Source organism: Boleophthalmus pectinirostris, unplaced genomic scaffold (assembly GCF_026225935.1).
Source record: "Boleophthalmus pectinirostris isolate CB_2022bp ecotype Guang Dong unplaced genomic scaffold, ASM2622593v1 HiC_scaffold_8, whole genome shotgun sequence".
NCBI classification, from domain to species: Eukaryota; Metazoa; Chordata; class Actinopteri; order Gobiiformes; family Gobiidae; genus Boleophthalmus; species Boleophthalmus pectinirostris.
This window is the reverse complement of record NW_026571515.1, coordinates 29,499,853-29,571,941: the sequence shown is the minus strand read 5'-3', so window position 1 is coordinate 29,571,941 and position 72,089 is coordinate 29,499,853. Positions and strand designations below refer to the sequence as shown.

The window sequence follows — 72,089 nt, the reverse complement described above, 5'->3', positions numbered from 1 at the left end:
GTCACTATTACTATTTTGCCATAGCAGCCATGGAAGGTTACAGAGATTATTTACAGAATGTGAGTAAACATGTGGTATATGAAATGAGAGCACATGTTCACCACATTTAAATAAAAAACCTGCAGCACTGCAGGTCTTGTTTGTTGATGATGATCACTCTTGAGAATGTAAACTACAACCAAATATGGATTTACAGGATGTGTGCTTGCATTCTTCTGCTTTCACAGCTCTTTAGAGATGTTAACTTTGCGTAGCTCTGGCAAACTTCCTGGTTTGAGACTTGGCACAGGCTCAAGGAGAGCTGGACCATATTAGCTCCATTAAAGTCTTAACGCAGAGAGCGTCCTGGGGTTGTCACATCACTCTTCAGTATTTGAACACTTAAGAGCAGGCATCTTTACTCGTGCTTTAGTGCATAATTTAAGGCTAATAAATAAACATGTTAACAAACTTAAATGAACACTAAACTGTGTGGGATGTGAATCTAAGAGGTATTGATGACATTCTAACTCAGGTGATGCTGTGTATAGATATCAAAATATCACATTAACATATATAACTCATTTACTACAACAACTACAAGCAGTTTGGGATTACATTTAAAAACTTGGAGAAGACAAAGAATTATTGACTATTTTAAAGGTGCTCGGTTTACTGCGCAAACATTAGTGATTACTTATTTCACTTCACAGTTACTTCACTTAATAAGCACTCACTCTATGGTGATATGTCATTTCTAAAGCCACAGCTGGCCACACCCTGTGATGTGGCTGCCATTCTGCACAACCACCGTCACTCACACAACACAATTTTTTTTTTTTATTTATTTATTTAATAGGGACAGTGCATATTAATGAACATCTACAACATTGCAGTGTAAATATGCCAGATTATAGCAAGACTGCTAATTTCCATCTGTAGTCCCTAGGCAGGTAACGCCACAAACTTAAACAAAGCAAAAACAAGTAACAAATAATTGTAACAAATAATATACAATGTTTTCACAAAGAACAAAATGGCTAGAGCTGGAATAATTGTATTGGAAGTGTACTTTAACTTAAGTTCACAAAGAATACCCTATAAATTCTTCTAAATCGCTATTAAAAATATGATTACTGTTTAAAGTCACTGTAATTTCTCACATGAAAAAGTACATTTGCTTGTCACGTGTAGTTGAAGCATTATCTCCATAGAGATCAAGTCAGCATCTCCAATATTGTTTACACTCAGTCGCCTATCCTGGGTCTAGCACGGGGTCTGAATGCTAAATGTGGGGCTGCCAGATGCTTTCACTGACTTCAAGATAAGAATGGAAATCACACAATTCTGCCTGCAACCCCAGTGGACGCCTTCATATCTCCTCCGATTAAAACAGTCACTCCAACTGCCCCGGCCATTTTACAAACTTCTGAAACACCTGCAAATTGATGAGAATTTATTACAGAGGAGCAGATGTGTGCTGCGGCGTTGCATTTTGAACTAACTGACACTGAAGGGGTCATTTATCAGCAATGTGCTTCATAACAACTTGAAAAATGTCTCATCATCTCATTCAGGCAAGAGCATGAGATAGAAGTAACTGAATGTAGATCTGTCACGATCATTACAAGATCGACTAACCGCTAACCTAACCCTAACCCTACCCTCACCCTAACCTATCTTTAAGTGAATCCTAAACCCTAATAATACTGCTATAATGACAGAACAATAATTTTGCAGGGATCAGTATTTAGGGGTGTGCAAAAATATTGAAATATTATATTGTTTAATTTGATGAACCAGTATCATCAGATATCGTGGACTGCCGCATTGATATATTACCAAGAGTATTTTTTATATATTTTACTAGGGGTGTAATGATATCCAAGTCTCACAATACGATATCGTCACGGTATGAACCTCATGGTACGATATTTATTGCAATATCATGGGAAACCTTATGATATGGTGGGAGGCTCACGATTAGGGATGTAACAATATCTAAATCTTTCAGTACAGTATTTTCACAATATACATTTCACAGTACAATATATATTGTGATATTTTGTGAAGGCTAACAAAACTGTTAATATGCTACTTTTTCTTTTTAAAATGGCTTGACAAGACTTAAGGTGACACAACTTAAGACTTAAAAGTGCTCAGAACTGTTATCTCTTTCTGTAGTCTTTTTGTAGGATCATTGATGTAGTTCCCTGCCTTTTTTTTTTTAGCTATTGCTGCACCATAACACTTAATTTAAGCCAAGAGACTTGTAATTCGATATATTGAGATGGTCCACGATATTATTGTGAGAACTTTAACGATACAATAACACAATATCTCGGTTATTGTTACATCCCTATATTTTACAAAATTATTTGGTGATAAAACTACAATTTTCAATTACAATTCACTGTTTTGATTATTAAATAGATGCATTTCATATTAACTTTGCACAGGTAGTGGTTCAATAAAAACTAGTATCACAGACATGATTTAGTTTTTAGTTTTTACTGAACTGTATCAAATCATTATGAAATATATCGTATTGATATATTTGTCTTGTATCATGGCCTGTGTTTAGAGGTATGTATGGTATCACCAACTTCAGAATCTTCTTCATGATACCCAGCCCTAATTGTGGGTACTTTCTCTTTGTAGTAGTGGGGACCTTTTTGTAATTTTTCTGTACTATAATAAGATTTGAACTGTATAAAGGTTGCATTTAATAACTTATATGACTCAATATAGATACACACTTATTACCGACATATTTCATTTTGCTATTTATTCATCGCAGCAACAGCAGTGCACATTTAGAACAGTTTTAAAATTATAATCCTGTTTAAGGGTTGTTATGTCAGCAGCATTAATTTGTTTTGTTTACGGTCTATATTTCCTTCAGCAATACCACAGTTTAAAATTTGTTGTTGGGATAAGCCTACGACTGGGTGGGATACCAGTAAGCATGAATGTGCCTTTAGAAACAAACACTATTAGAGGAGAGAGCTGTAAGGGAACTGCATATGGTCAGCATAAATAGTATGGGGTAAAGGGCTGACACTGCAGGCAGCTTTAGGAGCCATTAAACCTAAGAAACGTGATACGTACGTACGCAACTTGTAATTCACCATTAGAACAACTCAAGAAAGAAGAGGGGTTTTTATGTTTTGGGCGAAGATTGACTACTGTGCTGAGGTGGCTTTAGCGCTCCTTACGGGTAATCACTAGGAGGGTAGAAGTTTATGGATCCACATTAGGGTCAGTGAGCAGCCAGCCGATTTCCAATGGCTTTACATGAATGGGCTATAGCATGTCACCCTAAGAGAGAGAGAGAGAGTGGGGGAGAAGAGAGATGGGGATGGGGAGGAAAGAGGAGGGACAGAGAGGAAAGAGGAGAGGAAACAGCAAATAGGAAGCAGTGAAAGAGTAAAGGGGGTTAAGAGAAGAAAGAGAGGGAAGGAGGGAGAGAGGGGGAGACAGAGAGAGAGACAAGGAGAGGGAGAGAGACAGAGAGACATAAACAAAGAGAGAGAGAAAGAAAGAGAGAAACAGAAAAAGAGAGACCGAAAGACAAACACACAGAGAGAGAGAGAGAGACAGACAGAGCAGAGACACAAACAGAGAAAGAGAGAGAAAGAGAAGAAGAGAGTGTTGGAGAGAGGACAAAGAGGGGAGAGGTGAGAGGGAGAACAGAGGAGAGAGAGGAGGGAGGGTCCTTGGACAATATCAGAGAAAGTGTTGACTTGGCAGCATCAGTCCACTATCAGCTGAGCATCACATTTCCTGCGCTTCCTCTGTTCTTTGTTGATGGGAAAAAACAGCCCAGGTTAAAAGTTTCCAACAACAACCAACTGTCATGCCGTGTATCATTACAGGAGAGATGATTTAGTAGCTGTCAGTCGAACAGGCACCGTTAAAAGAGCATTTCCTTGTCTACAGCAATTCAACAACAAGGCTTAATTGTATCCGGTGGTGCAGTTAAATATGGGGCTTTTGTTATCTGTTGGACAGCTCGGTAAACTTTGCTTCAGGTGAGACTGTGCCATAATATTTCCAGTGATGCAGAGAAGGCTAACTTGGGGGATTACTGGATTACTTACAATTAAATTTCAAGCCAAGCAAATTGAGTGTAAGAAAAAGATTATGTTAATGGAAAGACTAGCAATTTGAGTTGGTTGCAGTTTTCACATAGCTTTATTATTCAAAAGCTCTTAATATAATGTCCTAAAATCCTCTCATGATTCTCAGGGTTCTGTTCGGCTTCAAATTACTAGGTGTCAGATGAGGTCACAATATTTCGGTATAAAACTAAAATACTGAATACAGATGGGGGCAGTTGAAATAAAGATTGACAACAAAACATCTGCATTTGAGCATGCAGTCACTATCAGAAATCAGATCAGTTCAGCATTTGCACGTTTACCATTACCCCCATCTGGGATATGACATAATCACATTCTACAATCTGAAAAGTACCCATGGCAAAACTTTGTGATTTAAGACTGAGGTTTTTTTCAGTAAAAGTCTCTATATCTTCACACTTAGTTTCATCTTTCATACATTTTAACAGTGGTCAAGTTGTTCTCCTAAATGTTATATAAGTTTTCTTTACAAATACTTGGGTCTCATTGCCAATCATATGGTTCAGATCTGTACTCTGATCTTCTGTGACTGTGTAATGTACATCTTACGTGACCAGCGAACTTCAGCATTTGTGTTATTTGTGAAGCTTGTAGTGCATTATGGAGCTACAGGACACAGCAGGAACTTTTGGAGGCGCTCCCAGTTTAATCTGGTTCACAATAATACAAAATGAGATCAACATGTGCCACTTTTTATCGGTCCAGCCCAATCTACAGGGGGAAGATAATGGTCAGAGTTAGCGTCTCCCTGCACATGAATAAACCAAAACAACGGAGCAACATCAGAGTGCAATATGAATTTAAATACAAGTAAAATGCAATTATGGATGTTAATAAAAGCAAAATAATAACAAAAGGACACTTAAATCATGAGATTACAATAGATGGCTGACCTCTTGTCACTGGATTTACAAAAGGAAGAGGCAGCGATTAAACCCTGAATTTATACCCGGGACAAAGGTCACGTGAAAAAGAAACATAAACACAGAAGAAGTGGCTGGAGGACCAAGGCTGCACATTAAATCAAATGCCACGTATGAACAAAACTGTAATAAACAAGAAGACTTTTGTGTAATTATGTAGCTATTGTATGAACCTACACTTACACATATATAACTATATGCAAAATAAGTAATGCAATATAGTAATAGATACTTTTTCAAGAAGTCAAATAGACACGAACCTACAAATCAACATCTCTCACCGGAGGCTGTGATTAAATAAGTGGCAGAAAAAATGTGCCATATTTTTCTATCCAATAAAACTCTCAGCATGAACTCTGCAGGTAACATTCTGCCCCAAAGCTACGAGTCTCTTGGTTCAGACCAGACTGGGGTTTTCTGTCTACGCATTCCTGATGTTTTCCTCAATCTCAAAATACAGCCTTCATATGTGTCTATGTGTGGTGTCTCTTTGTCTGGGTACCTGGAGAGATAGTGATCAAAACAAGCATTACCTCCTCAGGAAATCCATAAACTTTACATTAATCTAACAAGCAAATCTGCATTATTTTGGGAGCCATTCTGTAGATTAAAGGCTAACACTAAGACCTTTTGTTGCCATGGAAACATCAAGTGGGCCCTATTGACAAGATGGAGAAAAACACGACTCAAAGCAAAGTATTTTGTTCGTGTTTTTGCTGGATATAAAAGGCTGTTTCCATGGTAATGCTTGTTTGATGTTAGCTAAGAGACAGAGTTTGCATCTTTTGCTCATTAAATGGTCAAAGTCTCGTAAGAATTAAACCAAAACTTATTAAATGGGATGGGGAATTGTACTGAAAAGGGTTATCCAAATGAAATGACCAAGTACAAAAAGAAAGTGTACTGTGCTGTGGGAGGTTGCATTTGAACTCTTTTAGTGGGCTATTAATGTAATAAGACAAGCTGAACATAATGCAATTATAGGGCATATAGAAAGCTTCTGAACAATTTAGTATCAGTCCCAATTCACTAAAAAAATCAGATTGTGTCAATTATTGCCTATTAGCCTAATAGGCAATGTTGGGAAGAATGCTTTGGAATTTAATTTAGTTATACAATAGAGAATTGAGATTTGAAGTCCCACAATGTATTCTCCTGATTTAAGGAAAGTAATCTAAATACCACCAAATGAAAGTGTAAAAAAAACTGTATACATACATATACTTACATACCTTGGTACATGTATTAAATTACTTCCCAACACTGTTTTTCCAAAATATAAAGCTTCTGAAATCAAAAAGTCAATATTTGTAGAGAATAAATAAAACTTAAATAAATAAACTTAAAAATAAGTATCCCAAGGTTTACCATGATAAAAATTCTCAAAAATATTATTTAGTTCAAAATGTAACAACAGGTAACACAATGGAAGAACACACAACTGAGGCAAACACAGAAACAGACAGAAACCATCTCTGAAAATGGACCAGTCTAAACGGCCTTAACACTCGGCTCACTTCTCAAAACTTCTTCCTCACACAAGTTTAGTTCCTGATCGCAGAGCTCATGACAAACACAGTGGGTACAGCTGGCACCAGAGTTGTGTCAAAAACACGGAAAGTTGTTGGAGCAGGATGCAGGTTATTGCTACTACACCCCTGGGATAGGAAAAAATCTAAGTAGTACATTGGTGATAAAAAACTGTCTGCGATGTTTACAGATTTGGAGGATATGTGCCTGTTTATACTTGCACTGCTACACTATGTCGTACCAATATTATTTTTGAACTTCAAGCCGTACCAAGGAAGTAAAGCGGCATCTTAGCAGCTTACACAAGGAAGGTTGTGGGTTAGATCACTAGACTAGCCCTTGTCACTGGTTTTCTTTGGGCACTTAAGCTTCCTTCTGTTATCTATAGATGATATGTAAATTGGATCCTATGTTACTTCAAGTAAACGTTAAGCCCTCAAACTTTTATACCAAGTATCATCAAATATAAGATCTGGATTTTCGAGTAGGTCTACCACCACATTTAAACCAGATCTTTAACATGACTATTCCAGGTCAAATCTAGGATCAAACTAAGTCTAAAAGTTGAATACATAATTTTCAACTGTTGTTCAACAGTAAACAAGACATTATCGTAAGGACAAAAATGTGAATAAAATGAACTCACCCCAGGGTACATGTAAAATACTGAAATTATATCACATACAGTCACTGGTAATCTTTCAGTATTATTATTCATGATACTATATCTGCAGTTTATTGCATCACAAATTCCATAGAAAGGCAAACTGCTATGTAAAAGCAATAGATATGTGACCCTAATTTATACTTTTAATGTAATAGGGCTGCAAAATCTTTCTCTAATTCACTGTTATAGCAAAAGGCAAGAATCCTAAACTATATATTTATGGGCTGACATTCTATTATAATTAATTTGATCATAGAGTCATAAAAAAACTACTTTAACTGTCATAATGAATGACCACATCAAATATTAGTCGACTCCAGTTTAATCCAGATTCACCCCACAGTTCAGAAGTGAGAGAAAGCAAACCAAAAGGTTACTGAGCATTCCATTTTAATAATTAACTCTAACTAATCCATCCAGGGATTTTCAAATATTTTCATCCATGACAGATACTAGATACAGTGAGTTGGATCTTTATCTAAATTTCTCTTACTTTTATTTGAACTAACAACACCACCATGTAAAACCTCTTCCCTTTAAGGACACTTGATAACACAAAATCCATACAACTGTGCCGTAATCTTGAGCAGACACTGATCAAACACAGATGTTGGTAACTCGCAGCTTTTATCCCATTCCTAGCAACATAGGATTTATTAAGGCTGCACTCAAAAGGTTACGCTACATCCTAATCTCCTCCAGTAAAGACATACTGTACGTGACTCATCTGTATTGATTTGCTGCCCCTCGTATTCATGACTGTAACATGCCCCCTGGAGACAAAGGTCAAGAGTGTCCATAGGATTTTACCAATCTGTGAGTTAAGTGTCTACAACCCAGGACATTTTTTAGATTTAACCAGTGGAGTGTGAAGCTACAGAGGTTAGCCGCTAATCCCCAGAGTCCCCTATATCCCTGTATGAAGGTCTTTAAAAGGTACACTCCTGATGTACCAGTCTGTCCTATACATGCAACTGTGCTAGGGGCTAAGCCAGTACATGCAACTCTTAAAATAAAACTGTCTATATCTAGTATGCTCCCAGAGGTTATGGGGAGGATTTTTCAGTCCATATATCATAGATGAAGTGTCCCAAAGAAGTAAGAAAAAGTAGGGTTTAAAGTTACCAATGAGAGAAAGATGACAAAGCAAAATTGTTGAAAACCATTCATATACTTGATCTGCTTGTGTAATAATTCCTACGCAGATGCAAATAAAATGATGAAAATAAAATGTCAAACTAAATTATACTCAGAACATCATGAAGTTGGAGATGCATGGTCATGTTCCCTACATCCATGTATTGTGCAAAACAAACTAAATGTTGTCATTTGGAGGTAAGTATGAGGAGTTTGCATGTATCAGCACACAGACTTAACGATTTGCAATGCAGACAGTGCAAGAAAACTATTGAATTAATAATAAATAGGGCTAGATATTGCAAAATGAAGTTATTTCCCATGCAGATCTTGAAGTTTAAACTGAAAGGATGGATGGAGGAGTAGACATATATTTCAGATGTCAAAATCTTTTTGAGAATTAAGAGTAGAGAAGTTGGAGGAAAAAAGATCTGTGTAATGTAGGCTAATGATTATCATTTAAAATGAGATAATTATCTTTGATGTGAAATAATTACCTTGCAAATCTTGGGTCAGTGCCAGTTAGGCATGAATGACATAATACCCCTTTGCACTAACAGTGCAAAAGTGCTGTCACTTAAATGCATCACAACATGTCATATGAAATAACTAAGAGAATACATTGCACAGACTCCATCACTCATACAGAGGTGTTCTCATGTGTGGATGGGTGTCTTACTTCTCGTGTGTGATGTGCTCCTTGATGGCTCCCAGCGTGCTCAGGCTGTTGCCCTGCTGCAGCCTGCAGGTTGCCAGGTGCCGTTGGTACTGTTCCTTCAGACACACGTTCTCAGTGCACAAGTCGGACACTTGCTGCTCCAGCTCCTCAATCCTGCCCCTCTGCCTCTCCAACAACTCCTGCTGCGTCTCTATGATCTTATTCAGCTCGCTTAGGTATTCCGAAGCCCGCGTTGGGTTCTCCGAGAGGCTATCCATGTCCGCGTAGTACCCGCTCACGCCAACAGCAGCAGCGGTGGCGAACAGCGGCAGAGGCAGGTCGGTTCTGCTCGGTGTACTAACAATCCAAGTAGAGGTTGCGCCTTTTACGCCTCGCCATTGTTTTTACAAAGTGGACGATGTATCAAAAAATAAAACCCAGTTCCTTTTGGTCAAAGTTCAAGTCAAGAAAAAAACATTACAATCTCCTGGTTTGGTTAAATGAATCCGTCATGGGAACTGGAGTGCTGTCAAGCGCGCCAGACCGACCACATAGTGCGGGCTGTAGTTCCGTGGAGTGAGGCTCTTCCTTGTGCTCGCTGCCAACGCTACGATGTGGCATTTTCTCGGAGGTGGAGGTGTCTCTCGCTCCACCACGCCGCTCCCGTGACTTTTCGTAAACACTGGCAGGCTGGATGTCTGTCAGGTGGGCGGGACTTCCAAGTTTTATGAATCTGCAGGTCGCATTAGGCGCATAATGGCTTTGCAGTCGCACACAGTGGGGTAGAGAACAAGTGCACACTTCCTCGTGCGGAGACGGCAAACAGAATATGATTTTTCTTGCTCTCCCTGTGCTTATATTAACATGAACTCGCGAACTTTCTTTGGACTGTAAGCAAAGACACGGTGGTAGTCCTGTGCGTAATATCGTCCTTATATTGTACAGTTCGAACTATTTCAGCCAAGCAGCATCATTTTATCAATATTACTGTGGGTTAGTATTTCAGTATAAAGCGTACACAGGTCCATGAATCAAACATGTCTTTCATTATTCACTGCAGAAAAAAAAAAAAAAAATTATCAAATTATTTATTATTATTTCAAAATACACTTCGGCCTATTATTTCAAGCCAAATTATCTTGTACCAATTAGTGTTAAGTTAAAATGGTCACATCCTGAACAAGCCTAAACATAAATAATCTAGGCTGCTTAAATTGATTTAATGTTTTGTATTCATGTCATTTTAAGCAAGGCTCTGTTCATTTTTTGCAGTGTTGCTGTCAATCAATGACTTTGTGGGGAATTGCTGAATCCACCAACCATATTTTTCACTCCACCAATATTGCATTTATTATTTAACACATTACTTTGACAAGCAGCTTACTGTTTTAGTATCTGAGGGAAAAACAACTGTGATCCATTTGAACAGGAATTTATTTCAAAATGTTAAAATTGCACCTCAGAGGGATGTACAAGCATAAAAGTTTTGGCTGGCATCTATTCATATTTTTGGTGCTGCTAGCTATTAGAGTAAAGGAAGGCATCATCTAACTTTTATGGGTGCTATCTTTTTGCCATTTGCTCTGCTTGCCTGAGTCTTCAATATGCCCCCTTTAAAAGCAACAGTGAGCAGATTGAGGTCTCAGCATCACTGGAAGGAAGACTAACTGAACTTTAAGCAAAATGCAAGGCAATGGTTCTCAAACTGTGGTGCACATACAATTTGTAGTTAAGAGGTTAGTTCATCTGTTTTTCTGGATGAATCAAATCAGGTTTATTTAATTAAAACTGAAAAAGGTCATGGGTTATCTTAGATTTATTTGACCCGTTCTGATTAGTTCCAGTTAATATTTAATGTTGTAATGGGCAAGTATTATGTCAACAAATTATACAATCATTTCCCAACTACCAGTATCCTACAGTGGAAGTTAAAATATCATTAACTGGAACAGAAGGGAAGTATATTTTACGGTACTATACCGTGGATTGTTATCAGTTGTTCAGGGTCAAGATTTTGTGTCAAAAGGATTTGTAAGGTTCTTACATTACACAAAGGCCCCTCTGCATTCCTTCCCGTACAGTCAGTTCAAGTGTAGGACGTGCACAATGAGAATGACAGTAACGTTTCCTCATATAACTTGTAAAACTGGAATAGGCGCATCAATCTGGTGACAATAAGTGAAAAGCCCGAGGGAGCGGGAGCAAAGATGGGCTGTTATTTTCAGAGTGGATACCTAATCCCAAAGGCAAAAGGCCAATTGGACAACAAGCCTTGACAAGCCACACACAAAGAAATACTGCCACACACATCCCAAATCCAAGGCTATCTATGGTTCCCAGTGGTGTGAATAGTGTAGGAAGTATGAGATCATTAGACACTGGCAACGGTGTATGGGTTTTCAGAATGATACACAGTTGGGATTGTTGCCAAGGCAGTTAACAATTTTAAATATATTATATAGTTTGAATGGGTGAAACCTTTGTTAAAAAAAAACAAAAAACAATTCTCTTCTTTCACAAATCCACATAAAATAAACACAAAAAGCAATCAAAGTACTGCAGATAGGTTTTATGCCTCATTTTGCATGTATCTGTTCCACCTTAGACTTCTCTGCTTTGTATATTAAAATGCTTTTTCAGAATCAGATTTTGTCAATATAAAACAAAACTGGGATATTTTGGAAATTTGGATATATGGATGCTTTTGATATCCATTTAGGAAGACTCAAGTGGATCCTGGCATAGATCTTTGCCCCCTCCAGAAGTCTATTAACCCACTTAACACAGTGTCCACTTTTTATGTTCTATTTATTCATTATTGAGACTGAAATAAGTAGTGACCTCTTGTGGCAGCACATATTTCCAGTGTCCTAACTGAGCCCACATCAATTTTCTGCAGTTAAATGCTTGGAACATCTTGCATTTTAAGAAAGTATCCCCATTAACATATGAGAGTGGAGTGGAATGGCTGTAATTTCGATCATAGCGTCACCTCACTCTCTCTCAGTGACTCAGTGTACTCTACAACTACTGCAGTGTGTGATTTGTGGATGTGCCTGCCGTAACCACAGGATATTAAGCACTTGAAAACATACTGCTTGTCCTCACTACACTCTGGTTCTCCTTCTCTTTCTTTTTGGCCGGATGGTCACATGTGGGTGCCAGCATGGGTGCTGCTGCTGGCCACCAAGATTTATTTTGTGGAAACCACTCGTATATTTGCACAGACCCACAGTTATTGGTGCCAGCTGAGGCGGAAGGGGGGGCTAATCATTCAAATGGTGCGAGCATGTTTTTATTTGGGAAACTCAAAAAGGGCCATTACACTTGAGGTATTCATGGTTAACACATAGCATATTTGTATCACCATGGTGTTTTGAAAATGCTATATTTGCCAAAAACAACACGTTAAATGTTTTGTTTTTGATGCTCTGAGTCCCCCTCCCTTCACTCTCCCTTCAGAGTGCCATCACAACACAATCTGCTAGTGAAACTATTGCACATCACATCAGGTTTGTGAAGTTATGTATTACTTGTCACCTGCTTTTGAATATTTATTTTAAAAAAAAAGACTCTAGGGTTGTGGGCTGAGCGTTGTACAAAAAGTGTGGGCTCATACTGCTAACTGTGAGGAGGATCACAAGACTACTCAAACATATATGGATAACATATAAGCCCCCTTAGGCATGTTTCTAAAGAGGGAATGTTATGTTATCCATTCTCATCAATATGTCATGGAATGAGTGTCAACAGTTATAATATGCATGCTTTGTAAATATGCAGAGTTCTGACTTCAAACACGTGGACAAACCCTCTCTTGCTCAAACCTCCACAGGGAAACATCCTTCCCATTCTTGTCAGCTCTCATTCAAAACGGCCTCCTCTCTGATGGCCTGTGCTGACAGCAGTAAGCCATCTGGAACAGTGGTGCTTTGGCCTCACCAGGGACATGCAGCCCGATACCTCTCCCACTGGACAGGCCTGACAGGTGGGGTTTACACTCCCCCTACGCCTTAATCGAGAAAATAAATTGGGTGTCATTTTAGCTTATCACGGATGGCTGCCCTAATGAGCTATAGATATACTGGATGGTTTAAAAAACCACTGGTCGCCCGCACTTGATGGAAGTAATTTAAAAATGGTCATTTCCACTTCTAAATCTCATCACACTAAATTTAAACTATTGAGGAGATGTGTTCAAAACTACAGGAGGCAATCATTTACACATCTGTATACAACACACAACATATAAAAGGAACAGAGTGGGAAGCTAGTTCCTATAGTTTGTGAACTGTGTTTACTGATAATGGCAATAAAATGATCCTGATTCTGAACACCACCTCCATGGAGATGCTATTGCATTTTATGATCCGCAGTATGGAATTTCACTTTATTCTTTCTTTTATCTCAATATCCACAAGCAGTTGGCACCACCAGGCAAAGTTACAGGTCAGATCTGTGCAGAGGCAGAGAGTATGCATGTTCAAAGGATTTTTAAGATGTAAAATGTCAAAGTAATAGCATCACCATGGAGACAAAACAGAGTCCTAACCAGAAAAGTTATGTATCCTTTAATTATCAAGTACTACAACAAACTAACAAGCTGCCCATTTCCATAAGCATCTATAAGCACTTCCTGGATGTTGATCATGTAATTACTGTTTTTGGTGAGAGGTTAAAATGATGACATGCTTGTAAGTAGAATCAACAGTTGCACATTATGTTTTACAGATATAGTTCCTTTCCCTCTACCATTTACCCGTTTTGACACACAGAACTACACAACCAGCATTGCCTCTTAGACACCTGGAGGCTCTGCACTAAGGCTGCGTCTGCTGCCCCCCTCTGAGACATGGAGCGCTGCAGGAGAATAATGCACAGATTATAGCTTGTTCTGCGCACTTGTCCCATTTAGGATTATTCTTCATGCAGCGTAAAATGCTTGTGGGCTTTTGTGGGTTTGGTAAACAGAGTGTATGGGCCCCTGTGCAGACTGAGTGAACATAAACCAAACACAAGGCATTACATAGCAAAAAAGAATATGCACACAGGTTAAAATAACTTGAATTCAGAATATTAGCATTTTCTTTTGTACTTTTTAAGTTGTTAGTTAGGCTGTTGCTCTAGATTTGTCTTGAACAGTTTCATTTTCAAGATGAATCAAGAAAAATATAAAGTAACTTCTGGCAACTGCTTTTCTCCATAGAGATTTTGTTTTGTCTAGAATGTTCTATAATATGGCATTAAACCATTCAAAAGTACTGAACTGTTGTCTGTATTTGCAGTGTACTTTCTCAGTGGAGATTTGTGCAACAGTAAAGAGAATTTCTTAGACCCTCTGCTGTAAGTGTGTATGATGTTACATATATACGCATGTACCTATAGTGAAGGTGGTGACAGCTGCATACAGATGAGGTGGCAGATGGGCCCCAGGTTTTTACACATCCTCAGGGAATCCAAGTTGTAGATCACTTTTACATTCATTCTGTCCCTGTGCACTGTAGCAACGTGTAGCAGGAGAATGAGGGGAGGGGTAATAAAAGGAGTTCAAACAGGGACAATCACATGTCTGTAAAGTACATTGCAGAGTAGGTTAAGTGCACTTTATATATTATTACAAATCCATCACAGATGTATTAATTTACTTAAACCAATGTTGGGTCACGTAAAGGCTATCCCACAAAAAATGTGCTTTAGGCAGGGTACATAGGTTATATAATTTCTTTAGATAATGGAAAGATGCCAGAAGCCACACTACAATAATTTTGCTTTGTAATATATAAGCTTCCTTCACAATAACTTATGATACTAGTACAGCCAAGAGCAGTCATTTGTAACTTATGGTTTTAGAGGAACATAGCTCTTTAACCCTGTTCTCTGGGCATTGGACAAGACAATATTGCCAAAGGGTAGCTTTAAAACAACAACATAAATTTAGAAATAGCACATTGATTTTACTAGGGTAAGTGTGCATTAAAACTGCATCTGGAACAAGTCAAAGCATTTTGTTTTTAGGGCAACGATTGCCCAGTTGCATCCATAAGACAGAAAAACTCTGCTCAGTGAGAGATAGGAGATTGTAGGATTCACTATTTATACATTCCTCTAATCATCTTTCTACAGGGATAATTTTTACATTACAGACTTTAATATTTAATAAAGACATGCGCCTTTCTGAGTAAACTGAAGACAATATTATTTTTCTAGCTAATATTCATAGTGTTCAAAGTATTGAATTTCAGTCACAAAATTAAAGAATAAAAACTTTTAATTAGCAAAATAAGAGTTTATACAAACAAGCAAACTGGTATGAGCTGTACACATGACTGATCGTAAGAAACAAAACATCTTCATCTTCCCATTTTCACCATCCATTACAACACACATAAATATATTTTTTGAACAAATTATAGGCTAAGTGGCAAATCAAAATGCAGTTATTGAAAGTCAAGTCACACTCACGCCCCTGTGATTCAGTGCTTCAGTAATCCTCCCCTGGACGGCTTCACTTAATACAGAACCACTCTGCAAAAAACAGCTTTGAAAAGAAAAAAATGTCCAGGTAAATTCTAAAACGTTCACATGCCAACTGGTTCACATTGTTTAATCAGTCAGTTTATAATGGAATTCAGTGTTGTTTCAAATGCCCCAAAACAGAAAAATATCAAACTTTTTTTTCTCATTTCTGCACATTTGTAGGATTTGTCACAATGCGTTTTGTTAATTGGACATTTTAGCTTCACACGTGGCTATTCTGTCCTAATAAATAAAGAGGTAAAGTATGCTTATTGTCACAGGAGAATGTGTTTTTTTCTCACCAATGTTCACATCTGAAAACACAAATAAAAAGCAAAAGCAGTCACTTGAAGCAAAAATAGTGATTGTTTCTCAGCATTATGAAGAATTAAAATAAAACAAAAAATAACTGAAAATTTGGTATTAAATATGTTCAAGTTGTGAGCACAATACAGAAAAGATGCAGGATGCCACACAAAATAAGCATAAGTAGTCCGTCCTATTATTTTAGAAAATCTGGTAATAATAACATAACACATGAATATACTGTATTTGCATATGTACCAAGCTTTGTTAGCATGACATTCGCTTTGTTCAGTCTCATACCACAAAGCACTTCTCCTGAGATTTTGAGGCACCAACAAAAGTATCAGAGGGCCAAAGGTGCTCCACAGTGAAGGCTGCATCACGACTTGTAATCAGGAGAGAAGAGCCGTGACCTTGGACTCCTGGTCATATCCATCCTCGGGATCGAATTATTGAATGAGTTTGTTACAGCGGAGTTCAAACCTGCATAACAATAGTTTTAAACACAACTTTAGCTCCCATTTAAGAAGGTTGGAAGACAATGAGACAATATTGTAGCTTAGCTGCATAAAGCTAAAGGGCCCATATTCTTTCCTAATCACAAACACACCTAGAGTTGTTTCATTCACACATAACATACAAACCCTGCATAATTAGGCTGAGTTCTTCTCTCAAACAGAGAACACTCTGTCCCCCCATGTGATGTCATGTCGTAATACAGGAAGTGCTCCACTGTGTTTTTAAAATCTATACACTTTCACAAGAAACATATGGATGATTTCAGCCTTGCCAATCTCTACTGAACAAAAGGTGAAAGGTAGCTGATAATTTGAAATACTTTTTGCAATGCTTTGTTCACAAGTGGAACAGGGCATTTGGAGCTTTGGAAATGTAGACAGACTAATAATACAGGGTTACTCAAACATGTGTGAATGAAACAAAGCACTACTCCAGGAATATTTTTGATAAGGTAACAAGATTACAACATGGCTTAAAGCTCACAAGAGTGATTTTTTAATATTGGACGGACCTTTAAGAAAATAAAAAGCCCAATTGGTTTTGGAATCATTGATTAATTACTTCTCTACATTTCCAAATTGTGACAAATGGCTCCAGTAAAAGCTTCATCTAAAATCATTTACAATCTTATTTTTTACTTAAAATTAGATTTAATTCATAATTACTGAAGATATTACAAGAGTGTGGGTTTAAGCATAACTAAATAGTTATGTGATTCATTGTGTAATTGCTGGCGGCATGACGGATCTCTTTTCTTATTAAAACCTATCAGGCTTAAGAGAAAAAACACTTCATAGTATTTTCTGCTTCTTGAACTTTTTACTTATTGGTGTAGCATTTACTGCAGTGAGAGTTTCTTACCCATTACTGGTGGAGTTCTCTGGATAAAGGCTGGATGATATGGTGGTTCTCTTGGTGAAAACAAAGTGTGGAGTACTGCAAAACAATACAAGTGTTAAAGAAACCAGGCAATGACCTATTGGCAGAGATGCGGAGAGTAGCCAATAACTACACAAGAAAAAGCAAGTCTGAGCAAAAAAAAAAATTGCTGAAAACACTACTCAAGTACACAGTTATCAAAGTAACTCAAAATGAAATACAAAAAACTTAAACAGTAAAACACTCCACAATTGTACAATTTGTTCAAAAAAGTTACGATGAGAGAAAACCCTTCAGTTTATACAACATTGCTACATATTGGACCTATCATTATTTTATCATATGGGAAAACATGGAAAAACAAAAACATTACCCCAAGTTGCATCTATAAAAATGTAAATAAGTTCTATGAATGTCAAGAAAAGTGACCAACCGATGATGACGATGGCAGAACCAGCAAGTAGAGCGAATAGGGTGAAGAACATCGTCTGGTAGCTGTTGATGAAGCTGTGCAGAGACGAGCCCCCCTCCAAACTCCCGAGTGGAGCAGCAGCTGCTGAGGGCGCAGTGGATCAAACAACAGGCTGTCAGACAGAGTACTGCTGCAGCAACGCACTGACTAATATGAGACCTGCCACACTGTGATAACAAGGGCCACAACAGATAATGTTGTAGCATCAAATCACAATATTTCTCACTGTGAGAACTACAACTATTCACTATTTTGAAAAAGTTAGGTAATTGATGAACTCTTTCCCATAGACGTGAATAATTATCTTTTGCTTTCTAGAGGAGGGCAAGAGGAAGACAAACAGTATCTAATACCATTTGGTTGATGATCCGATTTCAATAATTCGATATTTTGACATTCATAAAAAGTATGCTCAAATGTGTAAAGGCTGATGTTCTGATATTGCAAAAAAGATGACTAGGCAGACAAGGTACCCTTGTATGGAGGATTACATTACATGCTGCTGTTTTTTTAATCAGCCCTTTTTTAGACTATCTACACAATAATCAAACTTTGCAATTTCAGTATTATCTTGTAGATAATATACTGCCCATCCCTGCTGACTAGTTCCTCTTTACTAAAAGTAACAGAGAAACTTTATGGGGAAAAAAAAGTATGTGAAGTATGCGTCTTTCAACATAAACATTCATTTCTGACAAAGCTACATTTAATCACAACATCATGTCCTCACGCAGTGACCTGTAATTGCTCTCAAAGGGTTCTGACCTTGTTTTGCAGCGCTGGGATCAGTCACATGCATCACAGTGACAGGGATGAGCAGGCGTTGTCCAGAGGAGGAGATGATGGAGACAGAGGCTGAGACTGAAGCTGTGGATTGTGCTGCAGAGACCAAGTACTTTATGAAACTGGGGAAGCCGTGGTGTACCTCTGACTCCTGCACGGAAATGTCCGGAGATGTAGATGCAGCCTGTGGGGTGGAATCCAAGATTAAACTAGTTAAAACACTAATTATCTTAACAACATGCAAATAAGATATCATTTGGGTGGCTATATGAGGTTAACAGTTCAAATTAAATAAATGTGTTTAAAATGTAAATTATCATTTTGGCCATGCAACAAAATAAAGTAAAAAAAAAAAGTTTGTAAAGATGGTCAAATTATATTGGATGGTCCAATAAGAACTTATTGACACAAGAACTTTTTGAAATTGTTTGACCCAATAGAACTTGAGATTATTAATGGCAAAATCCACTATGTTTGTTGCAAAGCAAAAATAGAGAAGCATTATAGAAAAGTAAACTCAAAATACTTCGGAATGCATTTTAGATTAGGTAAATACACAGAATTTAAAATTTTCCTTCTAGGATATATGACAACACATTCTTCTCTCCAAACCACACATCTCATTACACTGTGACGCCTTTAAAACCAGGCTATTCCATGTATATGTACCTCTACACTGGAGAGGGCAGTCGTGGGCCCGTATACCGTGAGCTCTGCAGACGGGTGGAGGCTGGACAGTAGCAGCTCGCTCTGGTCAGAGTAGAGGCCTGGCTCCACAGGTAACTGCGTGCTGACCTGCTCCCCGGAGAACGCACTGCCCTCCAGCCCCGCTCTGACCAGCACATTAGTCCGGGACATGCTGAGCACACGGCTCTGCTGCTCCGACAGAGACTGCAAGGTCAGGGAACAAGTGTACAGGCCTACAAGCAATGAGACAAAGTAATACAGCAGTGGTTAGATGTGATTATGTAACTTTTCAACAAAGGAAGAAGACTACCAAAGAGGGGTGGGTTAGTTGTTATGTCTCCCCAGATATCGCTAATAGTGTAATATTGAAAATTTAGCAGATATTTGGCACCGATATAATTTCTGCAATGTCTTAGTCTCTATGTGCCCATGTGTCATTCACAGTTTGTCAGATTTGTCTTTTTGAACTGACCAATTAATACAAATGGAAACTGAAGCAGTTTTGCTAAAAAATAAGGCAGTATCTTCACACACATGTGGAAGTATGTTTACACAAACATGTAGCAAATGATTTTCTATCTCAGATAAATACATTTTGTTATTACACAAACAAACAAAATATTAATTTGAGACTTTAACTTAATAGAAATGTTAGGTCCTTGCTATATTTTAAAATGTTGATATCAGAAATATTGGTTATAGGCTACATCAGCAAGTCAAATATTACTCTTGGCTAAAAAAAAATCCATATCAGACAACCCCAACTATTAAACATACATTTGGGAAGAAAACATTTCACTGCGCTCCTTAGAGGAAAACCAATAAGTGGGAGTCCCAAACCCCAAACACAATTATAGGACCAGGCAACAAGGACCTTCTTCTGTTCAATATATCACCATGACACTTTTTATGGCACCGGCTGAATTCATTCCACTGGCAAAACAGGTATTGATTACAGCCTTATAAATGGTACTTTCCTAGTCCTTTGAGCATATGCATAAATTTGGTTCTTTCCAGTTTAAGACCAAAAGAAAACATAGGAAGAAAGGTGATCTTAACAAAACTAAACTCCAGGGTCACAACTTTAAGAGATTGTAGCGCTCAGGGAAAAAAAATCTGATTTGTAGCCAAGTGTAGCTGAATTGGCATCAAGATATATCTGTTTGCCGAAGTCCCTTGAGACAATATATTTTTTACAGATTCTTAGCTAAAAGTTTACGATCCAAAATAAAATTGCCAAGAAAACATCCCAGTATTACCAAATTCAGGAGAGAGATATTGACAAAAGACTTGCAATATTTGTTTAGATTATCCCATTGTCAATATTGTGGCAAACCATCAGATGTGTTAAAATGTGCTAAAATACTGTGGTTGAGGTTCAAGTACTGCAAAAATGTTAAGAAATTATAAAAATGAACCTCTAAAGCACAGAAAAGTCACTTTATATTCAAATTGGAATTGAAAGTATATTTCTTCTCTGCATTTTTTGCAGCCTTATTTGATGGTTATAATGTAATATTAATATTACATTATAACAACTCCAGTTTTTGCACAACTTTATTCCAGCAATGTTATTCCAGTTTTGCACAACTTTAAAACAATTCCTACATTATAATTTTTGATATATTGCCCATATCAATATATTCACCTGTTACCAAATCAAATATATTAAAATCAGATAAAGGCAGAGGGGGTGAGGTGGTCTTTACCCATGTTACAGTCGAATCCGGTGTGCGTTCTAAAGACATCGTTTGGAGAGAAGCTGACAGAGTCACTGGTGAAACTCAAGAGGCAGCTCACAGAAGTCTGAGGATGGAGCACATGGATGGCTTCAGTTTGGGCAGAGGAACATGTACCTGCAGAAAAAAAAAAAACATATTTAATATCAAATCAGATAATAATGTTTAAATATGTGAATTTTAAAGGGGGCCTCATCATTACCTATAAGGTTGGTTCCTCTTTCTCTGGTTGAAATGTAAACCTTTGTCTCCTCGCCACTTCTCAAAGGTGTTGCATGAGCCTGAACTGTGGTTCTAAATGAGGCTTCCACTACCACCTGCATTAACAGTTCAGACAAAAAACAATATTTTTTACATGCACCCAAACAAAACATAACTTAAGTATGTATTAAGCTCATCATTACATGATTGAAGTTTTTTTAAAATCTTCCATTTATCTCAAAGTAACAGGTAAAACACACCTCTCTGTATGTTTTCAATAATCCAGGTATCTCATAGTACACGGTCACTGTTCCAGCATCTCGGGCCACAGCTGCACCACTCTTAGGATCCACCTGAAGCACTCCATTAGAAGAGGAGCTCCACGTGCCCTGGACACCTGCAAATGTAATTCAAATGAATACACATTTTTACTGGGTGACTTTACAGCTGGGTTACCTAATTTTCAAACCACGAGAGGAAGTATGCATTTAAATTTAGCTCTCACAAACCATATGGCACATTATTGATAATCTAATACATTTTGTTGGCCACTAGCACAGCTTTAGAACAGCTTTTTCAGACAGAAAAGTGTTAAGCAGGATGGACCACCCTTGGACAGCCAATAAGCTCTCACCCCAAAGCTTCATACAATGACTCACACTCCCATAGCTCATCCTTACAAGATTGCAATAGATGAAATGTTTATCATCACAAATTTCTTCTTCTACAATACACTGGTGGGAAGGGGGGGGGGGTGCATTTTCAATAAAAACTAACCATTTGGGCTGAGAGGAGGGACACTGAAACAGACCACATCTCCCACTATCAGTCTGGTGGCGTCATCAGGGAGGATGACGTGCTCCACAGGCAGAGGGATGAAGTCTGCGACGCCCGGGTTCTCACTGTCCCACACAGCGAGCAGCGTGAGCCCAACGTTCACTGTGCGCACAGTCACAGTGTGATTATCAGCTCCAAAGCCCATCTGTACCAGGTCCTCTCTACAAAACACACAAATGGAGCAGACTTTAACTTAACACATAGACCACATCAAAACTGAGACTAAATCAAATTGGAACCAAGCCCGGACTAGAGTCACATGCCGAACAAGAGGGTAGACATTAAGGACCACAGAAAGCCAATGTTTTGCAGTTTTCTACTAGCACTGCAAAACATGTTGCAGTCAGATTGAAATTTGATTTGGTGCAATCGCAAAGGCTGCAATTTTGTAGATAATAGAATGTTCTCTGCAAATAACTAAATATCTTGTCTTTTTAGGGTGAAAGCTAGCTAACCCATGTTGTTTAGCCCTATATAAACATGTGCTGAAATGGAATGGATGGGATTGTTTTAGTGTAGCAGTTCATATTTGAGTATTCTCTTAAATGTTATTGCTCTTGGATATGTATAAAATATGCACTGTAAACCTAATTTCAAGATATATTGCAAATATAATAGATATCACAATATATAAAAATACAATAAACTTTTTTTTCTTCAAAATCATGTATCTCTATTTTGAAACACTGTATTGTTTTCATTCTGTACATACTGACTCACTCCAATAATGTAATCACTGACTGGTCCTTCTCAGAGCACTTCAGTTTACTGCAGTGATTTGAATAGTTTCCTCTTAAAATCGTGTGTCAGCAGCACCTGGAGTACAAGCTAATAGAATCATTTATTGTGTAGACTGATGAGAGTGTCCCTCATTGGGACCACTGTGCTCCTGCCCAACACTCCCATTAATTTAGCTCACTCACTGAGGTGGAAAGCGCTCCATTTGAAATGAGGCTGAAGGAAAGAACCGCCAAGTGAATTAATGGTGTGAACTGGCAAAATGACCTCTCACTCAAAGTGGCATTTATACATCTTGTTCTACAAACATTAATACTCAATGTGTGATGTAGCAAAGATTTTGTTAAAAAAGTAGACTTTTGGTTATCAATTTCATAGAAGAATAAAATCTAAAAATAGATGGATTAACAATATGTAGTGCCTTCTCTCATTCTATTTTTAGCACAGTTATAGATAGATAATCACTTTTACACCTGAGGAACTAACTGCAAAATGTTGTTCAGTATTTTAACATTATACAGCCTATACTCTCTTATTGCAGCTCTGTTGTCAGGAAACAGAGGCAGTGAGAGACCACAGAGCCGCAGCAGTAATCACATGGGGACTGAGCTGAGACCTGTTTGTGGTGAAGGTGAGGCGTGAGCTGGAGCTGTGCAGAGGGTCCCCGCTGCTGGAGTGAAACTGGACGGAGAAGGTGAGGACCATCCCCAAAGGAAATGCTCGCAGTTTGTCTCTGAGGGACATTGGCAGGACGGGGCTGCTAATGAACTGGACATAAGACACAGGGACCACCTATAGAACAAACAACCAGATTGAGAACCAGTTCAGTTAGGCACTCACTTCATACATGAAATAAAGAAAAGATTTTAGTAGTGAATTAGAATATTGAGAAGAGTAGACTGGTGATTTAGATTATATATAGACTGGTACTTCAGATTAATTGGTGCATAATTCCCTCTAACTATGGGTGGATAGGCAATTTTAATCAAGATTCAGTCATGTCTAATCATCAATGAGATGCAAGGAGTTGTTTTTTGTGAGGTACACAGTCAATCCTCTCTGTAAGAATGTGGTTTGAAGAAGAGTTCAGACTTTGGAGAATAAATTGGACTGTTATTGTTTTAAATAGCACTGGTTAAAAGTCTGTCTCATTTATGTTCATAAAATCACTACTGAAAGACAATTTGACTTTGTTTTTTAAAAGAGTTGTGGGAACTGGTCCACCACTTTACTTAAGTTATTTGAAGAACATGGTACAGAATTAAAATGTATAGCACCAAACAACTATTTATCTTTTTTTTAGCTCGTAAAATTGTGCAACAATTACCAAACATTACTCAAAACAACCTTTTAACGAGACATTGTGCAGTGGACAATTTATCCGTCAGTAATAATGATGGAGCTATAAATATGAAACATCTTGAATACAGCAGATCACCGACTGACCTTGACAGCCAGAATGATCGTTTGATTGACACCAAAGGTCTCTTGTGAGGTGACCAGGAGAGAGGAGATGCCAGTAAGCGAGCTGGAGCAGAGGAAGCCTTTATCATCCACTTGTGCGATAACAGCCTGGTCAGGGAAATCCAGCATCTGGTAGGAGAGCAGGCCCACCCCATCTCTGTCGAACCGCACACAATTGTTAAAAAATATCAACTACATATTTCTACCCAAGATCAATAATAAAACTCCCAAAAGCAAGTCAGAAATATAGCACTTTACCTGTTGGTCTGTAGCCTGAGGGCCGAGTTTGGTGCCATCAATATTTCTCCAGTCTCTACTTCAGGATTGAGCACCCGCAGTTTGTCATAGACCTTGTTCAAAGCAGAAAGAAGAAACTCTAATTATCAAAAGGCTTGAATCATTCTTTGAAGCTTAGGCAGAAGCCACATGTCATACTTAGATATAGTTTGAAGTTGGATGCATTCACCACCAACTCATCTGTAGTCAAATAGTTTTGCACTAAACTACTTTGCTCTTCCAAAAATCAGCAACTTTAGACAATCCATTTACTTCTATGACATTTCATTTTAAAGAAAGCAAGAGAGATCCTGTGATGGCATAAACATTAAATAATCTAGGGTTACATTACGGACTGCAGATCTGGCATACAAATAAATCAATTGAAGTTATTTTTTTCTGTTTATAGTAGGGTTGCAGACAGGTATGTTGATTTGAGAAAGTATCATTAATGAACATTTTTAGGACCACTTTGGACATTTCTCTTAGTAGTTTTAGAATAATTTTAATCATATCAAAAACAGTATAAGACAACATACATGATACAAATAACTACTGCTATATTGTATAATTTTATTAATTTAGTATCAAAAGAATATTTTCCTCATTTTCAAAATAGAGTTTGAAATTGTTGTGTCGTGCCAAGTGCCAACATTAGTTTATTGTGAGTTTATTTTGAATTTACCTGTATCTGAATCTCGTCTTTAAGCTCATGTAAGCCGTTCACGAGTTGTCCCGCTGCACGGTCCTTCACCCTCAGTATCACCTTCAGCCCGGTCCTTCCTCGGGTTTTTCCAGTCACTCTCATGCCAAAATTATTCTCTGCCTGGAGCTCCACATTAGTCTGAAGAACACAGCATTATGAGAATGTTAAAAATAGCTGCAGAAAATCAAATAAAGAGGAGATGAGGATGCAGGAACAGGGACAGCAGCAAAGCAGACACACTCCCATCATACTACAAACCAAAAGCTTCCTCTACCACGTTTACCAAGTACCAGCATGATGGATTCAATAAAAAACTAAATATAACGCATGATCAAATGTGTAATATGTGTAACTGGGCACCTCAGTGTGTCTTGTTTGAACATCCAAGATGTCTCTCTTTGTGGTGGACCAATGAAAGGTGAGGCCTGGGATCGCATTAGCAAAGGTAAAAGGAGTCTGACTGCTGGTCAACCCAATCACATAAACAGGCATCTACAATGAAAACATAAAACAGGTCAGGAGAGGATTTTCAATTATAGACTAGACTGTATGTTACAAAGCAGACTATATATTATATGTATAGTATACAATCTAGTGTTTTATGTCAAATAGTATACCTGTGCCCCTGTCTTCATCCTCGTAATAGGTGCTTTGATTCGAATGGCTGTCAGTTGCACAACCTCAACTTCTACTTGGTCCTACAAACACAAGAATTATGATCCCATGTTAACTATACAGAGCATTGTATAGTATACTATATAAATATAAACATATATTTTCTGCTGTTACCTGAGACACAACTACAAGCTTCCCGGTTTCAGCATCAACAGCTTGAACCAGTCCAGTTACTGTGACATTGCCAATAGTGGCCCCTTTGACATGACCAATAGCACTGACAGAAGCCACCTCCTCTTTGGAAACTGAGAAAATGATGTTGGACTGAGGCTGTGGACCACCCTCAGATGTGATCTGAAATATTAATTAATATTATAATTCACATACATTTGGTAGAGGAAAAGGCTGTACACGAGACCCTCATAACAAATACCTGCATCATTGCTCCAATTAGCAAAGTCATTCTTTTTGGGATGAGTTTGAATGGTGGAAAAACCTGATAAAATAAAGGGATTAGACACATACTTTTATATGATACAGACAAAATAATCAATATGTACCTCTATTGGTTGTGGCGCAGATGTAATTTTTCTTTCATTTTTGTCCACAACTGCAGCAGTCAGTGTAGTTTGTCCAATAGCAACACCTTTCACAAGGAAAACTGCAGTGTCTTTTTCTGATGATTCGGCTAAATGCCTGTGGAGAATAAAGGGTTTAACTAAAACCCTTTTCTGAAGATGATGGCGCTATTAAAATTGAGAACTTACTTTAAAGAGACAACTTGTGAAGCAGCCTTGAGCTTCAGACCCATATATTTGAAATAACTAACAGGGAAGGGCATCTTATTCTCATCCAATACTCTCACATAGGCTCTAACAGATTTACCAATCTCCACCTATAAATCAGATATCATTAATTAACACAGAGACCTCCAGTGATTATATTGTCTATTCACATTCTGTGGGTGTATGCATATAATGAGAAAGTCTGACCTTGTCCACTACTCTGATGTAAACCTCCAAAATGTCCGACACGTGAATTGTAGATTTTGCTGGAGCTGGAAATGCTAAACAAAGATCATGAACCATCACTTTCACTATTCCAGAGTGAAGTGGAGCTACCTGCAGAATAATACATCAGGTTTAATATGTAGTTGATATATAATTGGTATTGCACTACACATCTATGTATACATCTTGAAATACAAAAATACCTCAGCACTTTTCTTAACTTCCTGAAATGTGACAGCTGCAATTCCTTTAATGCTAGTGTTCACAAAGAAGTGGCCAGATCCCTCCAGCAAGGCAAGATTCACCTAAAAGACAAATTAATGCAATTCAGTGATCAAATTGTATCAAAAATCAATATAAGAAAAACTCTGCCAAATTTGTCCATCTTACTCGCACTTCAGGGTGGTTATAGATTGTTACAGTGTTAGGAGTAACTTTGACATCTTCCACCAACAACAGCTCCAGAGTTGCAGACACAGGGGTCAAGGGTTCGTACTGTCAAGAATAAAGAAAAATCAATACTTCTACCCAAGACAATATAGCTAAATAAGTAAAAGGATGTTAAATGCACTTACAGGGCTAGAAGCTTTAGCTGCTACAAGATGTGAAACTTGGTACCCCAATGCGGTCACAGTAATCGCAGCTAGTCCCGTTTGATGATGGACAAGGATTGTCTGATGTCCTAATTCAAATCAATATTTTTATGAGTAGTGTATAATAAAAAGATAATAAGGCAATTAAAAGAATAGTAATATTATATACCATGAAGTTTCTTTTGATTGTTGTCATCCTCAATCAGCTGAAGCGCCATAGGCATAGTGGGCTCAATGCTGGCCAGGGAAACTTTTGTTGATTCCCAAAACAGGCTTAAAGAGCTAAAGTTATCAAACTTTCTTCCTTGATGATCAAAAGCAGCCAGCTCCAAAATTGGATTTCGGTAGTTGGAAACAGGCACCTTAAAATAAATAATACATGAAATATAATTTAGAGATGTACCACTGGCCCCTGGCTGTTCAGATATAAATTTAAAATGCAGCGGATGGGAGACAGACCACTTGTTTGTTCTGCTGCAGCAGTGGGCAGGTGAAGTCGAGCTGAGGACTGTCGTACACTGGTACCAGAGTGAGTCGAGATGGAGGAGCACACACAAACTTTACTATGGCTGGCTCCACCGCAGGGAAGGGATTAGTCACACTAGCTTTGTTCCCCACCATCACCTGCAGCACCTGAAACACAGACATCAGCAGATTATTACCTGTTGTAGTTCTATAAGCCCTTTATGTTGAAAGCTGTCCTGCACCTAAAAAACAGAATAGTTTTTTAAAATTTTTTCCAAACCTTCTAAAAGCATACTTAGCATTCTAACTATTCATGAGTTGAGTCTATGAACGCATTTCACAACTTTCAGAAGCCAGAGCGGAGTTTACTACTATGCCAATGCTTGCAGCACACCAGCGATACGTCCTGGATCACTGACAATAAAAACACCTTATAAATAGATGCAAACAGCACACCATGGTCTAATTTTGGTCCTGCTTATACATATATTTAATGTATTGTCTGGGGCAAAAACAATTTAAAAAATCTTTTTATATGAATAAATACAGGCTCTTTCACTAAAGTATACATAATAAAAGAAAGCCTACCTGTTCTCCGAGGGCTCTACATGTGGCTCTGACCCAATGCTGTTTGGAGCTGGAGGATGGAGGGCTGATGTGAGTGAGGCTCACAGCAGTTTCATCTTCAGATGTTAAGTTACAGAAGAACTTCGAGGGCTCCAAAACCCAAGGCCACGGTCCCCCCTCAAACAGCATGTCCTTAGAGGAGCCCAGAGTCACCACTGCCACAAAGACAGGGTCTACAGCCTGTCAAGTATGGAGAAAATGTACATGGTTAATAATACATGAAATTAAAAGAAATCATTCAAATGTATAAATCCCATATCCTTAATACAAACGATGTTCAGCAAAAGCATTACAGTATATCGATTATGAAATTATTTTTGTGCATATTAATGAAAATACACATAAAATCTATTTCAACAGCAAAGTTGGATTGAGAAATACATTCGTCATCAAGTTCCCATCCTGTTCAGCTTCCTGAATTGTGAATGCTTAGTCGTTTTACACATTTAAAAATATCCTTCTTTGTCAAAGAATAGTGAGAAAAACAGTGCACTCACTTTTAATGGGAGATATGCCGCAATGGTGATCTTGGCGCTCAGGTGTACGTTGCCATGAGTGTAGCTGACTGTGAGTGTGGTGTAACCCGCGGCAACAGCCTTTACCCTCACTCCACTGCAGTGGTCCTGACCCGGGGCCAACCTCCCTAAAACAAGAGCCAGAGATAATGATGCAAGTTTATATGGTGTACATAACATAGTAGTCAAATTTCACTCAGTTCAAAGTGCTTTACCATATATAACTAGCTGTAGTATCTCAAGGTGTACACTAGGGGTGCCGCATCTCATGAATTTTAATACACATTTCATAAATCTTTTTTTTTTTTTTTTGTAAACAAACTTTCTATTTGGAATTGTTATTTTAAGTGGTCTATTGTTTTGGTCATTATATGTTATCATTTTTACAGAAATAAGGTAAATTTAGGTAATTCACAAAAACTCTAAATTGTAATTCAAAGTGTCCAGTTGCTGTCAAACCAAATCTTACCATCTAGCAGCTGGAAGACTCCCTGGTTTTCCTCCTCTACCTGCAGGTCAAAGTGGGAGCAGTCGCTCAGCATCACTTGATATTGCTCCGTCTCCTCGAGTAGACCAAAGATCCTGAGGGGAAGCTCTAGGACCTGCTCGATTCTGGCCTCTACAGGACAGGGAGCAAAATCCATGGCAACCGGCTCTACCACATACACCTGCGGGAGAAAATTGTAGATCTTTCACAAACAGCCACATAACTACAATTATTGCATGAATTGATTAAGTGTCAAAACAGTTAATGGGATGTCAGAATTTGGACATAAGAATGAAATCTTCACTTGTCTGACTAAAAAGTCTTTGATCGATGTTCTATTATTACAGTTTCATTAATTTAAAATAACCAAAATGTTATAGTAGCTCTTGAAAGATGACAGTATGTTTTCAACCACTAAAACACTCAGAGCTCCTGTACTTGCTATGGCACCATATGCACCCCACTATCTAAAAGGCACCTAAACAAAACATTGAACATTATAGCTTTTGTTAATTTACTTTACTTACAACATAGTAATGGTAAAAGTCAGCAACAATGCAAAGAGATTAAGTTTGCTGCATCAAAGGAACATTTGGGGCAATTAAATATTGGGCCACATCTTATCGACATTTTACCTTCATATTGCCAAAGTGCAGCGGGTTCCGTAGATCATGAGCATAAACCACGCTCAGACCAATATCACTGACAGTTGTCATCAGCCCTTTCACAGTCACTGTAGCCACGGCCTTATTGGAGGAGGACCAGCTGAAATTGCCACTGCCTCCAGAGGCCTGCAAAAAAATGAAAACATTTTAAAAGTCAATTACTTTAGCCCTGATTGTGTTTGGTGCAAGTACTTCTAAAACGTACAAATCTCATTAAGGTAAAAGTATTTTATGATTTCAGTCACATTTGATTTTGGATTTAAATAGTACAGGCTTTTTTTTTCTTACCCATATTAACGTATTATTTGTTAACGCATTTGAGGCCAATACATTAAATGCAGTTCATACACAGACATTTTTAACATGTTTGGAAAAAAATGTTTGATTACCACGAAGCAAAACAAATACAATGGGAAATTTTCTTATGTAATGAAAGGACGTCCACTTTTTTCAGCATGAAGATAAAACACTTCTTGTAGTCTTTTAAAAACAGGAGGTAAACCCCACACAATAAAGTTTCTTAATTACCTGTATGGTGTACTGATAAGCTCCAATCTTCGGCTGCCATGGAAACGTGAGAATGCTGGGGCGCAAAACTATGGGGTTATAGATTTCTACATCTTGCTCATTGTGGACTGGATTAGAGAGGGTAAAAATTTTGCCATTCTAAAAAATAAATAATTATAAAGCAAATATTAGAAGAGATTAATTCTAGAAAAACAGGAGAAAATCTAAACTCACTTCTCCAACAACAGATGTTAAAGTGGCATCAATTAGAGTTAAGCCTTCATTGAGTGCTTTTACTCTGTGGTATGATCCATTCAGTGATGAGTCCAGAGTTTCAAAGTACTCCGCAGGGAATACAGTGTCAATACGGACATTCTGCAAAAAGACAAGAAAACCTTTGGAATCAGAGAGAAAATGTGTTTGCGAAAATTAAACATCAAGTACAAATTACTTACATCTGAAAGGTGAATTTTGTTGCCAGTCTTATCAAATACTTCAATTACAATATCATACACTCTGCCTGTTTCAAGGACCCAGGTATCTCCAGGCTGAATTTTAAAGCCTGAAAAAAATGTATTAAAGTGATATTTTGAAATAAATTAATGAATGTTACATATTGTATTTGACTGTGAATAATAATAATAATAATAATAATATTAATACAGACCTAAATAACCAGGTTCAACAACATACAAGGTGCTGTTGGGTAAGCGAGACACTCCTTGCATTCGAAGACCTAGATTAAATGTGTTTAGGAAGTATATACAGCAGATATAGGAGTTTAATAGCAAATCAGTCAATATTAAAACATTAAACTGTAATTATTTTATCTGTTATATCAATACATTATTCAGCCCATCATGTTGTGCTGTTTTACCTGTGTGTTCCTGTCTTCACTGTTAAAACTGGAGCAAACTCACAAAGATAACACACACAGCAACAAAAAATCCTATTCCCCACACTTTATCTCGCAAATCTTAAGAACAGCGCCACTGGACACATTGCACTCTTCATAAAATAGAATTTCACTCATCCACTACAGGAACACCTCACAGACCTGCACAGAGGCTCAGGTGTAGGAGAGCCCGCATTGGAAGAATTCTGATCCTCGTGAACATCACATTTTTGAACAATACCACCCCCCACTTCCCCTCCCCAAATTGCACTCTACTGTCTATTATAATCTGATCTAATCTTTTGTTGTTTTGTCTGTTTGAGCATGTTAAACAGGCTTTTTGTTTGTGGAAAAGGATTTCCCCTTGGGGACAATAAGATCTTGGGTCTAAATCATTATTAGCAAAATAAATTATAGATTCTAAATAGATTCTAATGTTTCTATATAATAAAGTACAGTTCAAAGATATGTAATTTTTTTTACAAAATTCAAGAGGAAATGAGAAACCCAATGCAATATCAGGGTTAGTTGTGAAAAGGATACTCTTGTGATCGAGCACCACATTGATATGGCCGAGTTGAACTGCAGTAACTTTTGAACTGCTTTGATCAAGACTGGCCACTGCAAGTTCAGGATTTCCATTGGACCCAACTACACTGTTCTCAAGGTGCAGCTCATATTGATCACAAGGCATTACCAGCTCTGAAAAAGATGAAAAGATATGGGTTCAGGAAGAGGAACTGATCACACAAGGTAAGTGAGATAGCGTGATACTGGACATAAAGGTGATTTCAAAGTCAAAAAGTGCACCACACACCAGTAATTGTGCCCTGTCGTATCTTCAGTACTTTGTATTGGATGGAAGTCCCCACAAGCAGGTACACGTCATATGCCGGACTAAGCATTATGTTCTCCAAAATCAACAGTCTCACTTCAGCAGCACCCACATCCTGTAACACACATCACCATGGTTACAGACTAGGCAAACTAGTTGGTTAGCTTCCTGCCACATCAAACCAAGAGTAACTGGTTGCACGATTAATATACGTGTAAGAGCAAATTCAAGAAACCACATTTTACACAACTACATTATTAGATTTGATCTCACTATCAAACAGTGTGCATTTCAATTAACTTACCTTATACAATGATTCCTGTATTTTGGCCTTCAATTTAGCATGTCCTGTTTTCAGTCCTGAAACTAGAATTATGTCGCCCTGCTTTCCAACACGCTCCATTTCTGATATGTATGTTGGAGGAGTGTAGGTGGACTCTGAGAACTTAAGCACCCTAAGACACATGAGATTTAAAGATTAGTTATAACTTAAACATAGTGGTAGTGATATTTGGCTGATTTAAATGATTAGGTTTACAATAAAACCTCACCTCAGTGAATTATATGAATCTGAGAAACCATTGGTTCCAAGATCCTTTACCAGAGTCCAATCGAAAACTAAGCCTGCCAGCGTACTGAAGGTGTTTCCTGTATTATGAAAGTCAGAGTGATTTAAAGTCATACTTAATGTAACATGAAATACATATTTTATTTGGCTAAACACATGTAACTATGCAGAGTAATAATGCTTTGGTATTACAAAACAAAAAGGTGTCAACAGGTGCACATCAGAACAATAAAATACTGTTTACCTTCTGAATCCAGTGCATGAATCCTAAGACCAAGTGGGGAGTCCTCCAGGTGCAGTTCTCTGGTTGTAGAGACAATCTGGATGTCATTGATAACATCCACAATGGCATCACAACGAAGTACCTGTCCTGTGACTATAATAAGGAAAACTTGTTTATATAATATTGTTACTGCAATCACATTTGTCTGTACAGTGTCAAATTATGTAGTTATTATGTTATTATTATGTTAAGTAAATCATTATTACAAGAAGACAGTCATTAGAGCATGTTTAAAATAATATAATTTAAAAAAAGAAATGTTAATTGACTATGGTCTTTGCATGATAGTGTAATGGCAAATACTGACATTATGCATTAGTAAAGAAAGAACAGGAAGTAAAGGCCTGCGAATTCTGTGTTTATTTACCAATGTCTTCAGCCAAAATTATGCTAGTCAGTCTGGAGGGCTGAGTGGACATGGCTTGAAGAAGAGCTTTCCTAGAACATCCTCTACTCGTATCTTCTTCCACAGCCCGAATACTGGCTACCTCTGGTCTAGTTGAAGTCCTAAGAAAAATGGATAGGAAGTTTAAGTGTTTAAGAGCTAAGAGTTAAGAGCTTTTTATTAACATGCATTCACACTGAACACCAGGTACCATTTCTGCCCCAAGTTGGAATTAGTTATATGTTTCAGTATTGATTTAGTGTATTGTATTAAATTATATTTTAATGACAATTTATTGTTAAATATTTTGTCTGATCACTTAAATTAGTGACAATACCCAAGTACAATGATCGAACAACACCACAATATTATCAGATTTTAAATTATTTACAGATGATAACGTGCTGTGAATGATGTGTGTGTATGTAAACAACGAATAGCTAACTACACTGCAGTCATGTAACATGTGCAAAACCTCAACTCTAAACTGCAGAAAACATAGGTCTGGTAAAAGCTAGCAGCTTTATTACTACACCTAGCTTGAGTCAACAGTGCAATGACCATTTGTCTTGTCTTGTAACATGACACGCCTGCTACTGTCCTCGCAGCGCCTCTGCATGTTTCATAGTGGTAAACTTCATCTATACTCACCATCTGTAGCAGCCCTCCGTAGTTTCAAGAGTAAAGTTAATCCTTGTACTTCTGGCTAATGGCAATAATACTTTGGGTATATTTAATTTAGAGCTGCCATGTATTTTTACAACGTTGATCAATAAAAGTAATATTATTGATAGGGGATATTTTGAAGAAATCATTTCCGCTCAGTGCGTAGTTACTGAGATTCCTATATTTAACAGTATACGCAATGTGCTCTCTTGGGTACCGTTCAAATATTAAAAAACTTAGTAAACCACATTAAAGCGGGGTTCAACGACTAAAACTAAAGTTCACATTCAAACAAAAGCTGCCTTCCAATGTAGTTCAGTTACAGTAGTAAAGAGAGCTGCCTCATGATGATTACAGGATTTTCAACTCGTATTACTTAGCTTCTGGCGTTATTTTTCCTCCGAAATCAATCTTAACACGCAAACCGAATAATTCTAATTTCCAATATATTAGTAGTGCAAATAATATACGTGCAAAAGCTTAAAACGCGCATGTTTCGTACAAAAACCCGCCATTAGCAATAAGTTGAAGCGTGCATGCCGGGAGTAGAGGAGACGTCATGAACGTGGGCTGGCGACGACCAGATGACGACATTTCTTAAAGCAAAAGTGTATTTTTGTTTACCTCTGATAACTCTTCAAAAAGTCTCCGACAAGGCTTTGTTGGATATGTTATTCAAATATGACTATATTAATATCTAAGTAGCCTACACTCTTCATGTTAATGTATGTTCTTAGGCTGTATGAAAGAAAGGACATGTCAAATTTAAGAAATAGTTTTCATTTTGGGCGGCAGTAGCTCAGTTGGTAGAGCATTCGCCCACTGATCCTGAAGGTTAGCGGTTCGAATCCAGCTCTCTACATAAACATCACAGGTTGAGCGGTCAGATCCACTGACCCACAGGTTGGCTGGTGTGATTCCAGCTCCCACAGATGAATGCTGCTGTTGTGTCCTTGGGCAAGACACTTAACCCACCTTGTTGTAAAGCACTTTGAGTGCCTTGAAGGTGGAAAAGTGCTATAGAAAAATGTGACCATTTACAGTTAAGAGATCTATAAAATGAAAACACTGTACTATAACACCTTACTTGCATTTCAGTTCAAGATGGTCATGCCAGGTGAATGAATAATGAAAGAGACCTATCACTTCAACTTGTCTCTCGCTCCTTATGTTTTTTAGAGTGATGGTTTTTTGTTTTTTGTTTTTTTTGGAATTCATATTTTCTAACATTTTAATATTTTACATTCTCAGGGCCCATATATTGCAGATCTTCCATCCTCATGCAGCTGTCTGTCTTTATGAGTCTGTCTCCTCATCTGGCATGCATCAGCAGTCACATCCTTCCTGGTGTCAGCTCAGGAACGTCCATGGACTGTCATTTTATCCACTGTGCAAATAACTGGTGAGTGAAAGAAATGCCATTGCTTTTACTTTTGTTAATGTCCTTAAGTATAGCTGTAAATGTTGTGAGCTATATAGATACCATTTTGTTTTGTACATTGACACTCCAAGGCTCTCCAAAAGTGTGAGATACTAGGCTTATAAAAACTACTGGAGGTCTAAGCAGTAAAAGCTGTTGACAGATATATATTTATGATCTTGATCTTACATTTTCCAAGAACACTATTATTATAACCTGGGATTACAATTTAAAATCAAATTTTCTGTGAATCACCTATATAGAGCACAATGTATCAGTTCCTCAAGATAGACTGAAGATAGACTTTTTAAATTACAAGCTATTTTTAATATTTTATTGGCAGTGTGTCTACTGTGATACTGAATCTACTAACTATAAACTGCTTGTGGTGCCTTAGTTCAGTCTTCACTTGTGGCATGTTCTGCTCTAGCTCCCTTCATTAACAAGAGTCTGGAAGGACTTTACAAGGCCCAGGTGGGGAGTCCCTTCACCCTATTTACTTACTGCTCCTAATTTCTTTACTCCATAGCACACTGCAGTGCCACAACATTCGGTATTCGCCTGGTAATGACTTCCGCTTTTCGTCTGTGAAGTTTTAAAGACCAAAACCAGTTCAAATACAACAAGAGACATTTTGCTTTTCTTCTATTTTTATAAGTATTTTATTCTTTACATTCAAAATTTGTTTTCCTTCAACTATTAGGCCAAACATATTTTAAGCACAAGTTTTGATCCCATCTGCAACAACTAAATATAAACAAAAACAATATGATATAGTCCTAAAATGTACTTTCATCACTGGTGTGTCCATGTTCACCAGATGGTAAAACATTGTCCAGAATTTGCATCTTCAAATTCTTGGACAAAAGTGAAGTCATGACAAATGTTGGCAAATAATGATGGTGACTGGATAAGTTTAAACAGTGATATCAAATGTTCTTTCATGGGGCTTTGATTATATTTTGTTTATTTTTTTTCATAATGAGACATAATCTAAAACATAGCTCAAAGTTGGAGAATACAATACATTTCAAAACCAAATCACTGCTTCTATCTGGATGACTAAAATGCATTTGGCTACAAACGATATTAAAAATTGTAATTAAATTGCAATTGATAATCCAACTTGACAAATTTCGAAAGTTAGGTTAGGGAAACTCAAAGCACCTGTTTAAACAAGGAGTCAGACCATGCATCACACAATAGACTGAACAGAGGTCTGAGCAGACAATGATGTCACTATCACTGGCACCTCTTTTAATGCAAACCAAAGCAGTGATGCAACGATTACCTCAGCTTATCCAGGGGAACAAATAATAAACACCATCTCTTTTAGTTTACAATTCAATATCTACTCTATGAGATGCAGATACATGCCTATTAAGACGCATTATGATGAGCCAAGGTTAGACAGTTATCCAGCAGGGTCAATTAGTCCTGGCATAAGTCACTTTTTAGACATGCATGAATGAAGAATTACAAGAGAGAGGGGCGCGATTAGGCCTGCCCAATATATGCGTGTCAGCTGGCATTATCTTGCAACCTAAGAATCATTAGCTGCAATGATGGAGGGAGAGAGAGAGACAGGTCAATGCAGACGGTATCTGTCAGGAGTGCCTCTGATAGTGTAACATACTGGGAATTTGCAACTTTAATTGAAACAGATTTCCATTAAGTGTCAAAGACCACCTTGGAGATACAGTCAAAACAATCCGCTATTGTTGCACACATGTTCCAATAAGCTCTTGTTAAAAGTTATGTAACAAAGTTTTTTACACTGGAGAGATGAATAGGTATTGTGTTTTAATATGTTTCACCTCCTACTTATGCACGAGTCAGTGTAATGAATGGTCAACGTGGAGGGTCTACAGGAGGGTCCTATAAGTCACAGGCAAAGTTCAAACAAGGATACCAATTTTAAATGACTTAATTTTAATCATTTTACTATACCCATGTCTCATGTTTGTTGGAATAATAATAATAAAAAAAAACGTCAGGTCTTTATTTTGAACAGCAACAACAATTTTTCACTTGTGTTTCTACTTTTGCATCAACAATAAACTTGCTTATTTGGGCTCTTTTTTTTTTTTCTTCTCAAAATCAATGCTTGTTGTTGAGATCGGAGATGCTGGACAATGACTGCAGAATACCAAGCACAAACCCATTGAAATGCATGACACTGCCGTGGGTAAATTTGATTATGCAGACCAGAGAGAAGTAATAATGAGTGTCTAACTCCTGTCTGACATTGATTAGTCATAGCAGACCCCTTGAACACAGTGACCAGTGGCCTCCTCGGTCAGTCCTATGCCTCCAATGATCAGACCATTCATCTGCAGCTATTGTCTCTATTTTTGTGTGGAAATGACCAACTGACCCTGAAGATCAAAGCAGAAAAGTGAAAATATGTGAGGGCCACATACAACATTGTTGACATAATATAGCCTAAAGGAGATTGCAACAATTCACCATTTTTAAATAATACCTAATATACCAAGAAAGACTACTTTTGCGGAATATAGGCCTACTAACAATTCAAGCCAAATCAACAATGATGAATTTTCTTCACTATTTAAAATATAGTCATAGTATTTTGTAAACCCTCTCTTCATTGCCTATAATGTGTTAGTCATGGTTTTCAGTTTTGATCCTGTTGCAACACACTGAACATACTGGACTTTTCCAATTAAAAAGATATCATATTTTGTTTTAAACTGGCAATCACTGTGGCAATAGCCCTAATTTCTCAGCATTCTGAAACCCACGGATAGCTTTTATGCAGCAAGGGCCACTAAAAGACTAAACCCTTCATTCTTGGGGTCCCCATGTTTACATAACAGCAGATAAGTCATTCCGCACTTTTTTAACCCTTACGTCAGTGAACGTTAGGTAATTTCTCTGGGGTTATTTCGTGAGTAACACGCGCCTAACACCACACGAAAAAGGCAAAATCGGGATTAGAGAAAGTATTTCCACGAACTCGTCGCCCCGCCCTCGTTCCTAAGAAGCGCTCCCAAGTTTGAGCCCGGGCACTGACTTTACGCACAAGTTTCCCGGTGGAGTTCAGCGGCACCGTGAGGCGAGAGACACGAGGTAAACGAAGTTTTTTTGCATTCTATCCTTCTATGTCACTTAAACCTAAGGCATTTAGATGGACTAAATTAAAATTATTTGCACGAGGTAAATGTTGGATTTCGCTATGGATACAAGACAATACTGTATAGCGCCTTTTGGCTAAATAATACAGCTTAGACCTTTGCCAGAAAATGTTTAGAATTTAAATTTAGTTAAAAATTAAGGACCACAATCTTACCTATGAGTTGTTATGAGCGATGTATTACACAATATTGAAATGCACTTTTCAGCTCAATGTTCTGGAGACTTTGAAGACTGAAATTTTGTGTAATCTGCACGTGTTTTTCGTATACTTTTGAAGTTCCTGCTACAATTATACCAAGACCCCTGTGGCAGTCATAACATATATTTTTCTTATTGCATCAGCCTTTTTGTGGGTTTAATACTCTTCAAACACTTGCCTTCTCTGACAGCCCACATGTAGGTTGAAACTCCAGGGCACTTGTTGGTATGTTTTCAGATCTGCTAAAATGATTTTGAGAGAGTACAAAGACAGCATTGATTCTCTAATGGAGCCATAATACACTTTGGGGAGAGTGCACATGCTGTTGCATTTTATTCACAACCTTTACAACTTATTGGCTGTTAACTTTCATTTTCTTTATATAGTCTGAAATAGATTTTATTTATTTTTTTATCAAGTGGGCTCATTTTCCTTTGCCATAATACTGGTATATAAACTCATTTGTGATACTCTAAAAATATAGTTAAATAGATTTCAAAGCACTTGAGTAAAAGACATGTTTTAGTGCGTGCCAAAATACAGTTTTGTGGGATTCTCTTACAAGGACGTAGAGAGTGGGGCAAACAAGATAAGGGCAGAGACCAAAAAACAGCAAAACATGTTAACCCTTTATTTAAAAACCCAATTTGTTCAGTACTAACAAAGTGTTTTATTTCCAACTTAATCAAATGGTGAAGTGAAACAGGACAAAAATAGAAAACAGATGCTTGACTTGAACGCAAATCTAAATTCACATCACAGAGTCACAGGGTATGGGTGCTGTTTGCAGACATCTACAGATTTTATAGATACTAATATATAAAAGCTTTTCCTTAGAAGCATGGGCGATATACACAAAAATTCTGACATTTATATTTTCAATTCATGCGTTATAGCACATCTTTAAATGTATTAGTTGAGGTTTAAATATCAGACAAACATGAAAGGACTGTGAAATTATTACTCACAAAAGCCCAGAATTATTACTTAATATTCTCATTTGGAAGTTTTTCATTTTAATTAGTTCTTTTGCAGCATTTTTATACCTGATAACTTAATATTCAAATAAAATCAATTCAAATCTTCAAAAATAAATGCCCAATATTTATTATTAATAATCCACCTACCTCTGTCTATTTCATTACAAAAATGGCACACGTTCTGGTGATTTATAGTCTTTGCTTTGCTATACTTAAATAAATTCCACTTTTTATCTTTCAGGCAGCATGAGGCTTCAAAAGAGATTTCTATACATGCTGTTTCTTTACTTGGATGTGTCCTATGCTCAGAGAGACTGCACTGGTGAGGACTGTCCCGTATTACAACACTGTATTGAGACCACATTGCAGAAAGGAGCCTGTTGCCCCACCTGCTCACAGAGGGGCTGCACCTGTGAGGGCTATCAGTACTACGACTGTGTCCAGGCAGGCTTCCGACGCGGGAAAGTCCCAGAAGGAGAATCTTACTTTGTAGATTTCGGAAGTACAGAATGCTCCTGTCCCAGAGGTGGAGGGAACATCAGCTGCCACTTTATACCTTGTCCTGAAATCCCTCCAAACTGCGTAGACATTTTACAACCCCAAGACGGGTGCCCTCAGTGTGGTAAGATTGGATGTGTGCATGGCAACAAAAAATATGACGCGGGGCATTCATTTCAGATTGAAAGCTGTCAAGTTTGTCACTGTCCAAATGAAGGAGGGAGTTTGATGTGCTCTATCGTCCCTGGTTGTGTGAAGGAAAACAATGGCCCTTTGAGAGGCGTTAGTCAGACAGATCGTGGTGAATCTGCATCCAATTTTGGAAACACACTACCTTTGTACAAGCCAGACCCACCCAATTCTGGCACCAGCGGTTCTGACTACACATTGGCACAGCCTATGTCTTCCACTCAAAACCTGGAACAACCACTGGAATCTACTACATTACCACCAACTCACCAAGAGTCAACCTCCAATTCGCATGACGAGCGGAGACATGAACCCGAGCAGACACATGGCAGGCATAATCCAGAGCAAAGTGGCCAGGCAAAAGTATCACATAACACAAATCCAACAGTTAGCGAGGCCCAGAAAGAGTCACTTCAAACAGGCCAAACCTCACAGCTGAAGACCACAGTCAGCCACAGACCTCAGCAAAGTGTAGATAGGACTATAAGACATAACACTGAAAGAAGCAACTCTACACGTGCACATAAGGCTAGCAGGAATGCTGCCAAACACCAAAAACATAGCCAAAATGGACACCAATCTGTCAAGAACCAAGAACAAGAGGAAAGGCCCTATCCTGTAATACAGTTTAGCCCCACCAGTAAACCTCCCATTCGGATGAGGGACTTTGGAGAGCAGCCAAGAAGACTGGCCCAGACACTTCTCACCCATCAGGATGCAGAAGGTAAGGTCTGACATATAAGTTTGCTAAAAGCAAATCAAGTGATTTATAAACTGACAGATTTCGATACTCTTTACTCATATCCTGTCTAAGCTGGAAAATTTCACAATTATGCATTTGGCACCCGTCCAGGAAAAACAATTGCCTGTTCTATTCTGTTTTCCCTAGACGGGATTTATCTACCTTATTCAGAAAAAGCACTATATTTAGTATTAATTTTGAGTTTGTGTTTCCCTAATGGTTTATAAAATGTGGAAAGTTGTAACCTTGAAGCTCATATATCCAACAAGAACAGTGGAATTAGCAATTATTTTTCTTTATGACAGCTCTACTCAAACCTTTATTCTTTATAGTTAAATTAATCAAGTATAAAATAATATATGTCCATGACTGAAGGGCTACTTTGGATGATGGAAATCTTAATTGGATCATACATTTTTTATATTTTATGGTACAATGGTACCGTTGGAGTTTATAATTTAATAATTGAATCGATGTCAGTCATTTGAACTACCAAATACTACTATTAGAGAAACTAGTATTCATTTGTGTTAAAAAATTACATTTACAGTGTAAACGTTTTCCTGTTGTCATTGTGGTATCAAGTATCAAGTCTTTTCCTTAGTATTGAAATCAAGTTTGAAACGTAAGAATTATGACAACATTAGTGTCTTTACTATTTAGGAAAATTTTTGTGCATTTATGGGATTTTTTTCAAGACCAGTACTTGTTAGTATTTTATATACAGTAGTATATAGTTAGTTTAGAATCACAGTTGGTTTACAGTGCTCTAGCACTCAACAAAAGCTAACAAGGTAATCTTTCATACTGTATGTGAATACATACAGGCTATATAAGGCAGTTGGGTGCAGAAATTAAAAAATTCAATGATGTCCTAAAATCAATACTATGTTGCAATTTCACAGAAGACTACTTTAACTCTTTTAAAATTACCCTACATTTCCTCTAAGAAGATATAAAAAAATTTACTGAGAATGTTGATCTAATAAAAATATTAATTTTAAAAGGAAATGATTTCCACTTGGATTAGCTGCTAAAGTAACCAAAAATCATTCTTTGCTTAATGATGGTAGCATTTTGTCTGGCACACAGTAGTCCAGAGGTGTGGTGTTAACCCACTTTACAGCTCTATATGACTGCTGTTGAAACGTGTCAGGAGTTCTCTGGCTTTCAGCACCTGGCCTCCATAGGTATGTAGTGTGTAGTATTGGAAATAGGGAGCCGAGAGCTGCCTGTCAAAGCCATTACTACTACAAAGGGTGACTATAAAAAGAGCTGATGGACAAACTGTTTTCTTTTGCTGTTCGCACATTTAGAGATGGAATGTTACAGCCCTGGATCAGTCTGGAAAATGTGGGGAACAGATATTTTTAAAAGTAAAATCATTATCTGACATGTGTTTTTTGTTGACATTTGTTTTTATCTATAAATCATTTTGGGGATTTGGAGAAGTTATTGCAACGGATTGGTTTATGATGCTTATGTGGTATACAAGGCTTATTATAGGAACTATGTCAGTACTTGGTTATAGCAAAGTTACCTATTTCCCCCTGCAGTTCACTTTTAGATAGATGTATTATAGCTTTATTGTTTTCTGTAGCAATCCATCACAAACCTGAGCTGACAAGCAGGATGAAGTGTCTTGCCCAAGGACACAGTGATAATGTTCACCTGTTTGGTGAAGGAATAGAACTACCTGCATTGTTTTAAAAGTGCATGGAGATGTTATTTCTTTACCTGGAAAGTTCTGCACTATGGTATTCAAATTATCTACCTCCATAGAGACAAGCAGTTGACCCCACACCTACAGGTCAGATCTGTGTAGAGGCAGCTTTGCTCACAGTAACAATGCATATTTTTCTTAATCAATAAATCTCCTATGAATGAATAAATGCAAGTTAAATAGGTTTATTGCCATACAGTAGAATTGAAAATAAACCAAAAAGATCTCCTTGGTGGCAAGCAGGGTGTGGACAATGGTTATATTGTGCCACTTTACCTTAATTTGTTACAATGGTATCCTTAACATATTTTTACTTAACTTTAGCCAAGAACTGTAATAAGCAAGGCTGGGTTATTTTCACCAAAAGATTTTGTTCTGGTCTTTCTTTCTCTCTCAGAAGTCTTGACTCCAACTAACACTGTGTAATGGTTCAGTGGTGAAGGTCATTGCCCCAGGAAGAGTTCTGCAGACATTACAAGTTACACAGAGGGAATAACAATCCCCTTGGAGTTTTTCATCAATGCACTTTGTTACTGAACTGAAAACATTAGAAGGTGCAACCTCTAGAACGGCATATCTTTTTCACTAAACATAAACTTTATTTAAAGAGGAACACAACCTAAGATAAATGTTTGTTTTTTTTCTCCTGTCTTAAAGCAGATACGCATGGAGGGGGAGGGGGTAGTTTGGTTGAACTTGGGGGTTGGATTTCGTGGGCTGTACCTGTTAGTGGTATAATGCTGCAGTGATGAATGAGAGCACTGTTGTGGTGTGATTGCCAGACGCTGGTCACTGCACACTGATTACCCATACTCCCCTCTGCCTGCCCCAGTCTCAGTGTATTCACCTCGGCACAAGCTAAATGACATTAACCTCTGTGGCTCAAATTGGAGTTTGTGAAAGAATGGACAGAACACTTTAATGTAGTGCTTAATTTTGGTATTTTGAGTCAAATGGCACAAGTATGAAAACAAGTGCGATAGGGTTGGGTGGTATCCAAAATTTTATGTGATACCATCTCAGGATTTTACCAGGGTATACGGTATTACTGTATTACCAAAATATCAACGTTTATGTGCGTAACCTCGCAAAAACACAGACGCCCGTCAAAGCGAAAGCGGCTCCACCGGCAGCTGCAGCAGGACATAGATGCGCAGCACTGCCTCTGTGTTTGTCAATGGGAAAGACGATCAAACTTGACGTTGACGTTTAGCCGCTTGTATCAGGTCCACCGTGAAACTAACAACTGAACAGACTTGTATTTACCTTTTGTACAGGTTCACCACAGCAAATGCCAGGATTTCAAAAGTAAATTTTAAAGCACTTATTAGGCCTAACAGTATTTCTTTACCTGGGCTCTTTCACGCGACACAGAACTGTCCCAGGGGCAGGTTGTACTGATGGTAAACACACAAATACAACCAAAGATTCATACTCTCTGTGTATTTTGATGGGGACACGTACCTATGCTCGCGTAGAGCGTCAAAAAATAGGATGTGCTCCATACACGCGCCGCCCTCATTCACTTTCCATGCATTCTAAAAGTTACGCATCCAAAAGTTGCAGTTTTTACGCTCGTGTAGGGCAAAATACACACATGCAGTGGAGCCAGGTCCATAATCTCTGATTAATAATGTGTGCATTGAATTTGGCAGTTTTTAGTCTTTATGTAAAGGTCTGTATAAACAGTCAACTTTTGTTTGTCCATCATATTGATATTTAATTACTGAATCTTTGATAACTGACAGATTTAATACTTTTCTTTGCAGTGCTGATGGCTGTTTTGTGCCTACAACTTGGCAAATATCAGGCTACTATTGTTGGTGCTATTTTATTACTGAAGATCCCAAGATTATAGTATATGCCAAGAAATATATTAGGCCTAGCTAGAAAACCTTATTTCCCCCTTGTTGAGAAGACATCTGCATGCTACATCTAATATGCTACAAAATTAACCAGTACTTTTAAAAGTGGGCTCAGTGAAAAATTAGATTTAAATTCCAAGCACAAAGTTACTTGCAAAACTGTAATTTATCAATACATTTTACTTTTAGACATCACTGTCTGTAAAGTATATTAGTTAAACAGGCTATCCACCTGCAATGTCTATGCATGAAGCACTTGTTTTCGTCAATAGAGCTGTCACAACACGCTCCATATGGCAGTAATCTTCACACATGTATAATTTTCCTGAGGATGAAAGGGAGTCTGAATTCCAGTGCATTTACTGTAGCACTACTGTGGAAGCCAGAGCAGGGCAGATAGTCAGTTAATCTGGGGTGTCTTCCACATCATTTCCTGGAATTTTTAGTCATCTGAAACATATCCTACAGGAGATAGATGACCGCAGAGCATTTTGCCAGTAATTACAAATAAATGAAAAAAACATCTGCTCCCAAGATTTGGTAAACCACTCATTAAAGGGTTTTACGGTGAAAGCTACTTGAGTGATAAATTTTAAGACAACTTGGACCCGCCTTATTTGTGCTCTATGATTTGGATATCATAAATACAACCATGGGAAGCCAGTAGTCTACTCCTTGTGTTGATTCCAATCATGGATAAAACTTTGTTGGTGTTACTTACCACTAACTAACCATGCTCTGGAGTACTGCTACTACAATTGATATTACTGAAACTATTTGCATGTGATTATATGTGGATTTGTTATTATGCATTTTTTTTATTATGTATTATGTATCCTAGAGTTTGTCACAATAATACAATTTCAAACTTGATTTCAATACCAAAACTCACACAGAGACAGACTCAACAATAACAATAGTATTTTCTTAAATTTTAACATGTGGACTGGCTATTCTAAAACTATCCAGTAAAGGTACAAGTTTTGATGCTAGTTTTGCTGATCTAGCACTCTACATCAGTCATTCCCAAAGTCTGTAGAACCATTCATCAGAAGATTGTACAAGGCCCCCTAATAACAGTGCATTCTCAATTCAAAACAATATGCAATGTTTTCCTCTCAAATGTGCATGTTAACAATACATATCATCATGTGTACAAGCTTAATACTGATTTAAAGTAGTAAATGAAGCAAATAAAATATGGAAAGTTTCACCATATTTCAAACTCAGGTTTTTTTATGCTTGTGTGGAAAACCTTTAGTGATGCATTTGCATTTGCACTGGTCAGGGCACTACTCGAAGAGTTGGAGCGGACAAGGGCCAAGCTTGCAGATCAGGTCCAAATAACTTCTTTGGACCGCAAGCTTAAGACTCAGAAGAGGATTGGCAAAGAAAAGGGCTTGAAGTTGCAAAAGCTCACTGATACCCTTCAGAAGAAGGACAACCAACTACAAGACCAATTTAAAGCACATAAGGAGATACAATACTATAAAAAAAATGTGCAATTAGAGCTTGGCAACTCCAAAAAAGTCAAAAGACTAACAAGAAAGACAGAGAGAAGAAGAAAGAGCTGGAAAACCAAGTTAATGCATACAAGGACACAAGACATCTTTATAACAGTACAGTGAGAGACAATGTCCAGCTCAAACAAGAGCTAGTCAAAACCAGTAAAGTCCATGAGAAGATGAAAGAAAAACTTCAAGCACCGATAATGGACACTCAGACCATTTGTATTGATGTTGGTGGAGATCTAACCAATAAAGAAAATGAGAAACTGTCCAGGAAGGTGTGGGTGCTGTCCTCTCCTCTAAACTCTACTCAGCAGGAGAGGAGCTGCATCTCCTGAAGTTTTTTGTTCAAAGAGCACAGTGATCCAGCTGCCCAAAAAAAGCGGGCGTAGTGGAGGAGGATTAGAGGAAGGCACCAAGCATCAACAGTGCTGAAGCACCTCCAGCCTCCAGCTCTCTGGTATCAAAACTTTAAGACAGAATAAAGTATTGCTTATTGGGTATAGACTAGAGCAGTGGTTCCCAAAGTCTGTAGAGCTGCGGCCCCTCTATTTATCCAAAAAATACAGGGCCCCCTGATAATAATGCATACTTTTTTTTAATTAACAGTACATATCAAAATGTCTATGGACTTAATAAGGTACTTAATACTTAAAGTAGTAATTGAAGCAAATACATGATGTAAAGTTTATTTCAAACTAAATGTTCTTTTATGCTTGTTGTCTGGACGATCTTTGGGGGCCCCCGCTGTGCCTCCGAGGCCTCTAGGGAGGCCCACACCCCACTTTGTGAATCACTGCTATATGACACCGGGGGTCTTGTACCCCATATTGATATTGATCCTGACCATTCTAAAACAGAAAAAGAAAACATTTGTGTGATTATGTTTTTCAGGGTTGATAGTTGTTATTATAATGTATAATGTATCAAGGAGTATCTGGATATTGATTGAGAACCACAGTTAGTTTGCATTGCTCTAGCACTCAACGTAAGAATGGAAGGATATCTAGCATAAAAACTACTGTTATCTACTTACATGCTATAAGAGGCAATTGGGTGCAGAAAATGAAAGAATAAGACCACGGCAACTTTGCTTGGTATACAAAATGTGCTTTGTCTGTGGAATCAGTTTGTTCCATTGAAAACAGTCAGTTCTAATGAACCAAATACTTTCTGCCAAATAAGAGGCTAGAGTGGATTCAATGCTATTTGTGTTCATCAAGTCCAAAATCTGGATTTGGACAGATTTTCATCTCTGGCAGAAACTGGTGGTTTGTGACACTCAACACCAAGTACAATATATTAGTGTAGATAATGAGGCAATGGAAACAGGTTCATATTAAGGGCTGTGGAAAGAGCTGGTCACAGGTGTGCAGGGGAATATAAGACTATTTATTATGTGAGAGTCCAATGAAGATTGACTTTTCTCCTCAGGGAGCACTTTGTATTGCACTCCTATTGTTGATTTTGTCACAACACACAAATGTGCTTAATGTGTCTGTGATATTAGTGCAAACAAGTATTAATTCTGCCATGGAAGGTCAGACATTTTTATGTCAGTCTGAGTCTAGACAAGTACTGCATTTAATAGCTTATTTAAAATAGTGCATCTAAAAATCTATAAATAGATTAGATCACTTATAATATATAAATTAAGAAGCCTACATCAATTTGGCCTTGAAACTTGTATCTAATGAATTTGAAGATTATGCCGTAGTGAAATGAGGAATAAGAGGAATAAAACGTAGCATAAGATCTGGAAGACTGCCGGTTTTTATTGCTCCTGACAGGTTGCTTCAGTGGCATTAAAGGTTGGCTCAAATGTATTCGACAAATTTCCCTGCAGATACAACTTTACTTAATACTTGAATTTCAAGCTAATCATAATAGCAATGTTGTAAAAAGATCAGTTTTTGTATGTGAATGATGGCACCTATGTAACCTCCAGTTACAAACCTACTAATCCAATACACAAGTTTTGACAATTGTATATTGTGTTCCAACTTGATCTTTCCAACCACATTTAAGTAACCACAAAGAAACCCATTATTTCAGATGTTACCACTAAACTATCAACGGACTGAGCTGAACTAAAACAAGTTCAAACTAGGCATGGATCACGTTTCTTGGTCCCCAACAATTGACCAAAAATCTTTCTTTAATTAAAATGAATTATCTTTGTTTTCGCCCTGGTGGGTTGGATGTCATAGTTTTGATAGAGAAAATCCCTTTCTGTGTTATGTCATGGCCAGCTGTTTTTGGACCGTGATTGCAAAAGACACACTATCTGAGTAAGTTCACAGTGAAGGTGCGAGGAACATTGCTTAGATTTCTTTTACACAGAGGGGCAAACAGACTGGAGCATGTACGCTATTTCTTTAAGCCTGTTGCATTAATCATCTGTCAACACTGGCTGCTTGAGTTTGTATGTGTAGTGACCCATAGTAGACCTAGTGCCTCCAGACCCACCTGTATTGTAAATCACAGCCACAAAGGAGAAGATAGCACCAGCCTCCCCAACACCTCTGGACATGTTGAGAATTGCCCCCATTTTAAAACTTTGTTATTTTATATTTTTAAAGGATATGATGTCAGTGTTTTGCATTTGGACAAGAGAAAACCATCTGGTGTTAATGCCAGGATAATAGACATATATGATTACAGAGGAGCACTGAAAAAAATGTGTACCTTTTAAGCTCCTGTCGAGGGAGTCACAGTGGTGAATGTAACTGGATATTGGAGGCAAATTCCTCCATTTTGGTGGGAAATGCACCTCCTGGTAATACTTGGATTCAAGGAAATTTGTCTAGTCTAAATAATATTTTTGTTGAAGTTCTACAAAGGTGCTTTTAGTACTTTCGGCTGCAAGTATTTGTCGACTTAAGTAAATATCTGAAGTTCTCTTACTGTAAATTTATGTAAAAAATATGTATTTACCAGTATATTTCAGAAGTTCCTAAATTAATAAAAAAAAATTTACCTGTAACAAAAAAATATTATTTTGCTTTATTGAATAAACAGGTATTTCTTAATAAGTTTTTTAAAATGCAAAAGTTCAGAGAATATGACCCAGGTGAAGTGATGCCATTTGATAAATAATAGCACTAAACAAAATAGGCTTTTCATTTAAAGCATTCCTTTTTAGTTAAGTTTATGGTGTAATTTAATCTCTTTACTCAACATACTCCACTATGTATATTGCAGATAATGGTTATTCTATTATTAGTTGACATTTTCAATAATTGATGAGTTGAAATTTCTCCTACAGTTACTCTCCACTTGCCTTCAAAATATTTGTGATTACTTGTGTATCTGCCCTTTTCTGTCTACCTAATTTTTAGGTAACATGAGTGCTGTCTTTGAGAACCTTCTCCACCTGCCCAATTGCTCAAGACTAAGAAAACTAAGAAATACTTCTATGGTAGTAGTTGAAAATATGAACCAAACCAACAAAGGGACAAAATGAATGTTTATTTAGACCAGTAGGCCTACATCTCTTTACATCTATACACAGATCACATTTATGTTTTTATACAGAAGAAGATCGCAGATGTAGAAAATGACTAGGACGAAGATATGATGAATAATTACTCTGCCTATCCTTTAATATAGTTCCTGGCAGTTCAAAGAGACTGGCAGATACTGTAGTTAGACATATCAAAGACCCATTGTGCCTGTCCGGGTTTCGCTTTTTCTCATGCCTTTAAATTATGGAGGCTATGGCAGCTTGTTTTCTTTTGTTTAGGGAAGTTAGTAAGAGGTACTATCATGAACAATGAAGTACATGCAACAGTATAATTAGTCCTCTGATCTGTAGGCATGTTTTTTTTTTTCTATATGTCATTATCCCTGAAGAGACATGAGCAGTGGACACAAATCAGAGCAGGAATGTACTGGCCTGTTATTGAAGGAAGTATTTCCCTGTAAACTAGATTAACAGTGTTTCATCTCACCCCTGTCTGACCTATTTTAAAATTTGGTTGCAAAAAGTCTGGCTCTGATCATTTGCCACCACTAATCAAACAGGAAAATTGGCTTTAATTAGTTGAACAATAACAAGATAATTTGGAGGTGCTTGGCCACTAAAACTAAGGCTGGTGGTTCTATCCCCGTTGCCATGCATAATGTTGTGTCCATGGGTAAAAACGTCATCTCCTTTGCTAAGAATAAATGTTCTGTTTGATTGAACAATTGGTGGTGTTTGGATAAGCCATTGGTGCATAACAGTAGCCATGTTTTTGGTGTTTTTTCACAGTGCAGCTATGGCAACAACAATAAATAAATAGAAAATATATTAGTCATGCACAATATTAATCTTTCTTTGAATATGTTTCTGCTGATTTGCTAGAGGAAAGAATTAAGTTGAGGATATTATGTAATCTAAATGCACTGCAGTTGAGACAATTTTGCTCATGTGTAGGAGTTTTATCAAAAATGTATACTCAGATACTAATCAATACTGAAATTAGTACTGAAACTAGATAATACATTCTATTGTATTAAAACTGCAAAAATCCCTAGCATCAAAAATGAGTCTGAAATTAGAGTTTTGTGACAACAGTAATAGTGTGGCCTATTGGCATTGAGAAGTCCATTCACATGAGGTGGCTTATCTACATAATTTGCTCTAAGACAGTATTGTGTCTTCCTCAGTGTCTTCTGAGGAGCTGCTGAGGAGCTGCTGTGAGACTGGAGAGAAATGGGCCTCAATGAAAGGACATTGTAACAGCATGGAGCCTCCCACTCTAGACCGCCACTCCATCTGCTGGTGAGTGTGCATTAAGCGCCCAATGCATCATCATCATCATCATCATCATTACATCCAGTGCAGTCACAACACTGTTTAAATGTAGAGGTCTGTGTATGTTTGTGTTGTCATGGTGATGAATTTCAAACCCAATTTTGATACTAAAAAAGGACCCTCCAAACAATTAGACAATAGCATTTTCCCCTCCCTCTTTAGCAGTCACTCTTTTACCTTATAAATATATTCAAGGCAGTGACTTTCAGAATGATGTCTGAACTGAAGAAGCTAAACGTATTCAGTCATAAAAAAGCAAAACAAAAAAGCCCCCCAAAAAACAAAAAAAAAACTTTTGTCTAGTTGACATAATAACATTTTCTTTGGCAATATAACCAACTAATTTATTTTATAGACAGATTATTTTACCTGCAGACTGTTTTGTCACGGTTACTAATGTATCTTTTTGGCTTGTTATTCAATATAGTTGACAAAATGTTGAACACTGCAATGGAATGAAATCCAGAATACACACTTCTTCAATATTGTACAAAGATGTGTGTCTGGCCACTGAAAAAAAAAAACAAAAAAAAAACGAATCTGATTGCACGAACACGTCTGGTTCTGGCTTGAGACGTGATGGAGGGTGTGGTGACCAGACCAATATCCCTTTGAAAAAAAACATACAGAGAGTTATCATTCTGAATATGCCAGACACTTAAACTATTCCAAGTTGACCTATTCTGTCCCAAATGTTTTAGACTTATTGCTGCTATAAAGTTTAAACTTGTTACAAGCAGCCTTAAAAAGCCACTTAGCACCACACAGCAGAGAGGGCACTGTCTGGAATGTATTTGGCTTATGCCTTATGGACACAAGCAGACAACTTCTTACATTATATATTTCAACTATGTGATTGGTGGGGATCACTCTTTAATTCTTTCTGTTTTTATTTGCATTTCACACAATGTTCTGTTCTCACTTTGAGTGCTGTTAATGACCGCATGCTTTCTAATGGCTGTTCTGAAAGCCATGATTAATGATCCCACTTGTTGCTACAGTGCTATGGTACCCGTCCAAATCATTTGTCCTCTGTATTGTTCCTCTGTCTCTTCTGTGCCAGGACATCCCAACAGCAGTGCTGCCTGGGCTCCCTCCGAGAACAGCAGTGTCTGTCCGGACTGAAGGCAGCCACGGCTGGAGCCTCATGTGAAAAGGACTCCACTGATAAATGTGCAATCAATTCTTTCAAGGCCAGTATCCACCACAGAAAGGCCACTCATAGTTCACTGGGGTTCACAGTCAAATTTAATGACCTTGTAAAATTCAAATTAAACTCTAATTCATCCCAAATTAACAATTTACAATCACATCAGTCACAGTAGAATTTAAAACATGTGCAGTGGTCCTCAGATGGCCTAACACTGGAATAACTTTGTTCTCAAACATCTAGAAAGAGACCTCTCGAAGCACCAGTTCAGTCTTATTGGATTACTTAATTTTGTTAGGATAGAATATGTCAAAGCCAGTTACTCCGACATTCCCACAGTCTTGTAGGTATTGGACTTTCTCTACATATGAGTCAAGAACAAATGGTCAGTTGCAGCTGATGAGATTTAATTAAAAATCTCCTCAGTTCATTAGTAGGCTAATAAAAAATCAGTACAGTGTTTCTGGTTCTGCAGTGTTCCTATTGGCTTAGAATCACTTTTTATTAGTTTATTACATCTTCTTTGTATGTGATTTGACTTATCATAATATTTTGAGAACAACAGCAAAATGTTTAATACTACCTTTCATTGCCATAATATTATGCTAATATTCAAAATCCTGTTGTACCTGTTTTTCAAACATTCCTGTTTTTTGAGTGATATGTAGGATGATATGATATTAGTGATAGTGATATTTTGCTTAAGTTACCTAAAAAAACAAGTAAATTAAGAGGTATAGGCTACGTATCTACATCTTACTGAAAAATATATTTTGTTTGTCAGAATAAGTTAGAACTTTATTAAAGTCACAGTGGATAAATGCACTTGTAAAGGCAGATAACACAGATACAATGGAGTATACCATGGAGTCACCTGGCCAAGTTGCAAAGTCATATCTGTGGAGAGGCGATCCTGCCCATGCTATTTTTGATGGATAAAAACACTTGCAGAAAAGAAATGCAAAATAGAAAACTTAAATACCATATTGTCGAATATTCCAAGCAAAGCAATAACATCTCCATGGAGACAGGCAGGTGGTTGTTGTATATTTATTATACTGTGTGTGGTTTACAGGAGTGCTGCGGCTGCTGCTCTCTGGGCCTGCATTTCCGCGCAGAGGGTTTGAACTGTGAAGCCCACCCCTCTCTGGGCTTCCACTGCAGACACATATTCATGACCTGCTGTGAGGGGGACGAGGGGGAGGGGGACGAGGGTCGTAACGCCTGGCACCCGGTCAGAGAAAGACCTGCTTTAGACCCCACTGTGCCGCCCAAAAGAGGTAAAACACTGCTACACAAAGCGCACTGCAGACACCTGAGCAGAGCCAAGGGGAAGGGGAGATTTATACCCGAGCTTTACTGCCCACAGGGAGGATTGTATTAAGGTTTCACTGCCACGCTGAGAGGCTGCAGTCCTCGTTTGCCACCCAGAAGCTTAAGCCACAACTATATTTTTTAAAGATATACTGCCTCTCTGCTGTGTCCTATTGTGTTACGCAGACACTTAAGACCCACTGCTTTTTGAACTGGTGCCATGTTGGGCATATTATAGTAGGATAATTGCATTGACCTTTTGAACAAAAGTTCTCTTTCTCACTCAAGATGAGACACTAAAGACGTGTACAAAAAGTCGATGACTGATGGTTCCTCAGAAAATATATTACTACCTCTTTGTATTTAAGTCCAGAAAATACTTTGTAATACTAGTGTTTCTGCTAATACAATACAATAGAACAAAGGTATCATTCCTTGTTATGGAATGTTATACTGATGTGAAGACTTTGTTGGGTTGGTTTCTGCTGGGGTAAACTAGGGGGAAGCTACATATTTCCTTTGAATAAATTATTAATGAAAAAGTACAAAAGTGTTCAGTTCCTTATCTTACTTATAAAAACTTACTATGCATGCTATCACCCAAAGTAACCCCTTACTGTTTGTTATGATGTAGTGTCTGACAGTCCGGCATTCCCCCAAGAGGCCTTCTCTCTGGGGCAGGAGGGTGAGAACACGGTGGAGAGTCCTGTGGAGGTGGAGGACATGGACGAGTGCCTGATCTACGAAGGAAGGATCTGTGATCACAAATGTGTCAACACACTGGGCTCCTTTCGCTGCGAGTGTTTACCCGGATATACGCTACAGGATGATGCCTTCACCTGTGCTATAGGTAACAGTCAAAACCAACTAAATTCATATTGCTTTTTTAAAATTATTACTGTAATCATTTGGCTTGGAGTAAGTGTACCAGTTGCATAGTTATTGGCAGGTTTTACAACAGATGCTTCACAGTTGCTCTTTGAACCTCTCACCCTCTGGATGGTGTGTGAATACTTAACTCACCACACCACATTAGCGACTAATGACATGTCCTATAGGCAAAAGCTAATGACATTTTTTAATTTATTTTATTATTTTGGAGTTGCGTGTTGTTTCATTCACACAGTTCTTTCTCATGATGCCATGTGGTAATACAGGAAGTGCTCCACTATGTTTAAATTCCATACACCTTAACTAGAATCATTTGAATAACTTCCGACCTGGAATTGCCAATCTCTACTGAACAAAAGGTTGTTACCTTGAAAAATACCTTTTCATGACATCACAAGGTGGAACAGAGTGTTTTGAGCTTTGGAGATGTAGACAAACTAATAATAAAGATTTACTCAGACATGTGACTGTGAATGAAAGAAAACACAACTCCAGGTGTGTTTTTGAGGAGGTAACTTGGTGTAAAGCTCACGAGTCAATTCATGATGTTTAATATAGCACCTTTAAACTCTCCAGTTACTCTTTGTTGCATGGTCCATACAAATCCTTACAATCCAAAAGAAATTAATTGACAAAATGTTTAAACTACAGCCCTACACCACCACACATGTTTAAACACATTCATTACAAAAAACTGAAGTGTTCCCTGCCCACTTTGGCCATTTAAGGCACATTTACTCTCCATTGCTGAGAGGTCTTTCCATATTAGCTGTAATAGTGTAGACCATAAATAAAAGTATATTATTTCAGCGGTCCTCCAAAGTGACTTCCTTCCTGCCTGCAAGCCCTGATACTGACTAATAATAGTTTTTCTAATTGTGCACTGACATCCCTTTCCTGCAGTGACAGAAATTCTCAAAGGGCAGGAGTTTGGGAGGCTGCAGTAGACACCCAACAAAAGTTGAGGGTTCAAATCAAAAGTTGTGTCATTGTGCAGAACACTTCACTCAATTCACTTCCTTTTAGTATTTGGAAAAATAGAAGAGAAATGATATTTTGTAGTTTTGTTCTTGACTGTCATGTTTACATCAGTTTGTCCCAAGGCAGATGAGACCACTGACAATTAAAGTCCCATTTTATGCTATTTATTCTTATATATGTTATAATGTTGTTTCCTCATGATCAAACTCATCATCAAAAAAATCCTGCATATTTCGGGTGAGTTCTTCTCTCAAGCGAAAAACACTCAATAGTTTCACCTTGTGATGTCGTAAAGGAAGAGCTCTACTCTGTTTTTAAAGTCCATACATTTTCATTAGAGTAATTTGTAGTAGCTGTTAACTTGAAAACTATCACAAGCATGTGTGAATGAAGTCCAGGTATGTTTTTGATGGGTCAACATTCAAACATAGCTAAAAGATCACAAGAGTCAATTTTGTGTGATATATAGTCATGTATGTGCATAAAATAGCATAAAAGTAACACATAGTTATGTATATATGCAATGAGTTCGGTCTCCTCAGTTCATACTGTTGTGTCCCACTTAACCTGTATGAATTTGATAGATTATTGTGTTGGTGGTGGTCTGCATGGTATAGCTACTACTGACACAAAGTGTCCCAAAAGTGGTTGACACTCCTTAGCTAGTCTGCCCCTAGGCTTCTATGATTTATCTCAGCCTGTTTGTAAATTATAAATTCTGTGTGTAAAAATAGCATACGTTCTGCAAAAAGTAACAATTATTATTATTATTTTTGTTATTATGCAATTTGAATGTCAAGTGTGTACAAGTAAAGATTCATGGATTTTCTGCTTCTGTAGGCTTTCACCAACCTGCCTCAACAAGACCCAAATTGCAGTGGAGGATGAGATTCACTAATAAAACTAAATGTTTTGACTGCAGGCGACACATTTTCCTGTCTGTCTTACAGCTTTTATTTAATCTCAACCTCAAAAACGTGGAAATGTAGGAATTGCTCGTGCCTTCAAGTACATGGAGTTTTGATTACAGTGTAATAACTTTATGCTTTTGCAGAGACTATACAAGATCAGAACAGACTGAAGGAGCATGAGAGAGAGCTGACGGTAACCCAACCACTCATCGAGCCCTCTGTCCCAAACCCATGTGAAGGTTTGTGCCAATTAAATCCTTTTCTATGACAATTTTACCAAAGTCTTACTCACATATGTTGAATTTTGACCCCCAAAATTATATGCTATAATTAACGCAAAATCATTTTAAAACTGCAGCATTACACTTTTCTTTTGGATCCTCCCCTACCTGCTTGTCTCCATGGAGATGTATGGCATTAAACTTACCTACCCTGCATTTATTCAGTTAGGTGTTTTTGTTACAATGAGATGCGTTCCTTCTTCACAGATCTGCTACCTCCATGAAAAGAACTTTCTAGAAAATGCCTTAACATCTCAATACAGACAAGTAGGCCACAGACCCCCCACCACAAAGTCACACAGTGCACTTTTAAATCTGATGCAAATTTTACTGTCTTTCTTCGACACACACAATTTATCATCTATTGTCGTAATTACAACTTGTTTATATTGTACACAGTAATAATAGCTTTAGTTGCATTGCACTGACAACCCTTGCTAGTTGCAAACATGTTAAACTGCTTAAATCACTTCTTGCATTAAGATGGTTCATGTTAACTATCTTTCCACATGTTTGAGTTATTTATAGCGTATAGACAGACTTTCCCTCTTAGCCAATATTGAGCAGCTAAGCAGGGTGATACAATAAACTATTAGATTGCTACACTGGTTTGCTCCTCTCCAAGTAAAACACATTGGCCATTCTTGTTTAATTAAAAACATGGGAAGTCCAGTCACAGCAGCCAACAAAGAACACTTTCATTCACACATGTCTCAATCATGAGCTGGAACATTTGTCTTTATGTTGTCAGTGTGTTTAGAAAAGGGCCGGGCCATAAGCTGACATGTTACTATTTGAAATTTACCGTGAAATATAGCAGGGCAGCAAATGTCAGAGAAACATACGGTTAGATTGTATCAAAGGTTAGTCTGTTTTTAGCATAAAGCAGCCATTATTAGAAGTTATAGCTGAGCAGCATTGCATTCTGTTTCTCTTGTTTGGTTGCCATGGCAGTGGGTGGAGGTCCTGCAAAGAGTTGAATAAATGAAGGAAACACAATACTATGGGCTGGTGAAGGGAAGAAAGGGATATTATTAAAAAGTGAAAACTCCACCACTGTAAATCACTCTATAAGCAGTTTAAGCAATTTTCAATGATATGTGTAATTGTGTACTTTCAGAAAACAACCCCTGTGAACAACAGTGCACTCCGGTGGGCGGACAGCCTCAGTGCTCCTGTTTCACTGGTTTTGCTCTGGCAACCAATGGAATCGCCTGTGAAGGTTGTTTTGCATGCATGTTCAATAAGTTACAGCAATTTATATGACAACTTTCACACTTGCCACAGATATCATATCCATATAATATGTATCATGGAGACAAGCAAGCAAAAACCTCCACTAAGTTACATATTGTACCTTTAACATGCATACTAAGTGTCAAATTTTGCATTGTAATCATCGTCATAGTTCAGTTGCGTATCTGTATGTTGGCACATAGACCATCCAATAGCTTGTCTTTTCCCTCTCATCACTGCTTTCAGATCCATAGAGCAGATACAGGCCTAATCCCCTTCACTCTCCATAACACACACTACCCAGACAAAATACTAAATCAGGGACATTCTTTTATCTCTGGGCTAAACTGAGTCTCTCCAAAAGGATTATCCCAACTATCCATGCATTATCACACTTTATCTCTCTGACTACATACCATATACACCCTTTATTTCTAAAGCTATCAAAGCAGTAGTCTGTGGATGTGTTTTTCTTTGGTTTATGCGCCCAATGGCCTATATGTCGAAGCAGTCCCAATAGGGGAATAGCAATAACCACTTTATATGTTCCAAAGCAACGACATTTTATCGTTATAGTTTTTTGGTAAATGTTAAGGAAAAAGTTTAAATCAAAATAGAGAGTTTAAGTATTTTGTTAGCATTAACCCTGGGATGACAGTGATTGAATGCCAAGACTGTTTCAACATATGAGATAACTATTATTGCTTAATACTATATAATAATTTATTACTTTATGTATTACTTTATTGTCCCCATAGGGAAATTAATTTGGCAGCACAGTGACTGAGTGACTAGCACTCATGCTTCACAGCAAGAATGTTCTATGTCGATTTTGCATGTTCTCACCATGTCTGGGTGGCACTCCAGTTTCTCCCATCAACCCAAAAACATACACCATAGACAGGTAAAAATCCTCCAAGTAGGGTAGTCCTGACCAAGCCTAGCAACGTGATCATGGAGATGGGTCTGCAGGCGCCCGATGTGCTGCCCATTGCTCCTGAAAGGATCGGTGAAATGCAGAGGACAATTTCCCTCTAGGAACAATAAAGTACTACCAAACAAAACAAATCAGAAAAAAAATATACTAATAAAACCAGGGATGTACCAATCTGATACTTGTATCAAATATAGGTGCACATATTGAGCATTTTGGTATACCAGTTATCTACTCTCGAGATACTGGGTCAGCTAATATCCCATTTTGGTCTATAAATTGGTGTAATAAGATGATTTACTAGCCAATGTTGGCCCTATATGTCTCATAATATTGTTTTGTATAAAGCTGTTCAGTAGTTACAAAACTAATTTGGATCATTTTTTACCATATTTTGTTTGTGTTTAAAGGAAAGGAATTATGTGTTTACATTTGCCTTGGACAAAAGTAAATAAAACAAATCAAGCAAACTTTGCTGAGAAGCTTGAGTTCCAAAAAGAGTTCCAACATTGACAGCAAAAATATGAAATAGAATGAATTGAAAATGTGTGGCCAAAATGGTGACCTTGACTGCATTTTTAATGCTAATTCTGTCAGCTTCTTGTCTTGTTCTCTTGGACCCAAACCTTGTGTCATATCTTGTATTATTATGTCTTGTTGCATCCCTAATTCTCAAATTGTTTTTATAGCACATTTCTGAACATCCTTTTCGTTGTCTGTGCCCTTGTTTGGCCCATAGACATAAATGAATGCCTGTCGGCGCAGGCCTGCCAGCTGAATGAGCGCTGTGTGAATACTGCAGGGAGTTACATCTGTCAGCAGCTCATCACGTGTCCCACAGGATACCACATCCACAACAACATGTGTGAGGGTAGGTCCACCTGCCGCATCTGTGGCACTGCTACATTATAGACTTGTCTTGATATGAGTGTGCATTTCCTCCTTGTGTTTTTTTGAATGATACTGTAATATTGGAGACAAAACATATTTCAAAATGTAGGCTGACTGTAGAAAATATTACAGGGCATGTCTTTTTGTGACAAGTATATAAAATGTTATCATTAGAAATTTGCGTTTTCATCATCAAGGTCATTAACATTTTAAACAGATTTATTAAAAGTGCACTGTATAACTGTTTTGTTGGGGGGGTCCACCACCTGCTTTGTCTCCAAGGAGATGTAATAATAGCTTGGCCTGGAACGTTCCACAGTATGGCATTAAAAATATTTGTTTCCAATGAAAATCACAGGTCAATGGCATCAAAATATAGGTCAGACATCATCTCCATAGAGACAAATAGGTGACCCTCAACCAGAAAGGTCTCATAATGCACATTTAAATGTTATCTTCTTTTCTAATGGTTTGACTAATAGTTTCTTCTAACTAAGACATTAACTTATATTTGCCCAGTGAAATGTAGGCTTTACTACAGAAGAACCATAACTAAGCTCATTCCAGATATAACTGGAGTAATAGTTTTGAATCCGCTGGAGCAAGATGTGTGAACAGGAAGAAACATCAACTGCACTTTATATGGACCTTTCACCACATGTTGCTCCATACAAATTCCTATTCTGATCTAGCACTAGCTTCAGACAATTCTCCTTTAAATTGTAGCCCAACTTTAAATCTCCCAGATACAATTCCTTGTTTCTGTGCTCCATAAACTTGCTTGAGGCTTTGGCAGTGTTGAGGCTGATGGTCCACTTCAGATGTTGGGTTCAGTGTGTTGTTAGTACCATTGCCACTAGACACATTAAGCTCTTATGGAGGATAGTCTTCTCTTGTGCTCATTCTGAACTGGAAGGATGTTTAATCAGGCAAAAGCACTTCACATCACAGTGTGGTTCAATGGTGAGTGTCCAAACAGCTCCCACTTCAGGCCATGTGCACAAAAGAAAAGTGGAAGAGAGAGAGTATCAGTTTAGTTTTTACTTTACCATAATTGAAGAAGGTGAAGAGGGACTAATTAACCGCTTTCCTCCATCCTCAGAATATCCTCTCTAACTTTCTTCATTCAAGGAAAATCTGTATTTTGATTGCAAAACTAACAAAAAACATTTGAAGCTTGGTAACAGATGTTAAAATGACAACTATTGTTAATTAAAAAAAAGATTATTATTATTATTATTATTATTATATTATTATAGTAGTAGTAGTAGTAGTAGTAGTAGTAGTAGTAGTAGTAGTAGTAGTAGTAGTATTTGAGCTATTGGTACTGCTCAAATTCTACTCAACACAAACCAGTGTTGTGTCCTTAGGCAAGGCTCTTCACCCACCTTGCCTTTAAAGAATGTAGTATGTGAGCAAGTGATAGGTGATGATGGTCTGAGGGGGCTATACAATTAGCTTACCACCACCAATTATGGAGTAACTGAGTAATTAGTACAGTGCAGCACACACTGTAAAGCACATTAAACGTTCAAAAGTTTTATTTAGATGAATGGATATTTGTTTTAAAGTAGCAGGAACTTTCTGCACTGATTCTTTGATTTTCCAGAGTAACAGAGTGAAAGAATGTTTTAGGTTTAAGGGTGAATAGTTGCATTGAGCAGGTGAACTGTGTGACTCCTGAGTGAGTGAGAGAGGTCAGCTCCAGTCTCCTCTCTCCATCTCCTTTTCCTCTTCAGGCCGGCTGTGCCAAGGCTGTGTCAGGAGTAGGAGGCTAAATCACTGTGCACTTCCTAAACTGCTATACTTTGTCTTTAGGGCAACCTGCCATGAAGAGCCGATGTTCTGTAATTAAAGATCTGAGAACAGAAATCTGTCAAACTATATCTAATATTTTAAAGTAAAGACAAAGTGTTAGAGCACATTGAGCATATGTCCTACATGTGATCAACTTTATAATTGATTTTGCCTAAATTTCATTAAAAGCTAACTATGCATCTAACTATCACTGTTTTTGTAAAAAATCAGCAATAGGTCTCAAGTTTAATCAGGTAATATAATCAATTAATATCTTTAAAATGGCTAGATTGAAGTAACAGCTGTGAATATTGAATGGAAGGTAAGCTGTTGAACCACAGTGCCATCCTGTGGTGGATTTTTGGTATTATGCATTTTGAATAATTTGACCTGTTTTCTTTCAGATTTAAATGAGTGTGTCCAGGGGAGCCATAACTGTGGTCCTGACTTTGACTGTGTGAACACAATGGGCTCATTCAGGTGCAACCCCAAACCTCGCTGTGCCACTGGCTTAAGCAGAGACTTGAATGGAAAATGTGCAGGTAATATTGTACTCACTGCATTAAAAGTTTTGCATTTGTGTTTAATATTTTTTTTCTTTAAGTAGACTTGCAAGCAAAAATAAGTCAATGAATACACAAATTAATCAGAATGACACCAACATTCCTCCTTTTATGACCAAATCGTTTTTGTTACAGCCATATTTATGCATTTTGTTTTACTTTTATTTTTAAACATTTGCCTTTAAAAAACCTTTGTAGATCACTGACAAAAATCCCACGAGAAATGATAACAATAAGTTATTTAATTGGGGCAAATCAATACATGCCTAGTACAAAAAATAACCACAAAACGTCACTCCTGTACAATAAGGTGTGATTATAGCATTAGAGTTTAAATAAAACAAACAGACTGGGTTCCACTCGCTCCACTTTCACATGGAATTATTTATACTTTACTGTCCACATTGCACAAGAGATGATACTTCGTATTTACATTTACTAAATCCATGCACATGTAAGTATACTGGAGTTTAGTTATGTTGTTATTTTGTAACCACTTAAACCTGAACCTGAGTTAAGTGTTGATAAATTATATGATTATTGAGATTTTTCAAGATTTACTCTTGTACCCGGCTTTTTCTTTTTTTTTTTTTTTTTTTTTTTTTTTTTTTTTTTAGGAAAAAATAAATCAGGATTCGTATGTGAAGTGTTCTGGTTCTTGAGTAGTCTATTTACATATTATCACCAATCTAACTTCAAGATTAAAACTATTATTGACTAAAAGTAAGAGTGCAATTACTCCAAAATATTATTACATAAGCAAAAGTATAATCAGTTAAAGTGACAGTGATGTTACACAAAAAGTATGGTGTCTGAAAACTACTCTGACAAACAAATTCTTGAAATAAGTAAATGTACTCAAGTAAATACAACTGAGTATTTCCTGCCTCTGCAGCCGTGTCAGTGGGGTTAAATGCCACACAGACAGTAGATCAGAGCGGGGCTGTCGGGGGCCGTGAGGGGTGGATGAAAGTCAATGCTCTGTCCTCCTTCAGTACAAACCTATGCACTGGAATTAGCCTCCAGGGGCAGGAACTGAGGCATGTCGAGGCAGCCTGAGCACTGTAAAGAGGAGAGCAAGAGAAGCGCTCGGAGAAATGAGAAAATGTCACACAACAAAGTTAACTGAGGGAACGTGTCTGTATGCTTTGATTTGTATTGAAGGAATTGCCCTGTAGTAGCTCATGCCATGCTTTTAAACCGCACCCTCTTCCTCTGTTTTAATTTCAAAATAGATTTTTATGTGCTCTTTTAAAGATGTTGATGAGTGTTCTTTGAGCCAGCCATGTGGTCCCAGCTTCAACTGCATCAACACAGTGGGGTCCTATGTGTGCAATAGAAAGATTATCTGCAGTCGTGGCTATCACTCCAGTCCAGATGGTTCGAGATGCATTGGTAAGATATATGCGACGAAACAAATACAGGATTGTGCCAACGATGTATTGTAAGAAGTTTATGAACAAGAAACAAGAATTTGATGGCATCGTCAATTCCTATGCCTGTGCTTGCTTTGGTAAAAACAATATAGATGGGAACTCAAATCTCTACAATGCCTTTTCAATATCTCTATATATTGGGACATTTCTGTGTAGAGATTACTGGTTCTTTAATACATGGCCTTTCTCTTGGTTTTCCCATCAATCATATACAATAGACTGTTCCTCTTAATATGCGCTCTTCATCAGGATTGTGGGTTAGATTAGAAGTGATGGGTCCCTGCAAATTGTTTAAACACAATTGTATTTATTTTTTTAATCCAAATGTTAAAATTTCTGTTTTCATATTTTCATAAGATTATATGTATAGTAGATGTTAGTTTACCTTATTCCATATTGAGAAATTACACTTAAAGAAAGACTGAAATTGATGTTATTAATAAGTCTTAATGCATTCCTAGGTCTTAACAGGCTTCACACCACAAAGCCTTTTCTTGGCCCATTGCTGACCTTTTCTGAATTATCCATGGCAAAATAAACACGTGTGAATCAGTTTTTTCTAAAGTAGTCTTCAATATTTAATTAAAGAAATAACCTATATGCAAACAAGAAGACTGACGCTGGTTGATTTTTCTCATTTCACACCTTTTGATTGAGCCACTCGTATCAAAGCAAATCATTCTATCACACATAACAGACCAAGACTATCGCTGCATAGATCTTGTACTTGTTTGTTTATCTAACCTCCGGCCTTTTCTTGTAGATGTGGATGAGTGTCAGAGTGGCCTGCACAGATGTGGTGAGGGTCAACTCTGTCACAATATGGCCGGCTCTTATCGCTGTGAATGCCAGACGGGCTACCAGTATGACTCATTCAGGAGGATGTGTGTAGGTATGTGTACTATACAGGAGTAAGATCATCCTTCAATGGCCTAAAAATAAAATACATAGAAAAAAATTAAAATATGATATTATGCCATTTAAAGGTATTACCCAATTTCAAACAAGGAAAGAGGAAGTAGGTATTTATATTTGTCTGACTAGTCTCTAGCTTGCGCAAACCATTTGGCACAATCTCACATGAATCAATTTTTGTGCATGTGCAAAGCATTATAGCATTTTCTTCAGGCAAAGAACTAAAGCAGGCGAGTACTATTATTGCTCTTTTGGACTACACTTTCTTTTGTTTTTTTGATTGATGAATAAAATATTGAATTATTAGGTGTAGACAGCATCCAGGGGTCTGATTTTGTCACAAGTACTGCGTTTTACAACATATTGGCTATTTTTCTGTTGGCTGAAACATCCCAAAAAGGAGATTTTAAGCATGACAAATGAAGAACAGGTCGCACATTTTTTTTTCCAGAATTGTGGTTCTTTGCTTTGACCTCTTCCATTATTCATATCACAGTGTCTCTTGCTTAACTATATTCCCACCCACACTCCTGTTTACTATTCAGAGCAGTTGTTTTGAGTGTTGTACCTCTTGTCTCCTGCTGCAGAATGATCGCGCTGCCCCCTGCTGTTTAAGATGCAGTGTGCTGTGACCCCCTATAATGGACTCCACTCAAGTGTTTACACAGGCACCAGCCATCTACGCCATTTAGCCTGTGAACATGCACACAAGGAACTTAAGTTAGTGCACATACAAGCCATTAAGCAGGCAGAATATTTTGACGTGTCATAATAATTTTACTATGGACTCATTGTATTATATTATTGAGGGATATGAAAGCTCTTTTAACTGTAGTACGAATCCACATCCATTTTATTTATACAACACAGTTTATTCTATTTAAATGTGCACAATACAGCTTTTTGGTTATGGGTCCATCACCTGCTTGCTTCTATGGATATGTCATTGCTCTGATAGGAATGTTCCACAGTATAACATTAAACAGCTCTACCTTATATTTATTAAATTGCTGCTGGTTGGTTAAAAATACCTAGAAAATCTGACATGACTGTGAGTAGGGTTACATCTGATACATACACAGATCTGACCTGTCACTTGGTCTGGCTTTGTCTCCCTGAAGATAGCAAGGTTTAATACTATACAGACAAAGCCATAACATCGCCACAGTGAAAAGCATTTGACAGTGGACCCTTCACCAGAAAAGTTACACAATGTACCTTTAAAGATTTTTCGTGTCATCAGACATCATTACATCATTAATGTAAAAAAAAAGAAAAAAAAAAAGAAAAATGCAGTTCATATTTTCAAAACATGGGTTTCATTAAATAGCCACTTATAAATGCTCATCAGTATTATAACCCTCAAAAAAAAAATCATCATCATAACAGAGCTAATATTACAATAGAGAATATGTATCAATCATGGCAACAGCTATATTTGGGTATATCCTCAGATGATGTTTAAAAGCAGGGAAAGCAGGAGTGCAATTTCAACATGTGGGACAAAAGCCAACTTATAGCTCTTGTGGGCTTCTGAAACGGATTGAGAACTTGGGCACTTGATATTATGCTTATTCTGGAAGGAAAGTGTTGATACTGGCTCAGATGGTATGGAGGTCATCTTATAACCATAAAAAACTTGGTGCTGCAAATCTAACTTTGTCCAATATATTGCATACTGCTGTTGTGTCTTTCGGCAAGACACTTAACCCAACTTGTCACTCTGAATGTGAGGTGTGAGTGGGTGATTGGTAGTACTGGAACAAAGGAATTCATTATGATCTATGTATGCTGAATTATAAAACCCAGTTAATCTTCTGGACGCATTTTTTATATATTTTGTGATGGAATATACATTAAAATTTATTTATTTATTCATTATAATGCCATATGCAGTTGCCCATGCTCTGATGATGTGCTTGTGCTTCCTGTCAGATATAAATGAGTGCTGGCGTTACCCGGGCCGTCTGTGTGCTCAGACCTGTGAGAACACCCCGGGGTCCTACCACTGTTCCTGTGCTGTGGGCTTCCGCTTATCCAGCGACGCCAAGAACTGCGAAGGTACAGTTCTACGCTCTTGTTTCGGAATATGTGGGTGTGAGAGCTGGAGTGCACCCATGTGTACTACTGCAAGTCTCTGCACGCTCTGGGAATATGCACATGGAAATACACTTCACCATGAATCTATGTATGTGGGGCTGGTAGGAGCAGGGTTTGACATCAACTGAGGTGAAGTGGAAGAAAAATCTGAAATATGCTGCAATTGTTATTAGCCTCGGACAAAACAACTCATGCTTGCATCTTTTGGGCATTTGAGGGCTTTGTTAGGTCATGTATTATGTGGATGACAATATTTTCTTAATTATTTTGTTGGATTACACAAGTTATGGCCACTTCAGCTTATTTTCTAACTATTTACTTATACGTTGTTGTGTATTGTACAGTTGAAATTTGTTAATGTAAATGTACATCACATGATATCGTTCACCCCAGTGTTATGAATGGGCCTATATAATAATAATAATAATACAAAATTCAATTAGCATATTGATGTGCTGTTAGAATAGCTTTCAATTTCAGCCTAAACACGCTCTCTCTTTATTTGAATAGGACACATTGTTAAGTTTAATGACTGGAAAACAAAATTAAACTGGCAATTTAACATGCACCAAATGAATATCAAGTGAAGGTCTACAGTATACTCTTTTCCTCAGATGTGAATGAGTGTCTGTCCAGCCCATGTGGTCAGGAGTGCTCTAACTTGTACGGCTCATACCAGTGTTACTGCAACCAGGGCTACTTCCTCAGAGAAGATGGACACTCCTGTGATGGTATGTAATATTGTATTAATTCAACCATATTGATTCATGTTTTACAAGTTTTTATGATATGCATTTTTTTAGACATTGATGAGTGTTCGCAGAGCATTGGCCATTTGTGCACCTATAAGTGTGTGAATGTGGCGGGCAGTTATCAGTGTGCCTGTCCTGAATATGGATATACCATGTCTCCAAATGGACGCTCCTGCAGAGGTACACATTACACAAACTTATTGGTTTTTCAGTCATTGTTATGAATACAGAAAAGCGAATAGCACATTATCTCATTATACCTGGCAGTTATTGAACATTTTTTATCAAAGTTTGTGTTCTTTATGGGTTTTAGGCAAATTATTTCTTCCTGATTTGAAGGATTTTATGAGGATCTCCCCTGATTTAAAAGATATAATATTTTGGTTTGAATTTAATTATTACTACAACAACAGAGCGATGCCCAAACCTTCAAATCAGGAAGAAATAAGCAGGAAATTTGGACATAAGAATTTCAATGAGTTTAACAAGAGTTGACAAGAAAACTAAGTCCAAACATTTCATAAAGTGCAGATTACTGATGCCACGATACTAAAGTTCTAACTTCATTTTGATACCAGGGAATAGACTTGATACTCAGTAACAATTCCAATACCACAGTGATAATAAACAACTTTATTCTGATGATAGTATGTAATTTTAAACATTAAATCATAGTATTTTCTTTTATATTACCATCTGGTCTTATATCCATGTAAACCCTAAGTCATCCAGACCTTCCATAATGGTCCGTGGGTATATACTAGTGTTTGTGGTCTTATACTTGTTCTGAAACAGCTCAAGATGTTTCTAAAGCTAATGTGACTCTTTTTAGAATTCATATTTGCTCAAATGAGTATATAGTTTCAATACTAATTTTAGTGTCAATTAGTTTCTCATTTTCAATACTTTTGGAAACCCTAGTGCACAATTATAAGGGGTGTCTCCAGCTGTAACTATTAAAACTTGGAAAGGTGGCATCTAATCCAACAGAGATATTACAATTGAAATGAGAGAAGAAGTGGATGCAGTACTTTGCTCTTCATTAAGTTCTGTGTGGCTACATTTTAGGCAGGTCCTGTAACAATATGGCCACTAGCAATAAGAAAATGGTAATAATTTTATGCGTGATGGATTTTAAAACGTTTTAAACTGTCAAGTTGCAATATTAAAAAATGCTTTTACTGCGCCTCTGGGATTACACTATAAAATTTTATGGGCCAATATTATACTTCACTTTCACTTTTTCTTCATTTGTGCTTACTTGCAATAGAAAAGCTTTTACCACATCATTTTTCATCATTGTTTAGATATTGATGAGTGCACCACTGGAACCCACAATTGTTCTCTGTCTGAGACGTGCTACAATATTCAGGGGGGATACCGCTGCCTCTCCTTTGACTGTCCGTCCAACTACAGAAAAGTGTCTGACACGTAAGTTCAGCTAAGATAACATTTTAAAGCTGTTGTGTTGTTGTCTTAGAGAATTATCAGATAGCCAATCATTAAACCAATGACAATTTTAAGATGTCTAATACTCAATTTTTAACATCCTCTTCATGGGATTTTAACCAACTAAGAAGTGCAGCATGTGCAGTTCAAAGGACACAAGTAAAGGACTGTTGGATTTTGTGAAGTGAGCTGTTTCTTTTTCCTGTATCCATGGAGACTATGCAAGAGACTAGATAGGAAGCTTCAGAAGGAGCTAGCTATGGACATTTGGGTTGCTAAGTTTTTTTTTTTGTTTAGTTTTTTGTGGCAGCAAATGTAGCAAAAGATCTTCAGAGGAAAACCTTTGAGGGAATGAAAACAAGGGACTGTTGGATTGTGTTAAATGAACTGCTTGTTTTTCTCGTATCCATGGGAACTGTGCAAGAGCTAAGTAGCTAGCTATGGACATTTGAGATGATACGGAGTTTTTACACCATACGTGACAACAAATGTGGCAGAAGATCTTCCAGAGGAAACACTTTGAGGGAATGGACTATTTCATCACCAACTGAAACACCAGACTGGAGTAAGAGTAAGGCTTTTCCTGATGTGTTCAACTGGTTTCCCCTGGACACTGTTGTGAAGCTGCAGGATACAGAGGAGGGACACTTTTGGCTCTTCCTCTCCTCAAACTGCCCTGACACCTGACCCCAGTGAGGCGGGGAGGCGAGCCCCTAGCTATTCTGTAAAGCAGTTTAAATTACTTTGCGTACAAATTGTGCTATACAAATAAACTTGCCTTGCCTTGCTTGACACAGGATCTGCTGACCCTACCTGACCAGTCCTCCTCTTAAACTGCACTGAGATCTTTGACTGAGGCACAAAGACCAGACACGCAGTGGAAATGTTGTAACAACATCAGATGCAACAGTTTGCTGCAGCAAAACTTATATTAAATTTCGCTTGGCATTAATTAATCTATATATCTTTTTGTCTGTCTGTTTGTTTGTCTTTTGCTCGTTTTGCTTTTTAGTATAGTTTTGCTAATGTATCTCATAGAGTTGCATTATTCAACTTTTTATCTAAGACTTCAAACATGAACCTAACCAATCCCTGTAAAAGTCCACCATATTATTCAGGGACTTTAGGGAACCATGTACAAAGCATTTACCACAATTATATAAACAATACAAAATTATATGAAAGTAATCTTTTAATGTAACTGATGTGCCATAAATATTTCGGTAACACATTAAGGTATGTGATTTTGAGTGAATCCCAGCTAAATTGTGTCTGATTAATCTTTTACAAACTATTTATCCATTTCAGAGTCCTGTTCACTTAAATGACAGAGTTTCTTTCTCTGTTTCAGCCGTTGTGAGCGTATGAGCTGTCCCACCTACCTGGACTGCCAGACCTCTCCTCTACGCATCACCTACTACTACCTCAGCTTCCAGGCAAACATTGTCATTCCGGCTCAGATTTTCCGAATCGGACCATCCCCTGCTTATTCTGGGGATAATGTCATTGTCAGCATCACCCAGGGCAATGACGAGAACTACTTTAGCACCCGCAAACTCAACACCTACACGGGTGCAGTCTACCTTCACAGACAGGTGCAGGGACCCAGGGACTTCCTTGTTACCGTGGAGATGAAATTGTGGCGTCAAGGGACATTTACCACATTTCAGGCCCGTATCTACGTCTTTATCACAGGAACATTGCTCTAACAGCTCTGAAGATATAGACACTAAGGACAATATAGTAATGCAGACTTTTCACTATATCCAAATTCTACCACTAATCAAAGCATATGCTTGTGATTGTATTTTTGTATGTACAATATGTCCTTACTACAGAAATTATACACACATTTCTTTTTAGGATATAATTTTAAAACTGATCAAATAGGGTTGGGCGATACGGACAAAAGTATATATCCCAATTATAAATTTTCACATCTCAATATATGAAATGACTGAATATATCTGTATCTTTTTTATACAAAAAGGTTCTAGTGTAAAGCCCAGAGTGAGTGATGGTAGAGAGACAGATTGGGAGAGGCGGGGAAACTAAGCCAAACATTAAAATATCTTAATACAATATGCCCAAATTAATATCTTGGAAGAAAATAATCTCAAACAAATGAATTAAACTTAGAAATTAGACAAACTGTTATAGCCTGTTATAAAATAGTTGCATGAAAATTAGCTAACCTTATTTTAGTATTTGACACTGTTGAATTATGTCCCTTTGTCGTTTCTGTTTATTTTCCATTTGTGTATATTTTATTGACCTGTGGTAAAAACCAAAAGCCACTGCATCTGACAAATATGCTTTTTATGTATTTATGTGACATTACTGAAGTGTATTATGCCACCCACGTTTGTGTATTTTATGTCTGTCTTAACTTTATACTTGGATGTAATATATTTGTACGACCTATAAACTTGAACATATTTTATACACAGATATAAATTCCTAAGTGTGTGCTTTATTATTGTCCTACATCATACCATCTTAATGATGTTTGATGTGTACAGTGTATGAGGAACATCATTTTTCTTTCCTATACAGCAGTTAAAGTATATAATCCGTTCCTGTCTGGACATGTCCCACAGTAAATATCCATGCCTATTTACATACCTGTTCACACCTTTCCCTTGAACTCAACATGAGCTCCATCCTGCTCTCACACGATTGCAACACTTACAATTTATTACAGACAATAAACCAATAATCACACTGTCTTGATATGAAAAATGATTATAGTCTTTTGAAATTAATAGGAGGAACTGTCTACAAGCTATTTTAGCAGATTTACCACTCTTTAGCACAGAAATGAAGAGTTACGCTGCCACCTACAGGAGCAAAGCAGTAGTACAACTAGTTTTGTTTATGTGAATGAGTCAGGATTAGATAGACTAAAATGAACTTGGAATTAGTCAGTGGGAGATATGTCTTACAAAGAATGAAGCCCTCTTTTGGGTTATCTTGTGTCTCAGAAAATCCACCTGCCCTGCCCCAACAGTCGGAAAAGCAGTATATGTCATTGTGACAGTTGTATTGATGAGGTATACACATCATGTATAAGGTTAAAGGCCATTTCGACAAAACTGATTTGCATGAATAGTTATTCTCCACTGA

At 37.5% G+C, this 72,089-nt stretch overlaps 3 protein-coding genes across 4 annotated transcripts in view; 1 reads left to right on the top strand and 2 right to left on the bottom strand.

Annotated features, from left to right (window-relative positions):
- LOC129407177 (IQ motif and SEC7 domain-containing protein 1-like) overlaps nucleotides 1-9,696 on the bottom strand; it is a 116,928-nt gene extending 107,232 nt beyond the window's left edge. The window contains exon 1 of the mRNA XM_055166200.1: nucleotides 9,061-9,696. Within this exon, the coding sequence (XP_055022175.1) occupies nucleotides 9,061-9,317 (257 nt within the window). The 5' untranslated portion in view covers nucleotides 9,318-9,696. The remainder of the gene's footprint in view (nucleotides 1-9,060) is intronic.
- A 5,593-nt stretch (nucleotides 9,697-15,289) lies between these two features.
- Nucleotides 15,290-34,842, bottom strand: nup210 (nucleoporin 210). 2 transcript variants are annotated; one of them, XM_020929782.2, is made up of 40 exons: nucleotides 34,264-34,842; nucleotides 33,595-33,734; nucleotides 33,189-33,320; nucleotides 32,928-33,024; nucleotides 32,681-32,831; nucleotides 32,359-32,491; nucleotides 32,085-32,243; nucleotides 31,314-31,382; nucleotides 31,102-31,208; nucleotides 30,881-31,021; nucleotides 30,668-30,805; nucleotides 30,110-30,265; nucleotides 29,457-29,655; nucleotides 28,970-29,115; nucleotides 28,434-28,652; nucleotides 27,840-28,013; nucleotides 27,550-27,742; nucleotides 27,363-27,469; nucleotides 27,178-27,282; nucleotides 26,991-27,092; nucleotides 26,770-26,898; nucleotides 26,545-26,672; nucleotides 26,338-26,473; nucleotides 26,211-26,273; nucleotides 25,952-26,131; nucleotides 25,780-25,860; nucleotides 25,523-25,654; nucleotides 25,142-25,300; nucleotides 24,439-24,530; nucleotides 24,163-24,337; nucleotides 23,333-23,508; nucleotides 21,919-22,139; nucleotides 21,402-21,538; nucleotides 21,143-21,257; nucleotides 20,911-21,057; nucleotides 19,184-19,434; nucleotides 18,497-18,698; nucleotides 17,693-17,815; nucleotides 17,242-17,316; nucleotides 15,290-16,344 (listed from the first exon to the last, which is right to left on the bottom strand). In XM_020929782.2, the coding sequence occupies exons 1-40, from the start codon at nucleotides 34,425-34,427 to the stop codon at nucleotides 16,241-16,243; spliced, it is 5,658 nt and encodes a 1,885-aa protein (XP_020785441.2). In that variant the 5' UTR covers nucleotides 34,428-34,842; the 3' UTR covers nucleotides 15,290-16,240. The 2 variants fall into 2 exon arrangements, with proteins under 2 accessions (XP_020785441.2, XP_020785442.2); XM_020929783.2 differs by having other exon boundaries at nucleotides 17,693-17,812.
- Nucleotides 34,843-38,652: 3,810 nt separating this feature from the next.
- LOC110164458 (fibulin-2-like) lies at nucleotides 38,653-71,403 on the top strand. The gene is made up of 17 exons (XM_055166329.1): nucleotides 38,653-38,791; nucleotides 40,278-41,447; nucleotides 51,215-51,329; nucleotides 52,426-52,555; nucleotides 53,588-53,792; nucleotides 54,461-54,676; nucleotides 56,753-56,848; nucleotides 58,011-58,112; nucleotides 59,800-59,931; nucleotides 62,153-62,290; nucleotides 63,569-63,706; nucleotides 64,511-64,639; nucleotides 66,598-66,723; nucleotides 67,377-67,493; nucleotides 67,566-67,694; nucleotides 68,822-68,945; nucleotides 70,315-71,403. The coding sequence occupies exons 2-17, from the start codon at nucleotides 40,283-40,285 to the stop codon at nucleotides 70,670-70,672; spliced, it is 3,420 nt and encodes a 1,139-aa protein (XP_055022304.1). The 5' UTR covers nucleotides 38,653-38,791; nucleotides 40,278-40,282; the 3' UTR covers nucleotides 70,673-71,403.
- The last annotated feature ends 686 nt before the right edge of the window (nucleotides 71,404-72,089 follow it).

What these genes read in the sequence shown, in the direction of transcription:
- nup210 (XM_020929782.2), bottom strand. Translation starts at nt 34,427, where the DNA reads ATGATTTCTTCAAAATATCCCCTATCAATAATATTACTTTTATTGATC. An exon ending in CAGCTAAAGCTTCTAGCCCT is followed by an intron (nt 27,283 to 27,362) that starts GTAAGTGCATTT and finishes TATTCTTGACAG; the next exon opens with TACGAACCCTTGACCCCTGT. An exon ending in CTCAGGCTACAGACCAACAG is followed by an intron (nt 24,338 to 24,438) that starts GTAAAGTGCTAT and finishes GCGGTTCGACAG; the next exon opens with AGATGGGGTGGGCCTGCTCT.
- LOC110164458 (XM_055166329.1), top strand. Translation starts at nt 40,283, where the DNA reads ATGAGGCTTCAAAAGAGATTTCTATACATGCTGTTTCTTTACTTGGAT. An exon ending in TGCCTTCACCTGTGCTATAG is followed by an intron (nt 54,677 to 56,752) that starts GTAACAGTCAAA and finishes ATGCTTTTGCAG; the next exon opens with AGACTATACAAGATCAGAAC. An exon ending in CAATGGAATCGCCTGTGAAG is followed by an intron (nt 58,113 to 59,799) that starts GTTGTTTTGCAT and finishes TTTGGCCCATAG; the next exon opens with ACATAAATGAATGCCTGTCG.